The sequence below is a fragment of the Bos grunniens genome, chromosome 7, assembly GCF_055505025.1.
Source record: "Bos grunniens cultivar Pamir isolate PY7600 chromosome 7, Bosgru_T2T1.0, whole genome shotgun sequence".
Taxonomy (NCBI): domain Eukaryota; kingdom Metazoa; phylum Chordata; class Mammalia; order Artiodactyla; family Bovidae; genus Bos; species Bos grunniens.
This window is the reverse complement of record NC_141171.1, coordinates 37,861,786-37,915,587: the sequence shown is the minus strand read 5'-3', so window position 1 is coordinate 37,915,587 and position 53,802 is coordinate 37,861,786. Positions and strand designations below refer to the sequence as shown.

At 49.6% G+C, this 53,802-nt stretch overlaps 4 protein-coding genes across 14 annotated transcripts; 2 read left to right on the top strand and 2 right to left on the bottom strand.

The window, feature by feature from the left end:
* The first annotated feature begins 2,926 nt into the window (after positions 1–2,926).
* CLTB (clathrin light chain B) lies at positions 2,927–22,938 on the top strand. Of its 10 annotated transcripts, XM_086410795.1 has the most exons (7): positions 7,379–7,471; positions 7,964–8,134; positions 8,465–8,508; positions 16,984–17,101; positions 17,331–17,442; positions 19,145–19,198; positions 22,491–22,938. In XM_086410795.1, exons 3-7 carry the CDS (start codon positions 8,476–8,478, stop codon positions 22,660–22,662), a joined length of 489 nt encoding a protein of 162 aa, XP_086266921.1. In that variant the 5' UTR covers positions 7,379–7,471; positions 7,964–8,134; positions 8,465–8,475; the 3' UTR covers positions 22,663–22,938. The 10 variants fall into 10 exon arrangements, 9 of the variants coding, with proteins under 9 accessions (XP_086266917.1, XP_086266918.1, XP_086266924.1 ...); XM_086410791.1 differs by lacking the exons at positions 7,379–7,471; positions 7,964–8,134 and adding an exon at positions 2,927–3,304; XM_086410793.1 differs by lacking the exons at positions 7,379–7,471; positions 7,964–8,134 and adding an exon at positions 6,229–6,250.
* Positions 22,939–24,864: 1,926 nt separating this feature from the next.
* On the bottom strand, positions 24,865–25,858 carry HIGD2A (HIG1 hypoxia inducible domain family member 2A). Its single transcript, XM_086410803.1, has 2 exons — positions 25,675–25,858; positions 24,865–25,298 (listed from the first exon to the last, which is right to left on the bottom strand). Exons 1-2 carry the CDS (start codon positions 25,826–25,828, stop codon positions 25,132–25,134), a joined length of 321 nt encoding a protein of 106 aa, XP_086266929.1. The 5' UTR covers positions 25,829–25,858; the 3' UTR covers positions 24,865–25,131.
* Positions 25,859–26,044: 186 nt separating this feature from the next.
* Positions 26,045–30,828, top strand: NOP16 (NOP16 nucleolar protein). Of its 2 annotated transcripts, XM_086410801.1 has the most exons (5): positions 26,045–26,215; positions 26,308–26,416; positions 27,530–27,599; positions 29,520–29,626; positions 30,395–30,828. In XM_086410801.1, the coding sequence occupies exons 1-5, from the start codon at positions 26,109–26,111 to the stop codon at positions 30,536–30,538; spliced, it is 537 nt and encodes a 178-aa protein (XP_086266927.1). In that variant the 5' UTR covers positions 26,045–26,108; the 3' UTR covers positions 30,539–30,828. The 2 variants fall into 2 exon arrangements, with proteins under 2 accessions (XP_086266927.1, XP_086266928.1); XM_086410802.1 differs by lacking the exon at positions 26,308–26,416.
* Positions 30,829–32,692: 1,864 nt separating this feature from the next.
* On the bottom strand, positions 32,693–41,999 carry ARL10 (ARF like GTPase 10). Its single transcript, XM_086410790.1, has 4 exons — positions 41,740–41,999; positions 40,909–41,110; positions 37,802–37,977; positions 32,693–36,148 (listed from the first exon to the last, which is right to left on the bottom strand). The coding sequence occupies exons 1-4, from the start codon at positions 41,920–41,922 to the stop codon at positions 35,975–35,977; spliced, it is 735 nt and encodes a 244-aa protein (XP_086266916.1). The 5' UTR covers positions 41,923–41,999; the 3' UTR covers positions 32,693–35,974.
* Between the last annotated feature and the right edge of the window lie 11,803 nt (positions 42,000–53,802).

Sequence of the window (53,802 nt, the reverse complement as noted above, 5' to 3'; positions counted from 1 at the left end):
CTTCTGCATGCTTGAAACTTCCTATTAAAAACATTTAAAAAATATCTCCACTTCAGAATTTGTAAGTTGCAATTTAGATTCTGTGAGATTGCCTCATATCTTTACTCAACTGATGTCTTTTGACCATTGCTGAGTTTCATAATTAAGTGGAGAATTAGAAGACCAGACTGTGTTTGGAGATCTCCAAAGATACTTAGTTCCCTGAGAAGGGAATGGCAACCCACTCCAATATTCTTGCCTGGAGAATCCCAGGACAGAGGAGCCTGGCAGGTTATAGTACATGGGGTCACAAAGAGTCAGAAACGACTGAGCAATTAACAAAGATATTTAGTGAAGTGTCAAGAAACAGAGGATCTCCAGCACAAAGTGCTATATGACATAGTTCAGACTTTAATGATAATTTTTAATATTCATGCTTAAGAATAAGTCATGTATTAATACAGGAGCAAGCATGGCTGCAGAATGATCTGGACCAGTTCAGTTCAGTTCAGATGCTCAGCTGTATCTGACTCTTTGCAACCCCATGGGCTGCAGCACGCCAGGCCTCCCTGTCCATTGCCAACTCCCAGAGTTTACTCAAACTCATGTCCATTGAGTTGGTGATGCCATCCAACCATCTCATCCTCTGTCATCCCCTTCTCCTCCTGCCTTCAATTTTTCCCAGCATCAGGGTCTTTTCCAATGAGTCAGTTCTTCACATCAGGTGGTCAAAGTATTGGAGTTTCAGCTTCAGCATCAGTCCTTCCAATGGATATTCAGGACTGATTTCCTTTAGGATGGACTGGTTGGAGCTCCTTGCAGTCCAAGGGACTCTCAAGAGTCTTCTCCAACATCACAGTTCAAAAGCATCAGTTCTTCAGCATCCAGCTTTCTTTATAGTCCAACTCTCACATCCATACGTGACTACTGGAAAAACCATAGCTTTGACTAGACGGGCCTTTGTCGGCAAAATAATGTCTCTGCTTTTGACTATGCTGTCTAGGTTGGTCTTAACTTTCCTTCCAAGGAGTAAGCGTCTTATAATTTCATGCTACAGTCACCATCTGCAGTGATTTTGGAGCCCCTCAAAGTAAAGTCTGTCACTATTTCCATTGTTTCCCCATCTATTTGCCATGCAGTGATAGGACCAGATGCCATGATCTTAGTTTTCTGAATGTTGAGTTTTAAGCCAACTTTTTCACTCTCCTGTTTCACTTTCATCAAGAGGTTCTTTAGTTCTTCTTCACTTTCTGCCATAAGGGTGGTGTCATCTGCATATCTGAGGTTATTGATATTTCTCCCAGCAATCTTGATTCCAGCTTGTGCTTCATCCAGTAACTTGTATAAATTAAGCATGTAAGTAATTTTGCTGATGGCTACATTAGGAAGGAGCAGGAAGGAAGGAGGAACTAGTTGGGAAGAGTGCCGGCAGAGGCATTGAAGTCTCCAGGAACCAAGTAAGTACATCCACGGGTGATCACAAAGGGCACATAGTGTGTTCAGTAGTCCTTCTGTCTCTACAAAGCCTGGAGTTGACATTTAAGGCTGGTTTGTTAAAGTAGGGAACTGTACAGCTCTTTTCAGCACCTGAGGCTGCAGCTGGGGTAATGAGGAAGAGGAGTGAGATGAGTGATGGTGGAGTGCTGAGCTTGCACCAGATTGTGCAGGGCCTGAAGTTTCTCTTTTCCACACTACTGATAAATGATTATATTTTCATCATAAGAATGAAACCTACATCAAAGTATTCCTGTGCAAAACTGAGATTGCCCTTCAGTTTAACTTTGCTTCCACTCCCCACCCACTAAGGGAACCCACTGTTAGGGGCGGCTCATCTTTCCTTTCTTTTTTGACCTTCAAATTTCAAATCAGAAAGAAAAAATCCTAAAGATCCGATGGTGGTTCTTCCCCCGCCGCACCTACCCCCCACCCCCGACCCAAGCCTGTGTTTAAATGTCACAGCACCTATCACTCCGAGAAAATGTCTGACCATTTCCCATCTGTTGGGCTCCTAGATTGTAATCTCCCCATGGCCAGAGCTTGGGTTTTAATATGTTTTGAAGTCTGTTTACTTAGGGTGACTGAGTGGAGGAGTGGTAGGCTGCCTGGATAAACTGGGTTTGCCTTTCTCAATTTGGTTCATACTTGCTGCTACTGCTAAGTCACTTCAGTCCTGTCTGACTGTTTGTGACCCTGTGGACTATAGCCCACCAGGGTCCTCTGTCCATGGAATTCTCCAGGCAAGAATATTGAAGAGGGTTGCCATGTCCTTCTCCAGGGGATCTTCCTGACCCAGGGATGGAACCCAGTTCTCCTTAATTGCATACAGATTCTTTACCGTTTGAGCGACCAGGGAAGCAAGGGACATTGAAGGGACCCAGCCTCCAAGTAGAGACCCCGTCACGTCACACAAACTCTGGTGGCCTGAGCTGAAGCCTCCAAATGACAGGAAATGCATAAGAAATGTACGGAAACAACATGGCCTTGTGGGGAAGACCCTGGACTGGCAAGAAGGATGCAATAAAGCGGTGGGTCTTAATGTTACCTCTCCAAGGCTACTGATAACGGGGCTTCATAACACCCGCCGAGCCTTGGAGAAGAAACTTGTGCAGAATGAATCAGGAGGAGCCAGGTTGCGCTGCGACCACCCGCTCGGTGCTCCTGAAATCCGGGCTGCCAGTCTGCGGTGACCCTGTACACGCGATGGTCCCTTGGTTCCATCTGCTTCGCCTCCGGACCCGGCAGGAGCTGCGCCAGTCCTGTGTCCTGGAGACGCGCCGCTGGTGGCCGCGAGCGGGTAGCGCGGCCCCGGGCCCCTGGGGCTGCGCCGCCGTCCTGCTGCCGCCCTCCTGTGGCCGCTGAGAGGCGACCTCCGGCCGTCCTGCGGGCCTCCTCCCTCGGCCGGTGACATCACCGCATTCCCGTCCCGGCTCCTCCCGCCTGCAGCCGCAGTGACAGGCGAGCCGGGCCCGGTGGCGGAGAGGAAGTGTAGGGCCGCCGCGCTGAGCCCGTCCCCGCCGAGGCCGAGCGGCTCCCCCCGGGGTGCTCGGGTGACAGTGCCGCGGCCGCCGGGCGCAGCGCGGGGCACGCGCCGGGCAGAGCCGAGCACCAGACGGACGCTTCGGCAGAGACGCGGGGAAAATGGCTGATGACTTTGGCTTCTTCTCGTCGTCTGAGAGCGGGGCCCCCGAAGCGGCCGAGGAGGACCCGGCGGCTGCCTTCTTGGCCCAGCAGGAGAGTGAGATTGCGGGCATAGAGAATGACGAGGGTTTCGGGGCACCTGCCGGCAGCCAGGGGGGCCTCGCGCAGCCGGGACCCGCCAGTGGGGGTGAGTCAGCGCGGTGGCCTGGGTACTGGGGGTTGGAGGGGGGGATCTGGGGCTCGCACCCGGGGTCCTCGGCCTCCGGGCCCTGCGGTAGAGCGAAGAAGGCCTGCTTTGGCCAGCCAGAAGCAGGCCTGGGGCTGTATGTGTACCTGAGGGGGACCTGGAGAAGGAAATGGGAGGGCGATCTTGTTGCGTTCCCTATGTGAGGCCCCGCCTGGGGCTGAGGATCTGGTGGCTCCCGGCATAGAAATTCGTCATGACATTTCATTCCCAAGCCAGCTCCACCACTGCCTGGCTCTGGAATCCAACGCAGCCCAGCCTTGAGCTTCCCAGTAGGCTGGCTGCCTCCGGCTGAGCCCTGCAGGTGGGCACAGGACCTCAGACCTCCCTGACCCTTGGACTTAGCTCCCTCCTTCAGCTGGGAAAGCAGGAGGCACTGGGTGCTCTAAGAACTTACAGACTTTCCTGGAGGATCACCTGCCATCCTGCGGTCACTGTTCTAGGCACTTTACTTAACATTTCATCATTTCGTGTGCATTATACACCCATTTCAGAGATGGAAGAACCGAGGCTCAAAATGTACACTACTGAAAGAACTAGCAAGTGGTGGAGCGAGGGCTAAACCGTTTCTCTCAGACTGAATCCTCTTCCCCTGGCCGCATCGCCTTCCATATGCCAGGCTCTGGGTCAGAGACACCAGTATGGGGCAGGGGCACAGAGGGCTTCAGTCAGATGTGATCCTGCCCTGCTGGGCTTGGAGCTTAGTGGTTTTGCAAAGGTGGTCCAGGGCTATTGGGGTTTGGGGCCTGGTCCTTGCAACAGCGTGTTTATCAACAATGTTCCTGCTTTAGTTCTGCCTGAAAGAACAATTTCTTAAAGTTAAAAACTAGCTATCATTTTCATGGCTGCATCCGAAACAGCCCTTGTTTCCTGTTAATGTTGTCATTTTAGTGGGGGTTTATGGGCCTGTCAGAATAAGTGGTAACTTACATATTAAAAAAAAAAAATGTTTACAGGTAAAGCTCCTTATAGTTATATTTGTATTCAACATTTACTGAGCACCTACTGTGTGCCAGACACAGTGGGGATACAGATATGAATAAGACAGTTCCTGTGGCTTGAGGGGCTCGAAGCATCTCTGTATCCTCTTCGTGTGAGAAACATAACAAGCCCTTTGTCACATGTAAGAAACTGGAAGCCCAGAGAGCCTGAGTGTCTTGCCCAAAGTCACACAGCCATGAGTGACAGATCTGGGACTAGATCCCAGGCCTCTCAACTCTGGGCTCCACATTCTTTCAAATGCTGTGGCAGTCACCCTGGGAAGTGATGGGATGTGGAGGTGGGGGAATCTTTTGCTACCTAACCAAGTCAGCAGTGGATGTCTTCTGAAGGAGCAGCAGCTTCTAGCACTTTGGCACAAACCCTCACACACCCCAGGGAATTCCTAGAAAATATGGGCCTACATCTTGAGACTACCAGCTTCCCCAGTCAGGTTGGCATGGGAGAGGCCTGCTGGGAGAACCCATGTCAGAACCATCTAAGAGAGAAGCAGGGAGAAGTCAGGCAGAGGGCTGCAGATGTGGCTGGGGTTTGAACAGGCTGTGACCTCTCCTAGGACGGTGGGACTCCAGGGATTTATGGCCTGGATGGGAGGTTCACTCTCCGGCAGGGGTGATACAGGTTGGCCCCAGACCGGAGGTGGCAGGGAAAGAAGCAGGGACATGGCCCTCTGAGGTCTCCTGGACTCACAACCACTAAAGCTGCAAATGCTCAGCTACCCTGCTGAGTGGAGCACAGGGATCTTAGAGGAGTTATGGGATGCGGCTCAATAGGTGGCCAGATAGGATAGAATTGATCTGACCCTCCTAGGTCTAGATGGTGATGAGTAAGTAATCCCCTGGAGACTGGTGATGAGTGCCAGAAGCCTGAATAAGTTGCAGAAAATGTGCCTTAGGCAGCTGGGAGCTGGACGGAAGCTCCTGCAGCCAGCACCACTCATCACTTCTGAGTCTTGTCTCTTAAATGATGCCCTTGTGCTGAGTGCCCTGACTTTGGGGACAGGGGGTGCTTTCTGGATGGCTCAGTGGTAAAGAATCCTCCTGCAATGCAGGAGATTCGGGTTCAATCCCTGGGTTGGAAAGATCCCCCGGAGGAATGCATGGTAACCCACTCCAGGATTCTTGCTTGGAGAATCCCGTGGACAGAGGAGTCTGGCGGGCTACAGTCCATGGGGTTGCACAGAGTCGGACTCGACTGAGCACGTGCATGCATGCATGTACCTCAGGGGAAACTGTTTAGAGTAGGCCTGAGCCTGAGCTTCTTTGAGCCCCTCCTCTGGGCTGGAGGTGTGGCCAGCCTGAGCAATGGATACTTTGTTTCCATTCATCAGCCTTGGGTAGGGCCCAGGAGGTTTACATTTTCACACCCAGATTTCTACCTGCCCCACCTGGCTCTGCCCTTGACTTGCCCAGTCATTTCCTGGGCAAACCCATTTCCCCCTGATGGGACTCAGTAAGCTCCCAGGAATGTTCTGGACCCCGTCTGTCCTTGTCCCAAAAGGGGATTAGCGATCTGAGGGAAGTTACACCCACAGCTTATCCCTGGGACCCATATCTGCCTCACTCCTGTTCTGCCGGCTTTGGACTGTGGGCACGCGATTATTAACGTGCCGTGGGCTGGTCAGAAAGCACTGTGAGGACAGAGACTCGTAATTTCATGTGTGGGTGTGTGTGGATTCCCAAAGAGGCTGAAGCCTCATTTCCAAAGGGCAGCACCCATGGGACTGAGAGACTGGGTTGCAGAGACCTCCTGAAGGACAGGGTGGGCCCCTGGCCACTCCTGCGGTTGAGGGGTCTGAGACTGGGACTGGTCAGGGTGGCGTGTGGGAGGGGGCACAACTTCCCCTCCAGAAATGCCAAGTGCACACACCGGCATCGTGAATGGACCCCGGTAAGTTCAGACTCTGGTAGAGGAGACGCCCCTGGAGAAGGTGCTGCCACTAATTTAGGGACCAGGCCACCCGTGCAGGAGAAACCCCATCTAAATGAGCAGGGAGGACAGCTGATAACTGTTGGCTAAAATTGATCACTGTTTGAAAACAAAATTGATTATAATTTATATCTGCTGGGGATTGTTTCCATGGGGTTAAGGATCCCTCCCTTTAGTCCCCAAGCTGAAAGCACTGTCACTGTGACTCACAGCTCTGTCTGGCTGGTGAAGTGTACTTGTCCATCTGGGATGGTCTTATACAGCCTCCTGTGGCTCCTGGCTAAGAGGCATTGCAGTTTCTGAGAGTCCTCAGGCCTTGCAGACAACAGCGGGCCCCCAAAGAGCAATTCAACTTCCATTTAGCCAATACTGACTGTTCACCCATAGGAGCTAGCTGAATGGGATACAGAGCCTGATAAGGGAATGCATGACCCATGGGAGGTCACAGTAATCATGTAAGAGGGTAGGGGGTGCTATACAGTATTTGGGGATACTCCATAGTAGTTGAGACCTTCCATCAGCGCTCAGGGTAGAAGAGGAAGCAGTGGAGGGCTTCCCAGAGGAGGTGAGTTGTGAACTGGGCTTTGGCAAACGACTGGATCCCCAAGAACATTCTTTGGTGACGGAAGTAGGAAGAAAGGCATGGAATGTGGCATAGTGTGTTTGGGGAAGGCGGAAACCAGAATAGGGTTTGTGGGAAGGACTGGTGGGAAGTGAGGCAGGAAAAATGGGCAGGGCCAGATGGCAAAGATCCTCATGAGTTATGGTCCGAGGTTCAGTGTATTCATTCAACAAATATTTATTGGGCCCCTGTTATGTGTCAGGCACTGTTCTAGGTGCTGGATCCCAGTGATGGACAAAGCAAAGTCCCCGCCCTCCTGGAGGGCTTTCAAGTGGGGTAGATAAGCAATTAGCACGTACAAAAATAAATCTATCAGGCCTTGGTAGATGATACAGACAAAGTACTGTATAGGGGAGGAGAGGGGTGCAGAGGACAAATGTCAGGGATGGTCAGGGAAGGCCTCTAATAAGGAAGTGTTTGAGCAGAGGCTGAAGGGCTTGAGGGAGCAGGAGAGCCTTCCAGGGAGAGGGAGCGGCACCTGTCAAGTTCCCAAAGAAGGAGCAGACCCTATGGGCTGCCGGTTTGTGTTCATTTTATTTTTAATTAGAAGAGTTACGTAGGTAAGTTTATGCTTTTCATCAGCCATGGCAGTTGGTTTGAAAGAGGTTTGGGAGAGGGTGAAGATGGAGGCAGAGAGGCCTGTGAGTGGACAAAAGCCATTTAGTCCATCTTTCTTTAGTGCGTTGATTAATTTGCTATTCAACAAATATTTCTGAGCGCCTCCTAAGTCGTAGGTACAGTACCCAGCTCTGGGGAAGACGGTGGGAGGGTTTGGACACAGGTGTGCCCCTCCAGGTGCTCACTGCCACTAGTGGGGCAGACAGACCAAGTAGCTGTGCAGGCGGGCCTGGCGGGGGGCAGAGGGACCCCCAACCTTGAGGGTCCCTGCTGCAGCAGAAGTCACGGGAATTTGTGAAAAATCAGGTGTCAGGGCAAGGGACCAGGAGGAGTCATTGTTGAGGTGAGGGCTGCAGCAAATCCTTCTGGGAGGGGCAGGAGGAGGAAAATCAGGCCAAGTGCTGCCTGGTAGGGGCTGATTCCTGCTCTCCCAGGTGAAGCCGTTGCTCAAGGCACCTCAGGGACAAGTGGAGACGTGCAGTCCCTTCTTCCTGAGTCCTCGCAGACCCGCCCTGAGCCTCCAGCTCCTCTGCTGGCTCACTGGGCATAGGCTCCATAGGAAATCAGGCCATTCCTAACTGCAGCCGAGGGGAAATTAATTTCAGGTAGGTGAGGAGCTATTACTGGCTGGCGACCTTGGGCAATCACATAGCCTCTCTGGGCCTCAGTTTGAGAATCTGTAAAATGGGTTGATAACACACCTTGTGCCTTTCAGCACAAGGCTATGGTGAAAACTAGATGTGATAACAGCTATGAGAAGGCTTTGTGAACAGTCAAGGACTGAACCCAGGTTATTTATGTGTACATGATGTCTGTATATGTGGAAGTCAGTACACACACACGGATATATGCAGAGGTTGGCTCGGTCACTAATGTAGGACCCTGCTTATTATAAGCTGAGCAATGAGTAATGCTGTCTTCTTGTTCTCTATCAGCTTCTGAGGACATGGGGGCCACGGTCAATGGAGATGTGTTTCAGGTAAGCAAGATTCTGTCCTTGCAGCGGGAGGGACTGACAGCCTGGGTCTCAGTAACTTTTTGGCCCCCATCATGGGTAGGAAGAGGGCTTCAAGTTCTGTTCATTGGGATGGGAACATTAAGAAAGTTTTTGACACATTTTTTTTTTTTTTTTTTTTGGTTGTGTAGGAGAAGGGGATGAAGAATAAGGACCACACAGATAGGGATCGATGGCGTATGGCCTCAGGTTGCCCATGGTAATGTCTAGCTTGCAGAGAGAGAAAGAAAGTGGCTCGCAGTGGCATGGACTAAAGGAAACACAGGGCCCTGCACGTGTTTGCCACTGGTGGGAGGCTGAACCCAGTGGTCGTCTCCATGTCTGAGCGTTTTCACTGGGTGGGACCCAGTTAAAAGAGATTTCACTTCTCAGAATTTTCCTAAAGAAATAGCTGGACAGAGACACTCAGATTCTTTATATGATTATTTATAGTAGCAGAAAAACTGGAAATAACCCAAGTGCCCACTCTTGAGGACCTGGGTAGGTAAATTGGAAAACCATGTCGTTGTTACAAAGAGCAGTCAGAGCTTTCTGTATGGACATGAAAAGATGCCCATAATATAATAAATGGAAAAGCAGCTTGCAGAGTAATATGCACAGTATGGTCCTGTTTTGTATTTTAGAAATATGTTTGCATGAAGATCTGAAAGGATGTTTACCAACTGTTAGCAGTGGTTAACCCCAAGGTTGTGGGAGAAGGGAGGGAAAGGAAAAGCTTTCACTTTCACTGAGTTGTTTTAAAATTCTTTGTAATGATCCTATAACACACACACTCTCTCTCTCTCACATTCCCCACCCCCAGCCCCGCCACCGAAAAACACAGCTAGTAAATACCCACTCCAGTATTCTTGGGTTTCCCTAGTGTCTCACACCATAAAGAATCTGCCTGCAATTCGGGAGACCTGGATTCGATCCCTGGGTTGGGAAGATCCCCTGGAGGAGGGCATGGCTACCCACTCCAGTATTCTTTCCTGGAGAATCCCCATGGACAGAGGAGCCTGGTGGGCTATGGGGTCGTAAAGAGTAGGACACGACTGAGCGGCTAAGCACATCAAAGATATTTCTAGTTAAAAATGTCTCTCCACACTCATCTAAGCCCCCTCCATTCCTACATATACAGATCATATTAAAAGTACTTAAAGAATTTGGAACACAAATAGTATACTCAGGACCCCACAGATGCAACAGTCTTCACCAGATGAACTTTAATTCCCACTGGACTGGGTCAAAGACCCTTAACTGCTGCAGGATCTCCTGAGCTCTGCCTTGTGGAGGAGCTGGCCTCCTAAATCCTCAGGGAGAACAAACAATAGTTTCTTATGTAAGAGGGATGGGCTGGTACCTTACACAGGGCAACTGGCCAAGTCTCATTTCTGGAAAATTATTCAACTACCAGCAAGCTAGAAAAGTTAGTCTCTAGGACTTTAAGAGCTTCGTGTCTCCTTGGGCCTGCCTGAGAGCTCCAAATAAGCAGCACTGATGCCTGTCCAGTTCGGCAGAGCATAGAGACTCAGACTGCCCCTGCCCTGCACATACTCCAAAGGACTTGGCTTGACCCGAAAGGTCTGTGCCCTAAAGTGGCCCTGGAGCTGAAGATATACTTGGGACCATAGTACCTAGAACACCAGGAGCAAGATAATTTTCCCTTTCTACATATTAGCACCTGGAGGCCTTCTCCTGTCCTGCCCCCTGGCCTCACTTTGTATTGAACGAATCTGAGAAACCCTAGGCCTCCTCCCCAATCTCAGTGGGAATTTTCTTTCTCACTGCTACCAAGAATAACCCCAGGTATGTTTATTTGTGAATCATTTGCGGTAGACCTGGGTTTGATCCCTGGGTTGGGAATATCCCCTGGAGAAGGGAGTGGCTACCCACTCCAGCATTCTGGCCTGGAGAATTTCATGGTCTGTATAGTCCTTGGGGTCACAAAGAGTCGAACACGACTGAGCAACTTTCACTTCACATGTGCGACGCTAGCATCCTTACAGGCAGGGAAGGGGGTCACAGATGAGGCAAGTCACTCAGAAGCTTAGTGGCCAATTTCAGGTTCATCTGTATGTATGCAGTGTATGCTAAGTTGCTTCAGTCGTGTCCGACTCTTTGCGACCCCATGGACTGTAGCCCACCAGTCTCCTCTGTCCATGAAGTTCTCCAGGCAAGAGTACATGAGTGGGTTGCCACGTCCTTCTCCAGGGGATCTTCCCGACCCAGGATTGAACCCGCATCTCTTCAGTCAGTTCAGTTCAGTCGCTCAGTCATGTCCGACTCTTTGCGACCCCATGAATCACAGCATGCCGGGCCTCCCTGTCCGTCACCAACTCCTGGAGTTCACTCAGACTCACGTCCATCGAGTCTCTTACATCTCCTGCTTTGGCAGGCAGGTTCTTTACCACTAGCGCCACCTGGGAAGCCCTCAGGTTCATCTAAATCTCCTCATCTGGTGCCCTTTGCTCCACCCCCTTGTTGCAAGCTGCCCACAGGGGCCAGCTTGCAGGTGGGAAGCCCCTGCAGATTTCTCTTAGGATGGAGCACAGAGTAGGATCTGACTTTCAAGGATCCTGGACAGAACTTTCCTGCTACCTTACTTGATCTTTTCTGGAAGTCTGTGGGCCACTGGGAGCTTCCCTGGTGGCTCAACGGTAATGAATCCGCATGCAGTGCAGGAGCCACAGGAGACATGGGTTCGAGCCCTGGGTCAGGAAGATCCCCTGGAGGAGGGCATGACAACTCACTGCAGTGTTCTTGCCTGGAGTATCTATCCCTGGACAGAGGAGTATATATGGTCGAAAAGAGTCAGATACGACTGAAATGACTTGGCATGAGCCACCGCGGGGTCCAGCTATGAACCTGGACCTAAGGCCTAAGGATAAGCCTACCCAAACCTATTCTAATTCTTTCTGCTGCTGCCAGGGGCAGGAAGGCCCCAGCAGGACTCACTCCTCCTACACAAGCTCTCTTCCTTCCCCATCCGCGTGGCCATCATCCCCACTGAGCTACTTAGAGGAATCAACAGCTCAGCTCAGCTTAGCTTTAGCTGGTCAATCCCCAGGATCAGCTGTGCCTCATCCTCCTGGCTCCCCATGGTGTCACAGCACGTGCTGGGCCAGCCTGGCCTCTGGAAGCCCTTGTGGTGGTCTCCTGTGTCCAGCGGAGGGGTCCCTTGGGAGAGGGGTGCCACCAGAGAGCTGGGCCAAGACAAGCCTGGCCCTGATTGTAGCCTCCTGCCTTTTGGTCCCGGCCATTCCCAGGTGCCTTCCCTTTTGAGCTTGGGAGGGGCTCCAAACGTTCCTGCAGCCTCGGGTGAGCCCTCCCAGGCTACGGGCTACAGTGGTTGCAGGGCAGTTATCACATTCAGGCCCCACTTCACACCTGGAGTGGGATGTTGTCACTCCCATTTGATAGGTGACGACACCTAAGGAGAACAAGGAGGGGATTTCTTAAAGGTCATACCTCCAGTGAGTGGCAGGAGGGGACTTGAAGCCCAAGTCCCTCTGATGCTGTGTCCCAGGCTCTCCCCATGCCCTCCACATTGCTTTGCAGGCAGCCCCTCATTCCTTCATTTAGTCAGCTCACATTCTGAGTGCCATGCGCTGTGCTCAAGGCCTTGGATGTAGAGGCAAATGCAATGGCTCTTGGTTCTCAAAGAGCTCAAGTGCAGGACAGCAGGGGCTCAGGTGTGGGGCTGGTCTCAAGAGCCAGGAGTCTGAGTTCTTATTATACATCGAAATGGAAGTATCAGTCACTCAGTTGTGTCCGACCCTTTGTGACCCCATGGACTGTAGCCTGCCAGGCTCCTCTGTCCATGGGGATTCTCTAGGCAAAAATACTGGAGTGGGTTGCCATTCCCTTCCACAGGGGATCTTCCCAACCCAGGAATGAACCCAGGTCTCCTGCATTGAAGGCAGATTCTTTACCATTTGAGCCACCAGGGAAGCTATTCTGCATTGGGCACCACCCAAAAGCTTTAATGGATTAACTCATTTCATCTTCCCAACACTCCTATCATGTAGGTTCCATACATTATCCCCACTTTACCCATGAGGAGAAGGAGGACACACAGGGAGGTTTAATAGCTCTAGTTACACAGCCCGGAAGAGCTGGGACCTGAAGCAGGTTCAGCCGCTAGATGCTGCACTGAAGTCAGAGAGTGCAACAGTAACGGATGCTGGAAGTGGGTTCCAGGCTGCCCAGGGAGAGGTGGGTGGTCCTGGCTGGGAGGACAGCATGTGCAAAGGCATAGAGGATAAGACGCTCAGTCTGGGGCTGCTGCAGGGAAGGGTGTGCTGGGGGAGCCGGAAGAGACCACAGGTGCAGGGCCCTGTGCTTCCAGGTGGGAGGCATAGGGGTGTGTGTGGGGCGGGAACAGCTCCCAGCCAGAGCCTATCAGTGGGCTGCGTTGGTGGAGGAGGCAGGCTCAGCTTGACCGGGCTCTCCACTCAGAGCCTGGGGCACAGCCATCTCTGGGCACCATCTGCTAGGGCCACACTGAGTGATGTCTCTGGATGTGGAGTGCAGCTGCTCCAGGCTCCTCCCATCAATCCTCCTAACCTCCCTCCGTCCCCAGCATCTACTCCAGCTGCTTCTACACCCAGACTGAGGCGCTGTGGTGAAGTCTGGATGGAGTCAGACAATCTGGGCTTCATTTCTGTTTTTTCCCAGCTGGACGACCTTGGACTAGTCGCTGCTTTGAGCTGGATTTGTCATTTGTAAAATGGGGATGAGAAGCCCTCCCTTGCTGTCCCCACAGGTCTGTTGAGAAGAGTCCTCTATAGCCTTAGAAGCTTCTTATTCCTGAGCAAGCTACTAAGTGAGCCAAGGAGGGTATGAAGGCAAGTGTGAGAGAGACAGGGAGTGGGCCTTGGGAGTGGGAGGACAGGGCACGGTCTCTAATCTTGGGATGCTAGACGTGTTAGGGAGGAAAAAATCACGTGACACAGAAGTGACTTTGGCCCCTGTTGGCTATGTGTGGCCGGGGTGTTACACCCAGGAATTCAGTTTGAATTCTGGCTCTGCCATTTGCTGGCTAGGTGACCTTGGGACTTTGAAGCTAGACTTTTTCCTACCTGTAAAACAAAGATAATAAAACCCACCTTGAAGGTTTGTGAAGGCCAAAGAGAACCATTTAATTGAAGGTTCTTTGCCAGTTTGTAAGCACTCTAACCTGAGTCTTAATTTTAGGGCAGTCTTGAAGGAGATGGTGGGGCTTCCCAGGTGTCTCAGTGGTGAAGAACCTGCCTGCCAATGCAGGAGACACAGAAGATGCTGGTTCGACCCCTGGGTTGGGAAGATCCCCTGGAATAGGAAATGGCAACCCACTTGAGTATTCTTGCCTGGAAAATTCCATGGATAGAGGAGCCTGTCAGGCTACCGTCCATGGGGTCGCAAAGAGTCGGCCACGACTGAGCACGCACGCACTTCTAAAGGAGATGGTGAGTCCTGAAGGACACCATGGAATGACTTCTAACCCTCCAGCCCACCTCTCTCAACCCATCTCATCCACACGTGGCAGCATGTCTGTACTCACATTTTCCCAAAGGCACCAGCCTCATGTGGTCCTTACGCTGCCAACTCTTGATCTGAAATGTCCTTCCCCTGTCTCTTCCCAGCCTACTCTGCTCCTAGGCTAGAAAGGTCATACCCTCCCTTGTCCCCCCTCTTTTCATGACCCATGTTATGCACGTACCCCAAGTCATGGTCTTCATTTGTGAAGAACTCCCTCTGTCAAGCTCCTGGATGATGGGCCAACTTGGTCATCTCTGTCCCCAAGCATGAACATATGTTAATTCATTCAAGAGATGTTCTTGAGCTCCTCTTACAGCCAGGCCCTCCCTGTCCTAGGTTCTGTACAGAGATAGTCTCTGTCTGCATGGAACTCACTTTACTGGGGAGGGGTGGGGGGCAGATAGTAAAGAAAGTCAGAAAGTGTTAGTTGCTTAGTCATGTCCAACTCTTTGCAACCCAAGGACTGTAGCCCACCAGGCTCCTCTGTCCATGGGATTTCCCAGGCAAGAAATACTGGAGTGGGTCACCATTCCCTTCTCAAAGGGATCTTCCTGACCCAGAGATCAAACCCAGGTCTCCCGCATTGCAGGCAGATTCTTTACTGTCTGAGCCACTAAGGAAGCTCGTCTTTTAAGATATCATGAGTACCAAGAAGAAATAAAATGTAGCACCTGGATAAACACATAGACACCAAAGTAACTGCACTTGTCTGCAGATGGGACATTCTATAGGATTGGCTAGAGGTCCTGGTAGCCTGGCCTCACGACAGGGTTTTTCCCAGAACTGGACAGGGTGGGGCTCACCCTACATCGGTGATAAACTTGTGTTGTCGAGATTAGGGCCCTGGAAAGGCCCCTTGAGATGTCAAGAGAGACTTTCTGAATTGAAATATAATGTTGGGCAGGAAGGAGGAATAAGGGCAGCGCCCCAGCTGCCCCACCCAAGGGTGGGTCTGATCCGAGGAGCCAGGCAGCACTGCCTCGCCCTCAGCCTGCCCTTCTCTCTCCCCAGGGAGATGCAGCTCTTACGTCCATCTGCTTGTTCGTTCACCTTGCTGCCCACAGCCCCTTGGACAGACACCCAGCACTTCCTCTGAACTGGCACATGCTGGTCCCAGGGGGGATCTTCATCCACACGGCCCCTGCTTGTTGAGCACCAGCTGTGTGGGCACCATTGGACAGACGCTGTTGGGTGGGGAGAAGACATTAAACAACACTGGGATTAATGACAGTTTGATGAGTGCTTGAGCAACAGAGCAGTGAAAGGAGAGACAGGTTCATAGGGCTGTAAACAAGGTTCTGCCCTGCTGACAGGGACCTTGCAGTCCAGCCAGGAGACACACTTGGGAGAAGGCGAAGGAGCACAGGGAGAGGAAGGGCTGTGAGATCTACTTGGGGGTTTGGAAATACCCCAGAGCTGGTGACTTCTGAGCTAGAAACTCGTGGGATGGAATAAGATTTCATCAGCTGGAGGAAGGAGGGGAGACAATTGAAGGCCGAAAGCACGGAGGAGACAAAGGCGGGGCAGCGTGGATGTGGGATGGGTGGAGACAGGAATGCACGGGGCAGACAGATCATAGAAAAGCTCTGGCTCTTCGAGAACAGAGGGAAGCCCCAGCCTGTCTGGGCTGAGCTCTCAGCCTGCCATGCTTAGAGTCCCCTACCCTGGCAGGCAGCCTGGAGAATTGGGCAGAGCCCTGGCCTGGAAGTCAGAGGAGGCCTGGACTCTGGCCCAGGTTCTGCCCCAGTTTCCGTCCCCTATAAGATGACAATGAATAATAATAATAATTCTAGCTATCATTTACTGAGCCATCACTCCCTGCCGGGCACTCTTCTAAGTTTCTTACAAGTACTGTTGCATCAAATCCTCACACCAGCTCTTAGAGGCAGTTTTAGTATCATCTTCATTTCAGATGAGAACACTGAGGTCAGGCAAGGTTGAGTGGCACACACGTAGTAGGCAGTAGAGATGGGATCTGAACCTGGATGGTCTGGCCCCTGAGTCTGAGTTTCCCATCACTGCACGATCTTAGCTAAGCCCACCCTGCCTATCTCAGGACTGTTCACTCAGCAAATAGTTACAGAGTACCTGCTCTGTGCCAGGCACTGTGCTGGGTGCTGGGGACACAGCAGGGAACAGGACAGGCAAATCCCTGCTGTCATAAATGTGACATTCTGATAGAGGAGACAGACAATGGACAAGTAAATATATTATAAAGTGAGGCCATCAGGGGCTGTGTGTTATTGGGTGAATAAAACTAAGTGCTCAGTCGTGTCTGACTCTGCAACACCATGGACTGTAGCCTGGCAGGCTCCTCTGTCCAAGGGATTCTCCAGGCAAGAATACTGGAGTGAGTTGCCATTTCCTCCTCCAGGGGATCTTTCCCACCTAGGGATCCAACCTGACTCTCCTGTGGATCCTGCATTGGCAGACAGATTCTTTACAATTGAGCCATGTGGGAAGCCCACAACTAACAGAGTGGAACTTTAATGATAGAAACACAGGGCACTCTCTGTGTACCAAGAAGTATTTGAAGTTCTTCACACTTTTAAAATTCATTCCATCCTCATATTTACCCTATGGAGTGGGTGCTATTTTGTAGCCTGTTTTATGATGAGGAAAGTCAGGCACAGGGAGGTTGAGTAACTTGCCCGGGGTCACAGAGGGGGAAGGTGACTGGTGGAGGGCACAGCAAGTGGAAAGGCAGGGTACAGTCACAGGAGACAGTGGGCATGACGTGGTTTGAGATGTGAGCGGTTTAAATAAAACCGATGTGTAGGGTTTTATTGCTTAAAGAAATGACAACACTTTGACCCAGAAGTGGCTAAAGAATAAAGAGAAATTAGTGGCCTCTGTAACTGGAAAGGAGTAGTCAAGGAGAAGAGACAGAGGGGCCGGTGGACAGGCTGGGTACACTGCTGTCTGTCTATGTCCTAGGAGGCCAACGGTCCCGCGGATGGCTATGCTGCGATCGCCCAGGCAGACAGGCTGACGCAGGAACCCGAGAGCATCCGCAAATGGAGAGAGGAGCAGCGGAAACGGCTGCAGGAGCTGGGTGAGGACAGGGCTGAGGCTGTGAGCTGGGCTGGGCCCCCTGCGTCGGGGCTTCCCGCTGGGGTGGTGGTTTGGGACCATCACCATGTCGGGTGGGCAGCCTTAGAGTACCTGGGGCTCCTTAGTGTGGGAACTGGCTGAGGACGGGCTGAGGGGAGAATCCCCCAGGGCCCCTGTGCCTCACCTTCCTCCTGGAAAGCTGCTGCTTATTCACCTGTTGGGGGTTGCAGATGCTGCCTCCAAAGTGATGGAGCAGGAGTGGCGGGAGAAGGCCAAGAAGGACCTGGAGGAATGGAACCAGCGCCAGAGTGAACAAGTTGAGAAGAACAAGATCAACAACCGGTGAGCAGGGCTATCAGGGCGTGAGGGGGTGGTGGGGACATAAGGGGGGGGGGTGGGGACATGAGAGGAGCCATGGTGTGGAGGACTGTCACAAGGACGGGTGATTTGGTGGCAAGAACACAGAGGAAGGAGAAGCCAGACCCCCAGGGCTGTTTCCTCAGTGGCCTGTGGAGCTCAGCACCCTGAATGCTGCAGAGCTGGTGACTGTAAGCTCTCACCTCCTCCCCATGACAGAGAAAAGCAAGTCTATCGGTCGATGGACGAGGTCCTAGGACCCACTGGAATGTAAGCCAGATGACCCTGGAGCCCAGTGGCCAAGAGCTGGACCGGGGGCCCTGTGGCCATGGTTAGCATCACAGAGAACACAGGCCTGGCTGGGAGGGAAGAACCAAGCCATATGCAGGGTTTTCCTGCCTATCGAAGTGACAACACTTTGACTCAGAAGTGGCTGAAGAGTAGAGGGAAACTCGTGGCCTATGTAACTGGAAAGGCCAGGGGGAAGCAGGCAGGCACAGTGGACTTGGGCTGAAACAAAGTCCATCAGCGCTCACTTTTACTGTCTCTCGGCCCTGCTTTCCTTCCCCGCACCTTCACTCTTGGGCACACACTCCAGGGATGGGGCCCAAGGTGGCCGCTGGCAGCTCCAGGCTCCTGCTCTATTTTCTTGGCAACTCCAGTGAAAGTAAGCCTCTCAGCCCCAGCAGCTTCAGCTGGTCTGGTATGGGGTTATGTGCTGGTCCCAGGCCCAGTGACTGTCCCAGGAGCAGAGACTCTCTGATGGATACAGACTGGGTCTCATTTCTTGGGTTGTGCGTGGGGTCCAGTCCCACACAAACCACAGGGACTGGGTGGGGGCAACTGATGCTTTACAGGACAACCAGGATGCCCATCCTGGAAGAAGAAGCACAGGTGTTGAGCAGGAAAGACAGTGGAGATCCACCAGAGAACCCCTTGCAGAAACGGTCTCTGCCCAGAGAGCGCCCTGAAGCCCCTGCCTTTGAGGCTGTGCCCTTAAAGGCACCAGACCCGCCAGGAAGGGGAAGGCTGGCTCTGGGAAGCCTCCAGCTTCCGTTCAACAAGCTGCTGCCTGCCAGTCCCTGGGCTGGGCCCTGGGGAGGCGGAGATGAGAAAGACCACATCTATGTCCTCAAAGAGCTCAGCAGTGGGCACCCGCATGCTGGGCTGGTCTTGGGAGCAGGGCCTCTGTAGGAAGGCTGTGGAAGCAAGGGATATGGGCAGGGGAGGGGGCCTCCAGGTCTGGGGACCTGGGCTTTGGAGGACAACTAGGAGACCAGGGCACAGCAAGATGTGAAATAAAGGCCATTGTCCTTTCTTTCTGTCCAAGAAAGGCTTGGGCAGCAGGGAGAGAGGTGGGAGGTAGGGCCGGAGTGAGGGCCCACGTGTACAGGGCCTCAAATGTGAGGGCTGGGAAGACATGGGCTATGGGAGCCACTGAAGATTTGTGAACAGGAGGAGTAACAGGATAAGGGCTGAGTGTTAGAAAGGGCCCCCTCCTCGGGTGGATGGAGGATCCCCGCTCTCCTCTCTGGGCCGTGGAGAGTTGCTGAGCCTTCCAGAACTGTGCTTCCTAACACGTCTCCAGCTGGAGGTACTAATGCTGATTTCTCTTTCTCTTTAACCCTCTGCCTGTCTGTCCATCTTGCCCTGCTGTTCTCCCCTCACCTAACCCCCTTCCCCCAAGGATCGCTGACAAAGCATTCTACCAGCAGCCAGATGCTGATATCATCGGCTACGTGTACGTGTCTCCTTTGCTCCTTTGCTGGGGTCCCTGTGTGTGGTTGGCAGTTTCTTGAGTCTCTCACTGGTGGGGTATGAATGAGTGTGGCTGGGCCCGAGGCAGTGATCAGAGAAGGAGGTGAGCCTGCAGGGTGGACACAAGCACCAGCCTTCATCTCCATCCCCCCAGCAAAGGTGTACTGAGCATCTTTGAGACAGATTTGCCAAATCCAAGCAGAGACAAGGAAAGAATGCTGTCCATCCCCAGGTGAGAGAGGCAAAGGGCCAAGCAGCCCAACTCCCCCCACCCTGAAATGGCTCTTGGGGATGGGAGGTGGGAGGTGGGGTGAGTCTTTTGTTGAACAAAACAAGCATGGAGTGCCAGATACTGGAGGTATAAAGCATGCACTGCCATCCCCCACCTCCTGCCTTAGTGCGCTGTCCCTCTCAGAGCTCCAGCCTGAATTTGGCTGCGAGCCCCTGGCAAGACCACCATTGGCCTGTCTCATGTTCCTGGTTTGGGGTCTAGCCGGTCCTGTGCCTAATCCAGATTTATTCTCATAGTTAGCTGGCTGGTGTGTTGGGAATTGTGAAGCTGAAGGAGAAAAAAAAAAGCAGTGATGAGTGTCTGATGACTGCCTCGTGCGTATGTGCCAAATATTTGCTGTTCCTCGCTCTGGGTACGCCCTTGGCAGCCCTCTCATGCTGTCTGGGCTAAACCTCCTCTCACAGAACCTGGGACACACCAAAATAACAGCCTTCCACTCCTTCCTCTGTCCACTCTCCTATTTGTCCAGTACTTATTGGTGCTTACCCAATGCCAGTCTCCGGGTCAAACAGGAATAAGACGCACACAGTCCATCCCCTTAAGTTGCTCATGGTTGGAGGTGTGTTGTGATAAGAGCTGCTCACAAGGACACACAGGGCTTCCACAGAGCCACCCTCTGTGGGGGAAGCTTCAAAGATGCGGGACCGCCCCTGGCCCTTAAAGCATGAGATGGAGTTGGCTGTGTGGCGAGGGTAAGAAGAGAAGGGTGTCCTCGATGGGAAAAGCTGCTGGGGCAAAGGCTATGAGAGGGGAAATATCTAGTGGCCTGCAGTGGCTGGGGTGGGGGTATGGGGGGTGAGGAGAAAATCAGTTTGGAGCCAGTTGAAGAAAGCCTGAATGTGATGTTTAAAAGCTCAGACCTGATCCTGAAGGTAGCGGAGAGCCATGGGAGGTTTCAAGCAGGAGAGTGGGGATGGCAGAAGGGCACTGATGCTGGAGAACACCACAGGGGGTTCGTTGCTCCTATTGTGCCTGAAGAGGTGACCCAAGGATCACCCAAGGGAATCCTGAAGAGAGGAAGAGTCTAGACCAGCGCTTCTCAGACCTGCATGTACCTAGGAATCACCAAGGGCTCTTGTCAAAATGGAGATTCTGACTCAGAAGGACTGAAGTAAGGCCATGATTCTGCATTGCCAACAAGCTCCATGGTGATGCGGTGCTGCTGGACCATGAACCCCACAGCAAAGTTAGAGGGGAGCCTCTTGACCTGGATAGCTCAGTTGGTAAAGAATCAACCTGCAATGCAGGAGACCCCCGTTCGATTTATGGGTTGGGAAGATCCCCTGGAGAAGGGAAAGGCTACCACTCCAGTATTCTGGCCTGGACAATTCCGTGGACTGTATAGTCCATGGGGTTGCAAAGAGTTGGACACAACTGAGTGACTTTCACTTCACTTCACTTTTTGAGCTGGAAGATAGAGCTTCAAAGATCGCTCCCCTCAGCCCTGCTGGTCAGCCAGCTCCACTCAGAACCTTACATTTTCCCAAGCCCACACACATGTTGTGTTGCTGGGTTCTCAGACCAGTGAAATGGATCAGCAAAGAGGAGACACTGCTTCTCACTTTATAGATTAGGAAATGAGCACCCATCAGGGAAGCAAGATCACTAGGGAGAGGCTGGGTCGCCTGATCCAGAGCCAGCTCATCCTGGATCCCTCTGGATCACCTGGAGAGTGATCACCCGCCATCAGCTAGTGCCTGGCACTTGGCAGAAATGGTCCTGCTTGCGATGCAAGGGGGACTGCTAAGGAGAGAGGGGCTTTAAGGACACTTGCTGGTCAAACAGAACACAGACCCAGCTCTCCCCACCCCAGAATCCCTTATTGTCTTTCTCTTAATGACTCCCACATTTAGTTTTGTCCACAAAACTACATTTATTATACTTTATTTCCCCATTGTTCCTTCATCAGTGGCTTCTGTAACTATCAGCCAGAACTTCTGATGAAGAAACGACCACTTTCCATCCTAATCTGATTCTAACCAAAAGCAGAGACTCCAGTGGAGCATTCCCCAGGCTGATAGAACAGTCATTCTGTGCTAAAAAGAGTTCTGTAGTGAAATACGGGTGATTTGATTTGAAGATCCTCTTTAATTGATTCTTTTACGCATCTTTGACCACAACCTTTTCTGAAGAACACTCACGAGACAATGAGTCCAGAGAACCCTGAGGCAATGCCGAATCAGAGATTTCAGTTAGGTGGTTAGTAAACGTCCTGTCCAGTTGGGGAAGTGTTGAAAATAGCTGAGGTATTACATTGATTCCTCCAAGGGCCTTTAGGTGTCAGGAGCCCCAGTTTGGGAACTCTTTTTCCTTTTTTTTCAATTGGAGTATGATTGCTCTATATTGTTGTGTTTGTTTCTGCTGTACAAGGAAGTGAATCAGCTAATGGTAGTTCTGGGAAAACTGGAAAGCTGCATGTGAAAGAATGAAATTAGAATACCACCTAATATCATACACAAAAATAAACTCAGTGGATTAAAGACCTAAAGGCAAGACCAGATACTACAAACAGAATACTCTTTGACATAAATCACGGTACTGTTTTTTTTTGATCAGTCTCCTAGAGTAATCGAAATGAAAGCAAAAATAAACAAATGGGACCCAGTTTGGGAACTCTTGATGGAGAGATAATGAACAGAGAGTGCTGGGGCAGGGGTAGGCCACTTGAGCTTCGGTGGCAGGGGAAGACCTTTCTCAGGAGGTAAGGCCTGCACTCAGACCTGAAGGACAAGAAACAAGCTGTGAGTGGGTCTGAGGGAAGACTCAAAAAAGGCCCTGAGGTAGGACCCAACGAGAGTTCCTCTGGGGGCTAAGCTGTTCCTGGGAGCCTGAGGTCAGAGGTCATGGAGCCGGGGAGGAGATGTCTTGGTAAAGTACCCCTTAGTAGGCTGGGTGAAACAGCCTTGGTCCGTGGGAGCAGAGCATCACTGATTCGGGGAAGAGGTAGACCGCTCTGAAACCTCTGTCCTGTCTCCACCTGCAGGGCATCTGAGGAGGCTTTTGTGAAGGAATCCAAGGAGGAGACCCCGGGCACAGAGTGGGAGAAGGTGGCCCAGCTGTGTGACTTCAACCCCAAGAGCAGCAAGCAGTGCAAAGACGTGTCCCGCCTGCGCTCGGTGCTCATGTCCCTGAAGCAGACACCGCTGTCCCGCTAGGAGTCTGCCAGCAGCATGGCCGCCAAGCAGGGGCCGGGCCGGGCAGAGGAGGAGCAGCTGCTTTGGCCAGGGGGCGGAAATGCCTCCCACAGCTGCTACACAGCCTATTCCGTTCCTCCCCATCTCCCGGGGCCGGGAAGGGGAACCCTCACCCCCTCACCCGTCATTCCCTCACGGCCCAAGGGCCCAGCCCCTCACACCTCCTCTCAGTCCACAAAATTGTGACTGTCCTTCCTGATGTATTTTTTTTTCTTGGCTTAAAGGGTGTGTTGTTAACTCTTTTTACATTTATTTATTATCATTCTCATTTCTCTGGAAGCCACAACTGGTGTCAGGGCTTGGTTTGTGCTTAGAACCTCCCCAGCTTCATGGACTAGAGAGAAGGTAAGGCTGTTTCCCTGGTAACCCAGGAGCTCCCAGCTGGAAGTGAAGGAACCCATCTATGTCTGCTGCCTCCAGCTCCAGGAGGAGACAACCAATCTCTCACAGGATGCATTTGCAACTTCAGTCCTTTCTGATTGAACAAGCCTGTGAGATAAGGATTTGGGAGAAACAGTCAGTGACTATACCTTCTCTCCCTTCAACAGAGGTTGTGCACAGGTTACATTCAAGCCACTGTGATCTGAAGTGTTTAAAAAGACTTAATTGCCAACCTTATTAGTTTCCTAGAACTGCCATAACCACATTGTCTGAGTTAAAACAACAGAATTTATCATCTCACTGTTCTGGAGGTCATTAAGTCTGAAACCATGGTGTCACCATCCCTCTAAAGGCCCTAGAGTAGAAGCTGTGTTCCTTGACTTGTACATACATTATTACAATCCTGAGTTTATCATCACATCCCTTGTTCTCTATACATGTCTGCTTTTGTGTCCAGACTTCCCCTTTGTATAAGTACACCAGTCATACTGGATTAGGGTCCACCCTACTGACCTCATTTTAAATTGATTACCTCTGAAAAGACCCTATTATCAAATAAGATCACTTTCTGAAGTACTGGGGTTAGGACTTTGAACTAACCTTTTTTTTTTTGGTGGGGGTTGGAGGGGGAGGAACATAGTGGCCATCCTCTCTAGAAGTGCCATAGCCCTCACCACTTCATGTCTGTTCCGTGTGGAGACCAAGGGTCACCACAGCGTACTGCTTTACACTTAGAATCTCTCTTACAGCTGAAAGACCTTGATGGGGGGCAAGAAGCTTTGCTGGTCTTAGTCATACAGATGGTGTTGAAACTGAGGGAGCCATGGATGGAAGGAAACAGAATCTGAGTCAACACTTTAGGGATGATTGCAGATCAGGAACACCTGTTTGAGATTTTAGATGAATGAGAAACTCATGAGGTGCCTCTCTTCTTGAGTTTGCTCAGATCTCCAGCCTCCTTTTCTCCTTAACCATAAAACACTAGGTACTGCCACAAATCATTGGCAAGCTTTGGGATTACCCCGTGAGCTGTTTCTGTTACATCAAGCTGTGGCTCTAAGCCTCAGTTTCCTGTTCTGTAAGATGCATCAAGAACCAAGCTGAGATGGTCTAGATCAGCCTTAAGTGTTCTCAGGAGATGGTACTGGAGTCAGGATCAGAAGTGGAGGGCAGAAGCGTGGCAGGCCTCATAGGAAGGAAGGTTTTCTACTTAAAGTTTGAAAATTGTTGGAAAGATCAGTTCCCACCCCCGAGCCTGGCCCCACATATAACATTGCTGTAGAGACTGTCTTGTTGTTCAGTCGCTAAGTCATGTCAGACTCTCTGCTATCCCATGAATATAGCAAGCCAGGTTTCCCTGTCTTTCATTATCTCCTGGAGTTTGCACAAATTTGATTATTGAATCGGTGATGCTATTCAACCATCTCATCCTCTATCACCCTCTTCTCCTCCTGCCTTCAATCTTTCCCAGCATCAGGGTCTTTACCAATGAGTTGGCTCTTTGCATCAGGTGGCCAAAGTATTGGAGCTTCAGCATCAGTCCTTCCAGTGAATAGTCAGGGTTGATTTCCTTTAAGATTGACTGGCTTGATCTCCCTGCTGTCCAAGGGACTCTCAAGACTGCCTACTTTTAATAAATACCTCGGGGTGACTGTTGTCAGGAAAGTTTGAGAATCAGTAGACTACTGGATTTCTAAAAGACCCTGCAGTCTTTAGTCTGTTTTCTCCTAAAACCAAAGACCAAAAACCATGGCGGCGAGACTGGGAATGAATTCACTAAACTACAAGTGAATCAGAGTTTATTAGGTAGAAGTGGCCAAGGTGCAACATAAACAGAAGTAGGGAACACGCAAACTGAACCGAACCTGAGATTCCAGTGGGCGGGGCGGGGCGGGGGGGGAATCTGTCGTTTACACAATTCGCCACTTCCACCCGCACTGATACAGGGCTTGTTAGGGGAAATGAAGGAGTTATTTTAGTGGTAGGACCGGTGGTTCCGAAATGCTGTATACACCATATCCGTGAAGTTTTCGAGGTGAGGCCACCGGCTCAAGGTCGAGATTTCAGAGTGGATGCAGCCAGACCCACCAAGATGGCAACGATCGTGAAGCCCTGGGCGGCGATCCGGGTACGCATCATGAGCTGGGAGCGCTGGCTCTGTCCCCGGTGGAAGCAGTAGAGACCATAGGTAAGGGCGGCCGCAGTGCCCAGGCAGCCTGAAGAGGCGACAAAGCAGGTGGGAAGTGGCAGGCAGGTCCGGCTCTAGAGGGCCCCTCCCCTCTTTGGTCTTCCCTCTTCAGGGTCAAGATATTCTTAAACAGGAGCTGAGGAGAGCGCGCTGTGGGTTGGGGCCGAGGTGGGAGGGGTGGGCAGAAGGAGGGCCGGGGCAGGGGGGTGGTCCTCGGAGTTAAGAGTCCGCCGCGTCCCAGCGCCCCCAATCCAGTCTAGCTCCTTCTCCAATCACGTTCACCCCTCACCGCCCGGCCTCTTCTCATTCGGGTCACCCAGCTGGGGTCCCGATCCTCCCCTATTTCATTTCCTCTACATCACTGCCCTCTTGGTCTACAGTTCCTAAAGCTCCCACTTGCTTACCTATGGGTACCAATGGGTTCTCGCGGGTCTTACGAATAAACTTTTCCTTGAAGCTTTCCGAAGTGCTGTATACACTGGGGCTAAAGCCTTCAATGACTGGGGGCTGCGATGGTTCAAAGGGTGCCTCCGGAGTGACACGGCCAGGAGTCTCCATGTTTCAAGCAACAGCAGAAGGCGAAAATTCGGACGCTAAGCCCCGCCTCCTGATGAGGTCCTTAAAGTGGGGCAGGGAAAAGGGCTTTGCTGAACGTTGTACGCAGGCGCGTTCGCTCATGGCATTCTGGGAGTTATAGTAACCAGCCTGTGTCGCTGAGAAGAAGACTACATTTCCCGAAAGCCTGCAAAACCACGTGCTCCACTAGCCGGAAGGAGTCGCTACACGCGGCAGTTGGAGTGAGAAGCAGAGTCTAGTACTCCGTGCTGTGGTCAGTGCAATGCCCAAAGCCAAGGGAAAGACTCGGAGGCAGAAGTTCGGTTATAATGTTAACCGGAAGCGTCTGAACCGGAATGCTCGACGGAAGGCAGCGCCGCGGATCGAATGGTGAGGAGACTGGGGTTTAGAAGGCAGGAGACCTCGGCCAGGACGGCTAGCGAGATGACAGTCCCGCGACCGCCCTCTTTTTTTCCCCGTAGCTCACACATCCGACATGCCTGGGACCAGACCAAATCGGTGCGGCAGAACCTGGCCGAGATGGGTTTGGCTGTGGACCCCAACAGGGCAGTGCCCCTTCTTAAGAGAAAGGTACTGACATGGTCCCGGCCTTGCCCTCCGCCGCCACACCATCCTGAGCTGGCTTAATCCTGTCTGTTACCTCCCTCAAGCCCTTCTTGGGTTTGTGACTTCCCTACAGCCAGCTGGGCCAGCCTGACTGCGTTGAGATTACCTTTAGTATCTCCCTTATACTGCCTCCCTTAGCACACATTGGACCTGGGTTGGAGCTTCCGTTTTCCTTCGGCACTCACTTTTTCTTTCTGAAATTAAACTATTTGGATCCCTTGGCATCTCAGTTTTCCAGAATTTATCTTTTTCTGCCCTTAACTTTCCTAATAAGGAGTTTGGAATCTTACTGTCCTCACTCCTTTCCTAAGTTATCCAGTCGTCCTTGGTCTGAGGCTTCCCTTAGGCTAGTTTCTCCGGAATAGTTCTTTTTCTGGACCACTTTCAAAAATAGCACCCCCTTTCCCTCAGTAACTTCTTTTCTACTTTAATTCCTTGGCACTTGTAAATACTTTATGGCATGTCATGTGGTATATTTATCTGTTTATTGTCTGTGCCTCTTTCCCCCAACATAATCTGCTTGGGGACAAGAACTCTGTGTTCCATTCAGTACTAAGCCTAACTCGGTGGTGCTTAGGATGTGACTAGTGGTCTATAGTTAATGAATGGGCTTGCTGATTGGGTTTGTCCCGTTGCCTTCAGGCAAATTTCTTATTATCTCTTTATGCTAGAGGAACAGGGCACTACTGTTTATTGAATAAATGTGAAATTATAGCCAAGCGCTGTCAGCCTGCTCCTTGCATAAGAGAAGGCATCTGACCTCTCTCCCTCATTGAAGTCTTAAGTGCTTTCATGTGCATTGCTCCATTTGATAATCACACAGTGAAGTGAGGCAGGCAAGGAATATTCTGCCCATTTTATAGATAGACGCAGAAAGATAAATTGCTTACTTGAGCATCTTGGGAACCAAAAAGCATCCAGGGCATTAGCTCTTTTGGTCATCTATTCTTGCCTGACCTTGTGGAGGGACCCTTATGGATAAGGCAGTTGTGCTGGGATGGGCAGGAGCCTTTAGGATTTTCCCTCATCCAGGATATTTCTTCTGTCTACTGTTCTCATGGTCTCTGTTCTCTGCAGGTAAAGGCCATGGAAGTGGATGTAGAAGAGAGGCCTAAGGAGCTTGTGCGGAAGCCTTATGTGCTTAATGGTGGGTGTGGGCCACAATTTCTCTAGGTCAGCATCCTATACAGGGCTGGAAAGGACCCTCAGATGTTCTCATGGTACAGATGGAGAAACTGAAGTTCAGAGGGAGGAAGTGAGCCGGTCCAGGGCTCAGCTGGCAGAGGTAGAACTGTGTCCTGGCCGAGACATTTTCAGTCTACTGACTAAGTTCCAATGTGTGAAGGGAGGCCAGAGATGTTCGGGGAGGACGTAACCAGTGCCTGAGAGGATAAAGGAGAAAACAATAAGTCTCAAGCATGAATTCAGCTTCTCATGAGTTTAAGGATGAACAGATATTTTTTTTTTTTAGAGATTCCACCATATAATCTTTGCAATGAGGATGAGATAGTTGGATAGCATCACCGATTCGATGGACATGAGTTTGAGTAGGCTCCAGGAGTTGGTGATGGACAAGGAAGCCTGGTGTGTTGCAGTCCATGGGGTCTCAGAGCCAGACATGACTGAGTGACTAAACTGAATCTTTCCAATGATAAATCAACTTTATGTATTTTAAGGCTATAGAGACTGAATATTAAAACAAGAGGGTAAATTCTGCAAAGTTTGAAGATTTGAATGACCAGACATTTAAAAAATATTATTTATTTATTTTTGGCTATGCCTTCATTGCTGCTTAGGCTGTTCTCTGGTCATGGCAAGCATCGCAGGCTTCTTATTGTGGTGGCTTCTCTCGTGGAGCACAGGCTCTAAGAGCACAGTCTTCAGTAGTTGCAGCACGTGGGCTCAGTAGTTGTGGCTTCTGGGCTCTAGAGCACAGGCTCAAGAGTTGTGTCCACGGGCTTCGTGCTCCACTGCATGTGAGATCTTCCCAGATTAGGTATCGAACCCGTGTCTCCTACCTTGGCAGGCCAATTCTTTACCTCTGAGCCACCAGGAAAGCCCTCTGACCAGACATTTGATATAGAATTCCATGAATTCTTGTCTGTAGTCTATTTTAGTGATTCTTGTAAGAGTTACTGCACAGGATTGTATATACAAAATCATGTGTACTTAGTGTAGTGAAAGCTAATCTTAAGTTTTACTTTTAATTCTTTAATTAAAATTTTTAAAATTATGGTTAAAAAAAATCCCACAAAATTTACCATTAAAAAAATGTAAATTGTGGCAAAAAATAAAAACCCTCAAAATTTACCATCATAATAATTTAAAAAATATATAGCTCAGTAATGGTGTGCGTGTGTGTTCAGTCACTAAGCCATGTCCAACTCTTCTGACCCCTTGGACTGTAGCTCTCCAGGTACTCTAAGGATAGGTTTTCCCAGGCAATAATACTGGAGTGGATTGCCATTTCCTTCTCCAGGGGATCTTCCCCATCCAGGGATTGAACCTGCATCTCCTGCATTGCAGGCAGATTCTTTACTGCTGAGCCATCAGAGAAGCCCAGCTATTTTAGGAGTGAGGCCATATTGACTCCAGAGTTTGGTTTTTCCCCTCATGTGGAACAGTGAGGTGCCTTGGGCCCTAGTTCCTACAGCTCAAGTTCTCATTTATTCACACCTTTTCATTTCACATATTAACACTTTTAAGAGGTTCTCAAAGAATTTTAGAGCTGGAATGGAGCCCTGCATTGTGGACAAGCAATGTGTCTTCATCTCTGTCCCTAGTACCTGGCACTAAGCAGGGATTTTTAGTTTGGTACCTTCCTTTCACCCATCTGAGACCCAAAGAGAGGTGACTTATTGCCATGCTGATGGATGCTTGTGCCATAGGCAGAGCCTGGGACCTGAGGGGCTAATGAGGAAGGTTCTAGTACTGAATTTGGAGAAGAAGAGGGGAAGGTCATCACTTGGCCAGTGTATTAACTCTTGTGGCTTAGGATTGACTGCGCAGCTCAACTTATGCAGGAAGCAAAGCTTCATTCCCTGTCTCTTGGCTTCTCTCAACCCAGACCTGGAGGCAGAAGCCAGCCTTCCGGAAAAGAAAGGAAATACACTGTCACGAGATCTCATTGACTATGTTCGCTACATGGTGGAGAACCATGGGGAAAACTATAAGGTAAGTGGTTCAGGCCTGGCAGGAGGAACCACTTGGGTCCTTGGAGAGGGTACCCTGGACCATTTGGGGTCTGATCTGCTTGGCTAGTGCCTGTTTCCTGAGATTGAGTGGAAACAAAGAGGAAAGATACCCTAGGAAATGGATCCCTTTGACAGAATGCTTATAATTGGGTAGACTGAAGAGCCTGTGGTGTGTATCCCACTCATAAATATATATTGTTTGCTCACATGGTATTTTTAATGAACTGCAGGTGACCCTTGAACAACCTGAGGTTAACCTGTGTATAATTTACAATTGGTCCTCCCAGTCTGCAGTTCCTCAAATCTCGGGATTCAACTGACCATGGACCATGTAGTGCTAAAGTATTTACTCCTGAAAAATACCCATTATAAGTGGACCCATGCACTTCACATCTGTGCTGTTCAAGAGTTAACTGCTGTTCAGGGGTTAACTCCCATTTTAATTATGGGAGGTCTCAACTCCTTTTTTTTTTTTGGCTTCTCTTAAAAATGGAAAGATCTGGCTACACTGGGACCCTGTGCCCAGGTGGGATCAGTTGGTGATGGACAAAGAATGAGCTACTCAGCGGGTCTCAGCTCCTGCCTAGTCTCTGAGGGTACTTGTACCCATTTTCCCACATACACTATGACTTTTGACACGAGGAATCTGAATCTCAGGGATGGGCAGTACCTTGTCCAATGCAGGGCTAGGGATTTGAACTTGGCCTGTCCAGCCTTCTTCATTCAAGTGGCCCTTTTCTTTCCTTAGGCTATGGCCCGGGATGAGAAGAATTACTATCAAGATACCCCAAAACAGATTCGGAATAAGATCAACGTCTACAAGCGCTTTTACCCAGCAGAGTGGCAAGCCTTCACTGATTCTTTGCAAAAGAATAAAATGGAGGTTGAGTGATGGTTTATGCCTGCCCCAGGTTGAGGCTTCCTCTTGGACCAGAGAAGCAAGGAGTGGTGTGCATCTACAGATGAGGCCAGCCAAACCCCATGGAATCAAAGGGTTACAATGCACGTGCACGCGTACTCTCTCTCTCTCTCTCTCTCACTTTTCACTTTGGAGAAGATACTGTCTCCCAGAGGCTCCAATTTATATTCTTCTGGGGGCTCTGGGAAAAGCCAGAACCTGCTGTTTTCTGAGCGCGTGGTTTGTTTGAATATAGTCTGTGTACAATAAAATAGTTATTTTTACTTCTCTGACAGTTTTGTATTTGCCCTCCCAGCCAAGCCCTGGGGCTGCCCCCTTCAGTAACCTCCTCAACCAAAGTAAAGAGGCCAGTCAGTCCTTTGCACATTCATGTACCCTCCTAGGCACAGCTGCCCTCCCTTTTCTCCCCTGTTCTGGTTCTACTGCTTGCTACCTTGGTTTCCTGAATAGCAGTTCCACTATCACTTCTACAAAAAAGTGAGTCAGTCACTTAGTCACGTCTGACTGTGACCCATGGACTGTAGTCTGCTAGGCTCCTCTGTCTATGGGATTCTCCAGACAAAATACTGGAGTGGGCAGTCATTCCCTTCTCCAGGTATCTTCCTGACCCAGGGATAGACCCTGGGTCTCCTGCACTGCAGGCAGATTCTTTACCATCTGAGCTGACTAATACTTTTACGGAAGCCTGGGCTGCTTGGGAGAGGCCTCCAGTGGTGGCCCCACCCCAGGCTGGGGGCTGGTGAACTGGTTTTCTGTGGCTCTGGTCTGAAGCCCGTTGTGGCTCGAGTGCCAGCGGATAAGATGCTATATAGCTGCCTCCTGATCTGCCTTCAAGTGACCTGCCTTTGCTGCTTGTCTTTTGAGTCTGAAGTCCCCAAACCTGCTTTCTGAGATGTCTGTTGGACTGCTGAATGCAACTCTGCTGTGTACCACGTCCTGGGCTGCACACTGCATGGCATTCCTTCGGGCCTGGCTTGTGTAATTTGGTGGCATGATTGGTATGTAGCAGGATTATAGTCACAGTGAGGTGGGTGCTGGGCATTTTGATTCATTATTGTCAGGTATCAATAATATAAAAACCTTCTGTTCCTGAGGTTTCTCCTTAAGTCACATAAAACTTGTCTCCCCTCACTGCTGTAGGAAAGGAGTTAAGTATTTTTACATAAAACATTTCACAAAAAACCCACACAGTTGTGTGGTTTTATCTTCTCACTGGTAAGGAAACAGGCTTGAGAGGCATTAACATGGGGTTTGAAGTTACTCTGTCCAATGACTACGCCTAGACTTTCGCTTGCTGGCCTTCTCTTCGGCCACTGAAAGCAGCCCACTGTCTCACACCATTAAGGCGGGCTGGAAACTGGACAGAAACCTGCCTTTTGGACTCGGCTTGCTAGACTCCAGCAGTGACCGTCACCGTGAGCGAAGGCTTTAGGAATGAAAGCTTTAGGAATGCAGAAGTCCTTCAGAGCATTCTGAAATCAGGCCTGTGATCGGGCCAGGCCCTTAACCTTGTTTCTTCACCCAGTTCAGCTGCCATACCACAGGGCTTTGCGGAAGCCTTCCATACCACCTTCCTCTGCTCCCAGGCTGTGTCAGTGTCCTGGAGTTCCCCCAGCCCCGACTTCTGTAGCCAATGCCAGTAACTGTCTTTTAGTCTGGTTGGACATCCCCTACCAGACTGGGCTTGAATCCAGCGACCTTGTGAGGGAACCACAGAGCCCAACCCAAGGGCAGGTGTTGGGGGGGACACTTGTGGAATGGTGCCACCTCCATTCTGACCTCTGGTATGGAGGCAGTCAAAGCTGTTCTCCAATTCTGTAAAGCAATTATTCTTCACTTAAAAAACAAAACAGCATTGCTAAAATTAAAAAAAAAGTTCTCACTTCCATTTTCATGCCTAGCTCTGGCCCTGTCAGCTAGAACTCCTACAAGGAAGGGTTTGGGTATCTCCCCAAAAGTACTGTTAGGCCAAAGCTGATGTACCCACCCACCCCAGTGTGGACTGAAGGGATTGGGATTTGCTGTGGGACGTGTTCTGGGACCACCCTCCATAGCTGTCCCTCCCTGGGACTGCTAAGCACCAAGCACGTTTGTTCCTCAAAATCAGAATTTATATGAAACCACCACCAAATTTTTGGCATTTATTGTACACAGCCACCAACACTCCATTTTATGCAGTTTGTGGGCCTGGGTTCACAGGGCATGGGCTGGGACAGCAAGGCTCCTTTACTTCAGATCTGATGGCAATCTTCCCCTTGTCCCTTTATGGGCCCATCTCCAGGAGGCAGCAGGGAAAGCTGGAGGTTTCCCTCTAAAGAGTTACTAGAGAAGACTTGGAGAAGGTGACAGCAGTCGGCAGGGGTGAGGCAGACTGCTGACTGTGCAGGTCTGAGGTCTGGGGCAGCTGTGAGAGGACGAGGATAGACGCCATAGACGAGTTTCAGCCGCTGGTTTGAGATGCTGGCAGTTGCTACTAACCTAGCCTAAGAACAAAATATTTTCCAAAGGCAAGTGGAAACATTTTTCTGGAGAATCGGGGGTCTCATTCAGACATGCTGGAGCTGTGAAATTTTTCACCAGCACTTCTGAGGAGGGTCCGGAGGCCCGGAGGGACCAACTTCACCTCCTCTCCAGTCCTCACAGCTGGATACCACTGTGTTGGCACAAGCTTACAACGGATGGTTCCAAACACCAGGAGGTGCCAGAGGAGGCTTTTTGGGATAGGCAGCTGGTCCAAGGTGGTAGTCCCAGTAGCCTCAAGAGCCCTCTTGCCTAGACCATCCACGTGTTCAAGCTCTGGGCCAGGCTGACCTCTCTTCAGAAGGACAGCAGCATGTCAGAAGCCATGATTTCATTCAAATAACTTCAAGAGCAGAAGCCCCCAGTGTCAGCGTGCATGATTCACAGGTTCAACCGGCACACAGACGCATGAGCTGCCTTCCCAAGCATGAAGTGGGCACTGTATGGTCTTCATGAGAGTGCGAGAGCTGCCCGGCTGTCCATTCGCTAGTGCCAAGCTCAGGTGGGGCGGAGGGGGAAACATGGTGTCATCCCGGTTAGTCAGGAGCTGCACTTGAGATGAACAGGTTCCCCAAAGCAGCCACCTAGGCTCTTGAGCCAAAGTCACATTCAGGAACAACTACATAAGAGCGCAAGGCAGTCAGCGGTTCTGAAAAAAGGCCCTTCCGCGACTCTGCCCAGCCTGGTCCTGGTAGGAACCGGGACACAAGCACTGTCTGGCTCCCCGCCTGGAGGACAGGTCAGCAGAGGAGTGCTGCCGTCAGCCACAGACACGCGCACACCCACAGGCTGACAGGACGTCCATACGGCCTGTACAGGCACCAACGGCCACCGCCCCGGACCTTCAGTGCTCCTCGGTGGTGTCTCCTCGTGTGCCTCGGGACCTGTTGGCTCTGAGACTGGTCTTTGAAAGCTGCTCAAGTACGTAACTCTATTCTCACCTCCTGACAGTGGGGACTTTAAAAACTGTACTACATAGTGATATGCACTAGACCAAAGGCAGAGCTTAATTAGTAGAAAAGGGCGCCCCTCTCCAAAATGTTGGCTCCAAGGCTAACTTTCAAGTATTAACGCTAGAGGACAAGGTGAAGTTCACAGAACAGAGAAGTAAAGTCTCCTCACTTTCTGCCAGCAAAATGAAGTGTCAGCAGAGTTTCAAAGGCTACTCTAAAACCCAAGTCATTCCCAAAATATTTAAAATAAAATCAGTCAAATCACTTAAGACAGAAAGTTAATCGGAATTTCAAAGAAAAGTGATTCTATTCTGAGACACCTTCCCGGCCCACCCTTCTTGCACCCGCCACAGTATGAAACTGTGGCACGCTGAGTAAATGTCAAATGAAACAAAGGCACATAATCTCTATTCTCAATTAAAAAGCAAACTGAGTTGGTTCCCTCCTCAAAAAAAAAGGCCCATTTGTGGCTGTCAACTCTTCAGTGGCCTCTTGACAGACAAAAGGTTCCTTCTGCCTGCACTGAAGAGTCAGTACAGAGATAGTCTTTAAACTGGCTGATCACCGGAAACAGGAGAATCACGGAATGTGTTCTGGAGAGGACACCAGCTATTCTGTCCAGCTTTGCCTTAGCTGCACAATCAGCAGGTCCAGGAAGGCTGTGCGATATACTCAAGGCTACCCATTGGTTGGTCTGCTAATTCTAATTTCTTTGTAAGAGTAACTATGATGAAATTGCCTCTCCCAGAGTCATTTGTTACCTCTACAGAGTTTGTGTACCTTTGACGTATTAGGCCAAGTATTGGAGTTCAAGTTCATATGGGTCATGGTGAAATTCTATGACATCAAGTACAGCCACAAAGGGTTGGGGGAGGAAGAGCTCTGTCTCCATTGACACGTGTAGCTTACCACACTGTCATTCATGATTCCAGCTATTTTCCTCAAAGATCCAAATTTTCCATGACAGTCATCTAGGGTTTGGATAACAGCACCTAGAAACAGAGCCTAAAACTTGGGCCTGTTCCTTTTATAAATAAATAAATAATTAAATGCAGTCTGGAGGCCAACATCCTGCTCCCCTGACAAGTCTTCCCAGGAACACAGGCAAGCTCCTTCCTTCCCCAGACTTATGTAAACATGGGCATTGGCACAGTTAAGTGTAAGAGTAGCAGCTTCTGACTCCAGATTGGGGTGGGTGTGGGTTTCAGTCTCTCTGATTAGGGGGTGAAGACCACTTACTCTCTATTTAAGAGGTTAGCAGGCTGGACCTCAGCCTTGGGAAAGCAGGGAGGTTTCAGGAAGCTTCTTGCCAGGATCTCTAGATTCCTCCTCAAGCTTCCTATCTTTATAGGTTGGTTAGAAAGCCACCACCTAAATCACCTCTCTTTAAAAGGGATGGCCCAGAGAGGCAGGGATTGCACAAGGCCACGAGCCAGCTGGGGTTGGAGCATAAGGCAGGACAGGGAGTCTGAGCTCGTGGCTTACGGCCCAGAACCTGCCCACACGAGAGGGTGCAAAATCACCAGAAGGGATCAGTCTAGGGTCAGGGCGTACTTCGGACACCTACACCAGTCCTCACCCCTTGGGACCAGCAGGGCGGGGAGAACTGAGCCTGCTGGGCAGCTCGCTGTACAGGTCAGAGGATGAGGCTGCCTTCCTTGGTGAAAGTGGGATCCACTTGCTGCTCAGAATTAGCAAGACACTGTCCTCTCCCACCCTTGGCCTCAACTGCCTCCTTGCTTCAGCCTCATGGCTAGCTCACTGGGAGGCCTCTGTGTGGTTCTTGGCCTCACCCAGGCCCTGCTCTTGAGGGTGAGGAGGGAAGAAGGGAAGAGATGTTATGTAGACCGTGCCCCAGGCCCAGGCTGGAGATGAAGAAGCAGGAGGAGCAGAACTGAAGTCTCCAGGGCTGGCTAGTGAGCGGGTGGGCGCCAGCCTAGGAGAGAAGCTCCAGGAGCAGTTTCCAGATGTGCACGGTGCCAGGATTTTCAAAGCTGGTTCCTGCAGGGGCGATGCTGGCTGCCAAGAGGAAAACTTCCCGCTGGCTATCGACAGCCTGCAGGCCCAGCTCCTGTTGCAGCTCCACCATACTCATGGCTTCGCTCAGGTCCTGGGATGAAACGGAGACGTCAGGCTGGATTGAGAGTGTGTCCCAACTACCCACCCTTGTCATCTGTGAAATAAACTGTTCATCGGCTCCCTGGGGGGAACGCTGGAGCCTGAGTTCTCTCTTGCCCAGTTGGTCTAAACTCACTTCCTCATCTCTGACTTTCCTTGGTATCAGCTTCTTTCCACCCCCTCATTCTCACCCATAGCCACTGTGCTAAGAAACAGCACGTCCTCTAAGTCAGGCATTGTGATAGGTACTCATCTCATTTAACTCACTGTCCATACTAAACTGATGGGGAAATCAGCTCAGGGAGGTGGTATCATTTAGCAAAGGAAACAGTGACACGTGGCAGAGCCAGGTTTTAAACCCAGGTTGGTTTGATGACCAAGTTTATGACCTTTACAGAAATCTTAGCTCAGTTTCCTAAATTCAATGGTGGAGAGATCTTATGGTAAGGTCACTTTCAGACAAAGGCCTCACCTCCCCTAGACTCCTAGAAACCTGTTGAGGAAAAAACAGAGGCCACTACTCAGCATGGCTGGTGATGGTGCATTTAATTTCAAGCCTGGCCCAAGATTAAAAGGTTTCTTCTTGAAGCAGTTCATAGAATGATGGGACCGTAGGTGCTGTCTTCTGTAAAGTTTAAAATCACTATAAACCATAGTTTATATATAAGATGACACGATTCATTGTCCAAACTGGGTTACTTCTGAGACTCAAAGTGGGAACTAGTATAGTTGTATCAGAGCAACAGGCATAGCTGGGGCCTGTCATAGGCAGACCAGAACATAAGGTTACCCTGTTTGTAACTGTGCCAGATATTTCTTGATAGGCAGAGGAAACCTGAGGTCTAAGACAGACAGAATGTCTCCAAGCCAGGCTGGAAACATGTCCCACAGCTCTCAGGGCCATGGGCCCATGCCACCTGAAACACAACAGGACTCTGTACTGCGGCAGAGAATGGCACCGTAAGTATGTGATGCCAAGAGTTACTGGGCCAGGAGACGTATATAGCATAGAGTGAAGAGCAGGAAATCTGAGGAGGATCTGAGCTCAAGACCTGGCTTTGCCACATAGCAGCTGTAACTTTGGGCTAACGTCAAGGCCTATAGTGAGGTCATGATTACAGTGTGCTTAGCATGCTGTGAGCACACAGTAAATGTTAGTTATTAGTATTTAACTTGTTAACTTCTTACCACTTCCCAGCTATAGCTCTCTGATCTAGAGTCAGAGATCATTAGGGACATAGCAGAGTGGAAAAGGTGCAATTAGAGTAAAACTTCCCAATTTACTATTTTCAAGGTGTACAAAATCTCTCTGAGCTTCAGATTCCCTGTATGTAAAATGAAAACAGTATCCCATAGCTTACAGAGTGAATAGAAACATCATATGAAATATTATTCAAAACCACACCTCAGACACAATGGACACAGAGAAATTATTTTTCTCATTCTTCCAGGATGACAAATGACAGGGAGGCAGAGAGGATGAGGGATGAGGAATGAGGACACAGCACAGGTACCAGAGGGGGCGACAGTATCAGCTGTGTGCTGCAGGTCATGGGTCTAGGCCCGAATCCCTCTCCGGTGCTCCCTGCCCCAGGCATCGTGGATCAAGCCCAGCTGACCGCAGCCAGCCTCCCATGGCCCTCACCTGCTTGTTGGCCACCACCACAACAGGCAGGTCAGGGTCCTTGTCCAGCAGCTTGTGCAGCTCCTGTCGGGCCCACGGCAGCCGCAGCCGGTCAGCCGAGTCCACCATGAACACCAGCACATCCACTTCATTCACAAACTCCTTCCAGTAGAAGCGCAGATTCTGGCTGCCGCCGACTGAGGAGAGGCCAGGGGCCAGCTCAGAGCCTCCCTGGGCCCGGACTCTCTACTTACAGCCCACCCCCACGTCACTTCCAGCCTCCCAAGGCTCCACTGGCCAATGGAGCAAGGGAAAGTCCACGGGTTCCTGAGCCAATCGGACCTGGGTGCAGCTCTAGCTCTGACAGCTATATCTCCCTGAGCAGGTCGACACCTCTGAACATCAGTCTCTTCCTCACTCAACTTACCTAACAGGTTGTAGCAAAACCCCAAAGTACTATACACAATGTACCTTTCACAGGACTGGGGTATAAGATGTCCTCAAAACACAGTACTCTGGTTCTTTGTCCTGGCCTGTCCTGCCTCCTCCCAATCCCTAGCTTCCTCCCAGGTCAGTGGCTGTCGTCAGCAGCCAGGACCCCCTGTGCTGCCTGAGAACAGCCATTCTCCATTCAGTTTTTCTTGTTCAGTCTGGTTGCCCCATTTTCTTTCCTTGGAAAGGCCATACTCAATCCTGCCACCGTGTGGCTGTCCAAGTAGCACCTCCCCCAACCTGGGTTGCATTCCTGTTCCTCTGTGTCCCTCTGCAAAGTCCTCAATGGTCACCCCTGCATCCTAGTGTTTCTGATTAGACTTCTGACACTTACGGACTCTCAGCTCTTTGAGAGTTAGAGCTATGTATCTCTGGATCCCCCCAAAGCCCTCAGCACAATGCCTGGCACATAGCAGGCACTCAACAAGTATATACTGAGTACTTACTAGGTGCCAAGCACTGATCTGGGTGCTGGGGACACAGAGGTCAGCAAGGCAGGCAGGGGAGCCCTGCTCTCAAGGAGCTCCCTCTGTAACCAGGACCAACACAGCAGTAACACAAAAACACATTCCACAAGGGAAGGAAATAAAACAGAAAAAGTGAAAGTGGTGGGGCGGGGTGGGGGTAGTGTCTGCTGGTGGCTTTGGATTGGGTGGTCTGAGAAGGTGGCCTAAGGAGGTGGCATGTGAGCTGAATCTGGGATGATGACAAGGAGCTGGTCATGAGAAGAGGCAGAAAAAAGCGTTATAGGCACCGGACAGGGCAAGATCCATGTGTTCAAGAAACAGAAGGCATTCAAGGTGGCTGAGGCACTGCCAGAGGGGGAGAAGGAGCCACGACCAGCAGGGCTGGCCAGGGCTGGACCACACAGGGCCTGTAAGGCCACAGAGAGGCTGTGGGGAGCCCCAAAAGCATTTTAAGCAAGAATGACATGAAGTGATACGGATTTCTGAAAGATGCTGCTGGTCAACATTGAGGACAGAAGTGGAATCAGGAAGACCAGCAAGGAGACTGCTGTAGTACTGATAGGTGACCGTGGATTGGGACAAGCAGGCAAAGATGGAGGTGGGAAGAAACAGACAGATGCAAACTCTATTGGAGGATAAAGCTGACAGAACTAGTTAATAAAATGGATATAGGAGATGGGGGTGGGGAGGGGAGGGAAAAGTCAAAGATCCACAAGGGGCTCATTCTCAGCCGGGCTCCAGGCCAAGCACTGTAGGTGACCATAGCAAACTGAGTGGTGTGGCAGGGGAAAGGCCCCGGACATGAATGGGAGATCTGGGTTTGAATCCAGGTTGAGTGACCTTATTGAGCCTGGATACTGTCTCTGCCAGACAGAGTGGGCCTCAACTGCAGAACCCCCATCTGAATTTTCTGTGTCCTGGGCACGAGAGATGGAAACACAGAAAGCATGCTAAAAGGCCTGAATCTCAGGTGAATATCAATGTTTGCTACAATCAGGGAAGAAAGATGTAGCCAGGGCAGGCTAGCAGGCAAGGCCCTGAGACCAGAGGAACTGGGCCCATTGAGGCCAACAGCCAGGCCTTGAGTCTGATCCCACCACTTTGGCACTTAACTAAACCCACTGAGTCTTTATGGTCTGAGTAATATGGCGGGCAGAAATCCACCTGTTCCTTTCCACTGAGTCTGTGACTGGACACAGGGGTAAAGTACTGCTGCCCTCTCAATACCCTCTCTCCTAGCCTCTCCTGAAATCCCAGGAAGCCTAACATTGAGGGCAGGAGGCTATTCAGATCCTCCTTTGATCACTCACTCAACAAGTGATCTTCCAGGTACCTGACTGGGGCTGGGCCCTAGGGGCCAGAGCTGGATCAGATTTATCTGTGCCCTAGATGCGCAGTCCGGGACTCAGGGAGGTATGTGGCAAACACAGTAGCAGAAGGGGAGCCCAGAGCAAGAACTCTTAAGCTAGCCTGGGGGTCAGATAAGGCTTCATGGGATATCACCTTTGACCTGAACCTTGAAGGATGAACAGCAGTTCATAAAGGGAAGAAGGGCTTTCCAGACTGGGAGAACAGTGCATACAAGGCACAGATGATAAGAAAGAAAAAAGCAAGCACCCTTCAGAAACCCTGGAGAATTCCATGGGTTGAGAAGGCTGACAGGCTACACAGTCCATGAGGTCCTAAAGAGTTGGACACGACTGAGTGACTATCACTCATTTCAGAAGCAAGCAATGTACAGGGTGCTTAATATCGAGAGCCCAAGCTAGACAGCATTAACAGACTGGCAAGCTGCCTGAGCTTGGATAAATTATTTAACTTTCTGGGCCTCACTGCCTCATGCAAGACATATATAATGAACGTAATAACTCTTTCCAGTTTTATGGAGTTGTTGGCAGGGCTTTTTAAAGTGCTGTCTGTCAAGTGCTTGGCATACAGGAAACTTTAGCTGTGAGTCTATCAGGGTTAGGCACGTGGGCTGCAGTAAGGTCGAGGGACAGGCGGCGACCAAACCAGAGAACAGAGCAGTGTTGGACTCCATCCTGTACCCCAGGGACACATGGGAAAGATTTTCCACAGGGGCGTGTCCTGCTTAGATAACAAGCCCCAACTTGGGTCCAGCTGAGATGATGGGGGAGGCGGGCGCGGGGGGAGGGGGTGTCTGCTCACTCTCCAGCAGGTCCACCTCGAAGTTCCTGGTGGGCAGTCGCACGGAGTTGAAGCCCCAGGTGGGGATGTGGCCTTCCAGCGGCGGCTTTCCGGCCAGCACGCGCAGGAATGTGCTTTTCCCGGAGCCGTCCAGCCCCAGCACCAACACCTCGCGCTGCTCCAGCTCCTCCAGCGCCGGCTCCACGTCCTCCTCATCCTCGGGCTGCGGAGCACGGGTCAGGCTGCGATCGGCACCCTCCGGCCTCACCCTTCCCCCAGGGAAGACCGAAAGCCCAAAGCGCACATCCCCGCCCTCCCGCCATCAAGGGACTGCCAGGCCCGCTCTGGTGCACACGAGCGCTGCCAATAGAGTCCTGAATTCCCAAAAGCCGTTCTTCTAGCCTTCCCTGGGTGACCTCATGCAAATTCCTCCGCTTCCCTTACTCAGCCTCCCTAGACTGACAATCCCTCCTCACTCCATGGAGGCAAGAAGCGCCGAATCCCGGCAACAAACGAAACAGCGGCGGGCCAGCGGGAGGGGCCGGAGGGCATCCCGGGCTGGACGCACAGCGCAGGCGCCAGCTGGGCACCGGCTGCACCCGGCGCTGGCGGGACAGCGCTCCCCGACCGCGCGCTCGCGCCCCGGCCCCCGCGAGTAAGCCGGAGGCCTACAGCGGCGCAGCACAGCACACGCCCCCAAACGCCCAGCGGTTCCAGGGTTCCGGGACTCCCAGTCGCCCGCCACGCGCCCACCAGCGTGACGCCTGCGGCGCCGAGCTCTCAACTCGCAGGGCGGCGGTCACACCCCCTCGGCTGCACGCGCGGAGGCGCCGACCCTCCTCGGGCACTCACGTCCCACTCGTCCCACTGTGGAAGGCCGGCAGGCTCAGCGCCCCACCAGGCCTCGCCTCCGTCCCAGCGTCGCTCACGTCCGCTGCCGAAGTAGGTCTTCCAGAGGATGAAGAGCACCGAACCGAGCACGGCCGCCGCGCCACCCAGCGCCAGCACCAAGGGGCTCAGCGGCCGCGGCGCCATCGGGGCGGGCGAGGAGCGCGAGTGCCGGTTGCACAGGCCGAACCAGCCGGCCTGTAGAAGATGGCCCCGCTGCGACTGCCTCGGCCGCGCCCACCCACCCAACCAACCCAGCCCCGCACTACAAGCCCCACAATGCACCGCCGCTGTCGCGACAGGCGGCGGGAGCTGGGGGCGCGGCCCGGAGCGCGGGGTCCTCCCGCCCACTGCGCTAGGTGCGGTGTAGAGCGAGAGGCTGTGCCGGTGCAGGACAAGACGTGGTTACATTGGCATCTACCGAGCACTTACTGTTAGGGGGTTAGCCCAAGACGTTTTAGGTTACCCCTTAAAACAGTGCCCCTTGTTAGGGAAAACAGGCCCTATTCGCACCTTCTTGTGTGGGTGCAGCCTGCATTCAACCACATGTGGTATGCTTCCTGGGTATCCCTCATGATCTCCGAGAGGAATTGCAATGGGATGGCAGGTTATGGACTGGCAGGGGCCGGATTGGAACCCAGGTCCCTGACTTTTAGTACTGTCTGCCTTCTGTTGGCTGCTGCCTGGCTCCCAGGGGTTCTGCTCTCTTGGAGTCTCTTGATGAAGCGTCCTGATGAAGCCAGCCGGGGCAGGGAATCAGTGTTTAGACCTGACCACTTTGTCCCGTGACCCCCAGTGACTGCCAAAGTTTCCAGGGTGTAGCACAAGGAGGAAAAGCAGGAGAAACGGGCCCGGACTACTCAAGAGGAGGAACCCCATGAGAAACTCTGGGGTGAATGGGTTTATTTTTATTGTAAATCGCTTCAAGCCATTTTATAGACCAGGGTGCATTCTGGGCTTTTTTCTAGTCACCCACAGGTATGCTCAGATCTCTCCTGTTTCCTCTGCCTCTCCTTTCCATTTCAGACCCACTTCTGGATAATGTGCATTTTCTATTCCTCACTCCCACCAATCCAGAGAAACTATTCTTAACAGGGTCTCTAACAAACTCATTAAATCCCTTGGTAGTGAAATAAGAGGGGAGAAGATGTTGCCAGTGTTGGTGGTTTAGTCGCTAAGTGGTGTCCCACCCTTAGGACCCCATGGACTGTAGTCCATTAGCCATAAGACATGACAAAGACTGGTTAGAACCAGCTAGGTCCAAGATGGTGGAAGAGTCGACTTCCAGTAGACCTTGAGCCTCATCATATGCTCAGCCATATGTTAGCATATGCTAAGTGATATACCCACCAGTACCATGACAGTTCTGAGGCTACCCATAAAAGGCCAAAAAGTGGATAGTGGCTTGATTCCTGGAAATCCCTGCCCCTTCCCTCCCAAAACTGGAATAATCCTTCCACTCATTAGCCTATGAAATTATGAAGCCCATAAAAACTAATACTGATACCATGCAGGGGCCACTGGGGCTCCTGGGCACAAGACTGTTCTGTGTCCCCCACTTCTTTGATTATAGGAAACAGCCTTCATTCAGCCTCCATGACCCTCCCTGAGTTCCAATGGGCAGATTCAAGCAGTTGTTAACTAGAGAAGGGAGGGGTTTCGATACCAGGGAGAAACAGTCAAGAGCAGCCTTATGGCAAGGTCCTGTTTCCCTATCAAAGGATACACACAACCCTATCTTTGAGGTATTTTGCAGATAATGAAACCCCCTCAAGGTGGGAAAATGTAAGTAAGATTAACATGGTATGCTGCCTACAAGGATGTAGACCCCAAGACCAGTTGTGTTGCCGAAATCTTGGCTCTATGTGCACCAATGCCAAACAGAAATATGGAGACACAATTATCACAATTATGGAGGAGAAGGAAAGGGTGGCTCCATTACTTTGCTAGGCAAAGGGGGAACACAGTAGGCTAGGGACTCAAGAACTGTACCCCATCCTGGTGAGTAGGAAAAGGTTATATAGTCGGCAGGAGTATGTGATAAGGAGGATCAAGGCAGTAATAGTCTATTCTTTCTTCTGCAAAGTTTCAAAAGGGTGGGTTTGCTGACAAGATTAGGGTGTGTGCAGGGTCTTAGATGGTCTAGTCTCCTAATCTTGAGGAGCCTTTCTGGTCCTTTAATCTTGCATTAGGTGGTTTTGTTGCTTTCTCCTTTATTAGCAACTGTTCTGCTGTTTGGAACTGAGAGAAGGTCATGAAGGCTGGAGTCTTGCCTATAGGATATGGGGGACAAAAGGACCTTCATGCCCAGGAGCCCCACAGGGCCCTGCTCAGCATCAGCTGGCCGTGGAGGTTGATGCTGCTGACTCCAACTTACTTCACCATCAACCTATCAGAAGAATGTCCATGCTCTTTGAACAATTACTATAAAACTTTTACTTTCCCTAAGTTGAAACACATAGATTTGAGGGCATTAGCCCACTGTGCCCCCCTTTTCCTGGCAAAGTAATATAGCTTCTCTTTTCTGGTGGTGGTGGTTTAGTCGCTAAGTCGTGTCCGACTCTTGTGATCCCATGGACTGTAGCCTGCCAAGCTCCTCTGTCCGTGGGATTCTCCAGGCAAGAATACTGGAGTGGGTTGCCATTTCCTTCTCCAGGGGATCTTCCCGACCCAGGGATCGAACCCAGGTCTCCTGCATTGCAGGCAGACTCTTTACCAACTGAGCTACAACTTTCCTGGTGGCTCAACAGGTAAAGAATCTTCCTGCAATGTAGGAGACCTGGGTTCGATTCCTGAGTTGGGAAGATCCCCTGGAGAAGGGAATGGCTACCCACTCCAGTATTTTGTCCTGGAGAGTTCCATGAGCTATACAGTCGATGGGGTCACAAAGCGTTGGACACAACTGAGTGATTTTCTCTTTTCTACTTCACCCCAAAATCTCTGTGATTTGATTCAGCACCAGTGTACAGAGAAGTTGAGCTTTTGGTATCAATAGTTCAAGACTCTCCCTCCCCTTCTCCTTCTCTTCCTCTCTTGCCTTCCCAGATGGCCCACACTCTGTCTGTGGGATGTGTTTCTGCCTAAATAAATTCACTTCTTACCTTTCACTTCATCTCCAAATTCTTTCACAAGGAAGCAAGAACCTTAAATTCACTAGCAACAACAAAAATCTTAGTTCTTATCTTGCTTGACTTCCTGGAACCATTTAATAGTGTTAAATCTTAGCAGATGTCTTAGTCTTCTTGGGCTATCATAACAATATACCATAGAGAGGTGAGGTGATAACAGGAATTTATTTCTCACGGTTCTGGAGGCTAGGAAATCCGAGATCAAGGGGTCAGCAGATTCAGTTCCCTGCTAGAGTCCTCTTGGCTTGCTAGCAGCCACCTTCTCACTATGTCCTCACATGGCAGAGAGCAAGTCCTGCTCTCTCTCTCTAATATGGATGCTAATCCCATGATAGGGCCTCACCCTCTTGACCTCATCCAAATTTAATTACCTCCCAAGAGCCCCACCTCCAAATAATATCACTAATATTTCACTGGGGGTTGTTGTTGTTATTCACTCACTAGTCATGTCTGACTTTGTGACCCCATGAACTGCAACACCCCAGTCCTCCCTGTTCTTCACCATCTCCCAGAGTTTGCTCAAACTCATGTCCATTGAGTCGATGATGCCATCTAACCATCTCATCCTTTGTCATCCCCTACTCTTCCTGCCTTCAGTCTTTCCCAGCATCAAGGTCTTTTCCAGTGAGTCAACTCTTCACATCAGATGGCCAAAGTATTGGAACTTCAGCTTCAGCATCAATCCTTCCAATGAATATTCAGGATGGATTTCCTTTAGGATTGACTGGTTGGATCTCCTTGCTACACAAGGGACTCTCAAGCATCTTCAAAAGTAATTCCTCAGTGCTCAGCCTTCTTTCTAGTCCAGCTCTGGCATCAGTACATGAGTAATGGAAAGACCGTAGCTTTGACTATACAGACCTTTGTCGGCAAAGTGATGTCTTTGCTTTTTATATGCTGTCTAGGTTTGTCATAGTTTTCCTTCCAAAAAGCAGTCATCTTCTGATTTCATGGCTGCAGTCACCGTCTGCAGTGATTTTGGGGCCCAAGAAGAGAAAATCTGTCACTGCTTCCACTTTTCCCTCCTTCTATTTGCCATGAAGTGATGGGACCGGATGCCATGATCTTAGTTTTTTAAATGTTGGGTCTCAAGCCAACTTTTTGCTCTCCTCTTTCACCTTCATCGAGAGGCTCTTTAGTTCTCTTCGTTTCTGCCATTAGAGTGGTATCATCTGCGTATCTGAGATTGTTATTTCTCCTGGCAATCTTGATTCCAGCTTGTGCTTCATCCAGCCCAGAATTTTGCATGATGTACTCTGTATCAGTTAAATAAACAGGGTGACAATATACAAGCTTGATGTACTCCTTTCCCAATTTGGGATCAGTCTGTTGTTCCATGTCTAGTTCTAATTGTTGCTCTTGACCCACATACAGGTTTCTCAGGAGACAAACAATACCAATGGGTTTGGTATTCCCTTCTCTTTAAGAATTTTCCGTAGTTTGGTGTGATCCACACAGTCAAAGGCTTTAGTGTAGTCAATGAAGAAGAAGTAGATGTTTTTCTAGAATTCCCTTTCTTTCTCTATGACCCAACGGAAGTTGGCAATTGGATCTCTGGTTCCTCTGCTTTTTCTAAACCCAACTTGTACTCTGGAAGTTCTTGATTCAAGTTCTGCTGAAGCCTATCTTGAAGGGTTTTGAGCATAACCTTACTGGCATGGGAAATGAGCACAACTGTCTGGTAATTTGAACATTCTTTAGCACTGTCCATCTTTGGGATTGGGATGAAAACTAACCTTTTCCAGTCCTGTGGCCACTGCTGAGTCCCACATTTGCTGACACATTTGAGTGCAGCACTTTAACAGCATCATGTTTTAGGATTTGAAACAGCTCAGGTGGAACTCCATCCACCTACACTAGCTTTGTTGGTAGTAATGCCTCCTAAGGCCCACTTGACTTCACACCCCAGGATGTCTGGCCCCAGGTGAGTGATCACACTATCGTGATTTTCTGGGTCATTAAGACCTTTCTGTATAGTTTTTCTGTGTATTTTTGCCACCTCTTCTCAATATCTTCTGCCTCTGTTAGGTCCTTAAAGTTTCTGTCCTTTATTGTACCCAACCTTGCATGAAATGTTCCTTTGGTACCTCCAATTTTCTTGAAGAGATCTCTTAAGTCTTTCCCATTCTATTGTTTTCCCCTATTTCTTTGCATTGTTCCTTGAAGAAGGCCTTCTTAACTCCCCTTGCTATTCTTTGGAACTCTGCCTTCAGTAATGTATATCTTTCCCTTTCTCCCTTGCTTTTTGCTTCTTTTTCCTCAGCTATTTGTAAAGCTTCCTCAGACAACCACCTTGCCTCTTGCATTTCTTTTTCTTGGGATGGTTTTGGTCACCACTTGTACAATGTTGTGACCCTCTGTCCATAGTTCTTCAGGCACTCTGTCTACCAGATATAATCCCTTGAATCTATTCATCACCTCCACTGTATAATCATAAGAGATTTGATTTATGTCATACCTGATTGGCCTACTGGATTTCTTCAATTTAAGCCTGAATTTTACAATAAGGAGCTGGTGATCTGAGCAAAAGTCAGCTCCAGATCTTTTTTTGCCCGCTGTATAGAGCTTCTCCATTTTCACTTGGAGAGAATGTAATCAATTTGATTTCAGTACTGACCGTTTGGTGATGTCATGTGTAGAGTCATCTCCTGTGTTATTGAAAAAGGGTGTCTGCTATGACCGTGTGTTCTCTTGGCAAACCTCTGTTAGCCTTTGTACATTGGGAGTTCAGTCAGTTCAGTTCAGTTCAGTCGCTCAGTCGTGTCCGACTCTTTGCGACCCCATGAATTGCAGCACGCCAGGCCTCCCTGTCCATCACCAGCTCCCAGAGTTCAGTCAAACTCACGTCCATTGAGTCAGTGATGCCATCCAGCCATCTCATCCTCTGTCGTCCCCTTTTCCTCCTGCTCCCAATCCCTCCCAGCATGAGAGCCTTTTCCAATGAGTCAACTCTTCGCATGAGGCGGCCAAAGTACTGGAGTTTCAGCTTTAGCATCATTCCTTCCAAAGAACACTCAGGTCTTATCTCCTTTAGAATGGACTGGTTGGATCTTCTTGCAGTCCAAAGGACTCTCAGGAGTCTCCTCCAACACCACAGTTCAAAAGCATCAATTCTTTGGTGCTCAGCTTTCTTCACAGTCCAACTCTCACATCCATACATGACCACTGGAAAAACCATAGCCTTGACTAGACAGACCTTTGTTGGCAAAGTAATGTCTCTGCTTTTCAATATGCTGTCTAGGTTGGTCATAACTTTTCTTCCAAGGAGTAAGCGTCTTTTAATTTCACAGTTGCAGTCACCATCTGCAGTGATTTTGGAGCCCAAGAAAATAAAGTCTGACACTGTTTCCACTGTTTCCCCATCTATTTCCCATGAAGTGATGGGACCAGATGCCATGATCTTAGTTTTCTGAATGTTGAGTTTTAAGCCAACTTTTTCACTCTCCTCTTTCACTTTCATCAGGAGGCTTTTTAGTTCCTCTTCACTTTTTGCCATAAGGGTGGTGTCATCTGCATATCTTAGGTTATTGATATTTCTCCTGGCAATCTTGATTCCAGCTTGTGCTTCTTCCAGCCCAGCATTTCTCATGATGTACTCTGCATATAAGTTAAATAAGCAGGGTGACAATATACAGCCTTGACGTATTCCTTTTCCTAGTTGGAAGCAGTCTGTTGTTCCATGTCCAACTGGAACATGTTGCTTCTGACCTGCAAATAGATTTCTCAAAAGGCAGGTCAGGTGGTCTGGTATTCCCATCTCTTGAAGAATTTTCCACAGTTTATTGTGACTAAGCCAAAGCCTTTGACTGTGTGGATCACATTGGGAGTTAGGGCATCAACAAATCCTTTTTCAGAGGATACATCCATTCAGTCCTTAACACCTGGTTAATAAAGAATGTTTCCTGTCTCCAAGTTTAGAACTAATGGAGAAGTAAGACAAAGAAGATGTTCAAATGGAGAGAAAAAATGTCATCTTTGTTGTCAATAAATGCTGGATTGGAGAAAGTGGCTTAGATGTGGGGTTAAAATAGACTTGCTAATCCTTTTCCATGAAACAGATGGATTACCCACCAGATTAATGACATAGCACATCAAACAAAGGCAGGAGAATATTAAGAATATTAACAGCCAAGGTGGCAGAGGCACCAAAGAGAAGGGATAGGCACTGATATGAGAATAGAAACTCTCTAGGAACCTTACAGGGCCAGTCTCTTCCCCAGCAGAGGGAGAGCATCATGACCCACCTACAGATGGGCAGGGCATAAGAGCCCAAAAGCATCTGGATTGAGCATACCTACTGCTTTCTCCCAAACCCCTTTCAAACAAATGACTCCTCTGGGGAGAAGTGAATAAGGCTTAGCAGGGGAACCTAAGAGTATGTCTCCAGTCCTGTGTTTCAAACTGTAGTTTAAGGCCATTAGTGAATTGTGAAATCAATTTATGGCAGAGTGGATATAGCCAAAGGGCAAATAAGTAAGTATGAGGATCACGTTGAGAAAATTTCCTAAAAAGCATGAAGAAGATATAGGTATTTTTAACATGATAGATATTAAAAATTTAGATATAGAAATATAGATGTTTTAAAAATATAGATTTAAAACTTTTGTATTAAGTGTGTGTGTGTGTGTTTGTGCTGAGGTACCAAATCTGTATCTATATATATTAAAAATAGACGTCTATATCTTCTTCATGCTTTTTAGGAAATTTTCTCAATGTGGTCCTCATATTTGCTTATTTGGTCTTTGGCTGTATCTGCTCTACTATTTACTCCACTCTTTGAAGTCTTTATTTCATCTAAGATATTTTTCATGTCTTGCGGGGAGCTGCCTGTGAGAACGGGGTCCTTTGTCCGAAGGACACAGCTCTGGGAGCTGCCTCAGTCCTTGAGGGTTTGCTTGCAAACATAGCTCTCTGTCCCGCCACCCCAGAGATTAGGCACTTATTTACTGCCGGCACCTGGAGTTCTGTGCAAACTTCTCATGCACAGGGAAATGTTATCTGGTGTAAGAAATAATAACAGGGTGCCATTCCCATGCTCTCAAGATTTCTTGTGACTATTTGTAAGATGTATAGGCCAACCAAGAAAAAATGTCAACTGTCTTGTCTTCCTCACGCTTTTCTGTAAAAATATAAGATGTTGAATAAAGTTGGGGTCAGACTGCGTCCCTTCGTGGAGACGTGTCTGAACGTCTCGACCCCATCTTTGTTGTAGTCTCTTGCTTTAGTTTCTTACTTAGCCCCACCGTGCACGTTCTCGGGACCTGATCGACTTTGCCGGCTGGCACCAGCAATGTCTGATTCTATAGCTGGTTCTTCTGTGTGATTCTTGTTCCTCCTTCATATTTCCCCAATCCACTCTTTTCTTTCTCATTTATTTATTTTTAAACATTTTATTGGAGTAGAGTTGATTTACAATGTGTTAGTTTCAGGTGTACAGCAGAGTGAATCAGTTATACATATACATAATAATATATCCACTCTTTCTCTAGATTCTTTTCCCATTGCAGAGTATTGAGTAGCGTTCCCTGTGCTATACAGTAGGTTCTCATTAGTTACCTATTTTATGTATAGTAGCACGTGTATGTCAGTCCCAGTCTCCCAATTTATCCCTCCTCCCTTTACCCCCTGGTGACCATAAGTTTGTCTTCTACATCTGTAACTCTATTTTTGTTTTAGCGATAAGTTCATTTGTACCTTTTTCTTTTTAGATTTCAGATGTAAGTGACATCATAGGATATTTGTCTTTCTGTGTCTGACTTACTTCAGTCTCTAGGTCCATCCGTGTTGCTGCTAATGGAATTGTTTTGTCCTTTATAATGCCTTTTAGATTAGAATACTACTTAAAATGTGTATTTTCATTTCCTGTCCTGCCTAGTCGGTTAACTCTGCTGTTTGTGGATAAGGTTTCCCTGTGTATTGTCTTTCTTTGGCTGGGTGTGTGTCCCTCAGCTGTGTCTCTTATCTGGCCTGTGGCTTCTGTTTCTTTGGGGCCAGAACTGAGAGCCTGAGGGAAGCAGCAAAGCCCAAGTGTAGCTTGAACTTATTTTGGTGAGTTGAGGAGATGCTGGTGTAGTCTGGTCTATTTGGTCCTGAGCATCTCCGGAGAACTTCCCCGTACATCTCTCTGTCCAGATAAGACTCTTCCTAGAAAAGCTGCCACTCACGGCTGCTGTAACCTGGTACCTAGGGTACTGGGAGGGGAGAAAGTGTGGTGGAGAGAGGCTAAGGCACAGGCCAGCCGCTGCCCTGCAGTTGTTTTTGACACATGTACCCCCCAACCTCCTGAAGCTTGAAGCCACCCACAACCAGCCAGTACCTTCTCAGCCTGCAGTCATGATATGGTGATAGCTATGGGGCTGGTCAAGGTCTGTCCCAGGCAAGGTGGGGAAAACAAAGGTATATCTATCTGAAAACTCTGATAGGGCTCTGGGTTCTGCTCCTGGGCTACCATCATCCACACCCTAGCCTGGCCCTCTTCAGGTAACCACAGAGTTAGTTTCTCAGATCTGCCAACTTCCCTGTGACTCTCAGGTATCCTCCTGACCTAGGACTGGATTCCGCTATCTACCAATTTGTCGACTTACTTCCACCTCCTAAAAGAAAACAAGCCTGGAGAGAGGAAGTGACTCCCCCAACATTGTATAGTCCATAAAGGATGCAACTGGGGTTTGCACCGGGTCTGTGTGATTTCAAACCCATGCTTTAAATATCCTAGATCCTCCCTTATAGTTGCTGGAACCTAGGTTCACTCATTTTATCAGACTTTTCTTCTGAAGAGGAAGCGAAACTCACAGTTTGAAGTCTCTTGTGTGTCGGAAGAGAGAAGAGTAGCAGGGTTAAAAGTTATTAGAGCATAACAGAGTTATGTAAGGAGCAGTTAACAAAACGACTTCATAGGAGGGGAGGCAGCTGACTGAGAAATGCTGAGTGTGATGAGAATTCAGGAGGGCTTCTACTGTCTAGGGGACCAAGATTGTTAAAGGGGAATCTCACAGTAATTTTCTTGGTGCTCTTAACCAAAAGGGCAGCGGCTGTAATGGCTCTAATGCCAAGGAGAGTATTCCATGCCATAGGATCCAGTTACTGGCTATAATACCCTGAGGGTCAATGGTGGTCCCATGTTTTTGGGTGAATATCCCCAGGGCATTCTCCTTTTTATATTACAGAAAGAGAAAAGGGAATCTGGTAATTGCAATGTCCAAGAGCAGGTGGGTTCATCAGATTCTCCTTTAAGGCCTTGGAAACTATGGTGTCTGATTCTTCTCATAAAATTGGATCCAGGTTGTTATTGTTTAGAAAGATATTACAGAGGTTTGGCCTTAAGAAATTGGTTATCCAATTTTGGCAATAACCAACTAGCCCAAGAAAACCTCCCAGCTGGCATTTGGTTTGGGGAAACTTGGGACACCATGAAGTCTATCTGGACCTGAGTGTAGCCCTTGTTTGGTATCAGATGTCCTAAATATCGAACCTGGGTTTGGACAAACTACAATTTTTCTTTGGTGACCTTCAGTCCCTTTGAGGTTAAAATCTTTAGCAGGACTTCCCTGGTGGCACAGTGGATAAGAATCCACCTGCTAATGCAGAGGACGATCCAGGTCTAGGTAGATTCCACATGCAGGGGAGTAACTAAGCCTGTGAGCCACAACTACTGAAGCCCGCGTGCCTAGAGCTGTGCTCCGCAACAAGAGAAGCCACCATAATAAGTCCTCGCACAGACTGCAGTGAAGAATAGCCCCGCTCGCCACCACCAGAGGAGGCCCAGGAACAGCAACAAAGATCCAGTGCAGCCAAAAATAAATAAATAAAAACAAAAAACAAACAAAAAATTAAAAGTAAATACATAAAAGCTTTCACAAGTAGATGCTTTATTTCTGTGAGAAAGCTTGAGAAAGAGAAAAAAGAAGCAAATCATCTATACATTTCAACAAGGTAGAACATTTAGGGAACTTTATACCATCCAGATCAGCCTTTAGGATTTGCAAGAAATAAGGACTCAGTAAACTGTTTTTCTTCCCAAGTGAAAGCAAGGAGGTAGTGTTAGCTAGCTTCATCAACTTGAGTACTAAAGAATGCACCGCATAAATCAATTACAGTAAAAAATTTACATCTGGTGGGGATGGATGTTATTAACATAAGGGGGTTAGGAACAATAGGGTGTTTGTTGCTCTGAGGTCCTGCACAAACCTCCACCCTTGACCGTTAGGTTTTCCCACTGATAAAATGGGAGTGTTACAGGGCTAATGCAAGGGCTAATGAGGCTTTGAGCCTTGCAACTGTTATGGGCCTTAAGCCTTGAAGAATTTCTTACAGGGTATTAATTAGTTCTGGGGAGAGGTTTTGAGGGGTCTATATGGATCTTGAAGGGAAGTGTACTGTGGATTTTGCAAACATTAGTTGGAGATTTTGCATAAAGAGGATGGTAGCTGATTCAATAGAGACAAATGATCAATGTTTCTAGAATAAGCTCTAATTCTATCAGAAATGCAACAGATAAAAGATATCAAAGGGTTATTTACTTCACCTGGTGGGTGACTTTGATGACTACTCTCAAATTCTAGAATTATTTCCATTTTGGGGGAGAAAGAAATTCTGGCATGATACTTCCGTAAGAAGTCTAGGCCTAATAAATGGATGAGTGGAGGAGCTATGAAGAAAAGGATGTACATCTTTCAAAGGACTTAGACAAAAAAAAGAGTAGTTTAAAGGACAGGAAGCTGTTGATGTTCATTAGAGATCCCCACTATTTGAACTGTATTAGTCCTCCAAGGCAGGGGCTGCTTTATGGTAGTGGGGTTGGGCACAGAAAGTGTGGCTCCTATGTCAACTGAACTAGAAGAGATCCATCCCAAGTCTGGAGGAATGTTTCTCCAAGCTGGGAGAGGGAGGGTTGGGAAGA

What these genes read in the sequence shown, in the direction of transcription:
- CLTB (XM_086410791.1), top strand. Translation starts at nt 3,118, where the DNA reads ATGGCTGATGACTTTGGCTTCTTCTCGTCGTCTGAGAGCGGGGCCCCC. An exon ending in GCCGGGACCCGCCAGTGGGG is followed by an intron (nt 3,305 to 8,464) that starts GTGAGTCAGCGC and finishes GTTCTCTATCAG; the next exon opens with CTTCTGAGGACATGGGGGCC. An exon ending in AAGAACAAGATCAACAACCG is followed by an intron (nt 17,443 to 19,144) that starts GTGAGCAGGGCT and finishes CCTTCCCCCAAG; the next exon opens with GATCGCTGACAAAGCATTCT.
- HIGD2A (XM_086410803.1), bottom strand. Translation starts at nt 25,828, where the DNA reads ATGGAGACTCCTGGCCGTGTCACTCCGGAGGCACCCTTTGAACCATCG. An exon ending in GAACCCATTGGTACCCATAG is followed by an intron (nt 25,299 to 25,674) that starts GTAAGCAAGTGG and finishes TCGCCTCTTCAG; the next exon opens with GCTGCCTGGGCACTGCGGCC.
- NOP16 (XM_086410801.1), top strand. Translation starts at nt 26,109, where the DNA reads ATGCCCAAAGCCAAGGGAAAGACTCGGAGGCAGAAGTTCGGTTATAAT. An exon ending in TGCCCCTTCTTAAGAGAAAG is followed by an intron (nt 26,417 to 27,529) that starts GTACTGACATGG and finishes TGTTCTCTGCAG; the next exon opens with GTAAAGGCCATGGAAGTGGA. An exon ending in ACCATGGGGAAAACTATAAG is followed by an intron (nt 29,627 to 30,394) that starts GTAAGTGGTTCA and finishes TTCTTTCCTTAG; the next exon opens with GCTATGGCCCGGGATGAGAA.
- ARL10 (XM_086410790.1), bottom strand. Translation starts at nt 41,922, where the DNA reads ATGGCGCCGCGGCCGCTGAGCCCCTTGGTGCTGGCGCTGGGTGGCGCG. An exon ending in CGAGGTGGACCTGCTGGAGA is followed by an intron (nt 37,978 to 40,908) that starts GTGAGCAGACAC and finishes GCCTCTCCTCAG; the next exon opens with TCGGCGGCAGCCAGAATCTG. An exon ending in TGGTGGTGGCCAACAAGCAG is followed by an intron (nt 36,149 to 37,801) that starts GTGAGGGCCATG and finishes GTTTCATCCCAG; the next exon opens with GACCTGAGCGAAGCCATGAG.